At 36.8% G+C, this 67,543-nt stretch overlaps 2 protein-coding genes across 2 annotated transcripts; one reads left to right on the top strand and one right to left on the bottom strand.

Moving 5' to 3' along the window:
• The first annotated feature begins 5,120 nt into the window (after nt 1-5,120).
• On the top strand, nt 5,121-12,707 carry LOC120625004 (mucin-2-like). Its single transcript, XM_039891914.1, has 4 exons — nt 5,121-5,167; nt 6,182-6,360; nt 7,339-12,204; nt 12,512-12,707. Exons 1-4 carry the CDS (start codon nt 5,164-5,166, stop codon nt 12,599-12,601), a joined length of 5,139 nt encoding a protein of 1,712 aa, XP_039747848.1. The 5' UTR covers nt 5,121-5,163; the 3' UTR covers nt 12,602-12,707.
• A 1,795-nt stretch (nt 12,708-14,502) lies between these two features.
• On the bottom strand, nt 14,503-51,171 carry LOC120625005 (mucin-2-like). Its single transcript, XM_039891915.1, has 16 exons — nt 51,108-51,171; nt 40,254-40,450; nt 35,333-35,605; nt 34,312-34,497; nt 32,208-32,603; nt 30,654-30,827; nt 30,045-30,266; nt 23,922-29,837; nt 21,467-23,023; nt 20,939-21,221; nt 20,077-20,192; nt 19,038-19,739; nt 18,406-18,565; nt 17,129-17,328; nt 16,386-16,700; nt 14,503-15,324 (listed from the first exon to the last, which is right to left on the bottom strand). The coding sequence occupies exons 2-16, from the start codon at nt 40,446-40,448 to the stop codon at nt 15,274-15,276; spliced, it is 10,746 nt and encodes a 3,581-aa protein (XP_039747849.1). The 5' UTR covers nt 40,449-40,450; nt 51,108-51,171; the 3' UTR covers nt 14,503-15,273.
• Nucleotides 51,172-67,543: the final 16,372 nt, after the last annotated feature.

Below are 67,543 nucleotides of genomic sequence, written 5' to 3' on the forward strand. Positions count from 1 at the left end.
GAAAACCAAGAGAAAGAGTGTATTATTATAACATAAATACTCACGAATAATTACACACATAAAATAATAAAAAAAAAATAATAAACTAATAAGAGTTTTGGAAAATCCTTGTAGAAAAGCATTGTAAGAGTTTCCTTCACCGCTGAAGCAAGTGATATTTTAATTGCTTAAATAAAAAAGCACGTAATTAAGAAAAGTTAGAGGTGGCTGGAATTCGAACTCTGCCCCCCCGAAAGCGAAGTCGAAGTCATACCTACTGGGCTATCAACGCTTCCATTTTTATAGTAATAAGTGGATTATCATCACAACACAGAATGTAGGTCAACGTCCTGCAAATGCCGCCCTGTGTTAAGCCTGCATGTTCTTGTCATAACAACGGCAACCACGCCATTCAGACCGGAACACAGCATTGTAACAATTCTGCTTAGCGGCAGAAATAAGCATGGCTATAGTACTACCCCAGCAGTGGCGTGCACAGAGTTTTTGACCGGGGTTTGCAATATGCCATAAAATGGTAAATTTCAGGGTAGGCAGTGCTTTCGTGCATGTATGAAGCGCACGCAACTGCACCCCGTGTGAATCTCTACTACTAGTTGATGTGAGATAATATAGCTTTTCATAATATAAGTGATGGGGGCAAAGTGCGCCATACTTTTTTCATAGTTGACTTTGGTGCAATATTACTTGTGCTTAAGTTCACGAGTAACACTAAATCGTGGTACCATAAGGATCTGTGATGTTTTGCAACAACAACTAATGTCGTGTCATTAGAATCTGACGGCAAATTAATGAATTTTAGCATAAAATTTGAAAACAGTCTGACCCGGCGCACTTTGCCGACAAATCGGGGAAGTGCGCCTTGTATTATTAAAACGCAATAATAAAGCATCAGAATAAAAACAGCCCTATATTATTTTAAGAAAACAAGCAACAAAATGCATGCAATTCTTTTTTTTTATAGCCTCATTCTAGAAGAATCTATGTATTTAAAACCAAATTTCGGCTAAATGCGCCATACAATCTTAAGTCAGAGGCTATGAACCTTTTTTCTAAATATTGATAATCGAGTGTCAAGTATATTTTTTCTTTATTTACGATGGGAACACCATGGTTTGGAACTACTTATTTGGTATCAGTAGGTATTATAAAGGGACTGAAATAAGAAGTTAGTCATTGAAATTAGTTATTAAGTGTAATATTTGTTATAAATTCTTAACAATCAACATCAAATAACATCATTTTTTCTGTCTCATATTTAAATACTGGTGGTCTGCCTAGACTTAATGATTTTTGGCCCCTTCGACCTGTGACGTGGTCCATAATAGTTTTTCTTGGGATAGAAAAGGTTGATGCGGCTGCATACCCAGACATTCTACCCGATCGAACAGCTTCGACTGCTTCATTCAAAGCCTCTCTGGACCATGAAGGACCTTCAGTTTTTCTTTTATAGCGCCCCATCTTAAACAAAAATCAGAAACAATAAAATAATAATGATTTAATAATTGTGACTTTTACTAGTCTATTGTGTTTGGGTGCGGTGTGCATGTATGTAGGTTAGCCTCAAAGCACAATTACTAATATTTTGGCAGTTAAGGTTTCTATGACCCTCGGATAACAATATTTGAAGTAATTCCAACAATAGCACACACTTCTCATGGGATCAAGAATTTAAAAATTACAGTGGAGTCGAACGTGACTACGTACAAAAAATAAATAAATACTTAGTAAGATACATTTTTAAAAACAAGCTTTTATTTAAGTAAGTATTTTAAAAAGAATGTAAACTTTATGTCAAATCAAAACAACCAATGCCTACAAAATTTAAATTAAAAAAAAAATTGTCGCGATCTTAAACTTGTGTAAATGTATTTCACTAATAAACGTATATGCAAATTACATCTTAATCGGTTTAAAATAACTGCTTTACAATTCATTTACAAGATTTCACCCGAACATAAAAACAAACAAGTAAACAAACATTGCAAGTTAAATAAAAGCTTGTAAAAAAGACACATTTAAAAAAGTTTGTAACCTCTGGATTGCGGCGAAGTGCGCCATATAAAAAGTCAGTATGGCGCGCTTCCCCGACTATATAAATTTGAGGTTAGTATATTTAACTTGCAAGAAATATATGCATTTTACTAGATAGGAGTGAAATAAAGTCAGGATCTTAAAGCAAAATATTTAAATTGTGCACTTACCTCACTCGTATATCGGTAAATACTCGATTTCTTGAGATTTACGACGATGATCACGCCATAGTCATCTCTCCTCACCACTTTGAATATCAGTGAAAATAAAATGGCGCGTGTCTCAAACTCACATGCCTAGAGCCATCTATGAGTTTCACCAAGAACTATGATTTAGTTTGTAGCGTCGATATAAGGTGTCACTACTAGTATCAAATCGGTAGTTTTCGAGATATTTGTGGTAGGTGCACTTGCCCGCTAGGCGCACTTTGCCACCTTCACCCTATATTAGTTTATTATTTTTATATATATTTATGAATATTTTATTTTATGTTTTTATTTGTGTATATTTTGTTTATGTATTCGTATGTAGTTCTTTGAATGTAGGCTTTAAAGCGATATATAAGCCTTTTGTATTCTACTCCAGTTTTTTGCGTTTCTCTCTATTCGTCCTTTATTTTTCTGACTGTGTAGTGGTGTTCAAATAAAGAGTTTTTTAAATAAATAATTGATAGTTCACGGGCCTTATTAGGTCAGTTTGAGGACTGAGGTTTTTGATAACTTGTAGAGGTTGGAGCACGTGTAATGCGTTATCACAAATCAATGGCGAATCGAAATACTGTGACGTCACACCTTAAAATCTCACCCATTGTTTATTAGTCACAATGACACAGAATCTAATATAATCGATGACACAGAAAGTTTAGAAATATTCCTGATTAAAGATTAAAAATCTACTTTAACTGCATTTTATTATACCTATAGATACTTAGTTTACATTATCCTAAAAATCTACAAAACACTTGTTTGAAAATGAGTTATAGTCATTTACCTAAGTAGAGGCTCCATATACCTCGAACTTTTTACAGGTTCAAATTCAATTCTGTATTTTGCAGAAACATTTTACAAGGTGTTTCAGAGTTTTACTAGAAGGTATAGGTATTGTTTCGCCTTAACACTATTGTTAAGGCGAAACAATAACAGTTTTTCATGCCTATGCATGCAAAACTGTTTAAATAACAAATACGAAATCATATCACGAAACCATAGTATACAATTGCAATCTAAATAACAGTTAAAAATAAGTCAATTATATAAGTATTTTTATTTCACATGTATTTCCTATTATTTTATTATACAACGTGTATTGTATACATACAACGTGTAACCGAATCACGAAATAATATTGAAGGATGCATAAGTATATTTCATAAGGAATCACCCTGTAAAAATATTAAATCGAAAAGAGCAAATTGATTTTTCCATACAAACCAATTTAAAACATTATAAGTGTTTACCTATGACAACCCTATTGAAGATAAAATACCGCAACGCCCATAGTACCTACGGTAAGCGCCGCGTACCTAATAAAGTGACAGGAGTCACTCTATTTTAATTTTTCATGTGATGATATGGTTGTATCCGATAAGAACAGTCAATTTAACTAATCGCCAATCACTCAGACTGAATCACCTGAACCCATACTAATATAAAAAAGTAAGTGTATGTTTGTCTGTTCGTTTATACGTAGCCTGAGTACAAGATTACCTTACATATTAATCTACCAATCAGCACTTGGAGAGTGTCGTAAACCTTCTCATTTTGGGAGGAGGCCCTGCAATGATTACTGATAGGTCCAGAATACCTTCAACTCCACAAGTGACCGGGTAGAAAGTCTATCATTAGTCATTATCTTGAGCAATAAAGACGACTTTATGTGATTTATTATTACTCATAAGTATGTATATTATAGTATATATTAGTTTATTATTTTTTTTATTATTTATGTAACTTATCCAGATAATTAAAAACTTTATTTCAGAATAACACAAGTCAAATAATTGTTGTATAAATATAACCTAAAATAAACTATTTAAAACTAAATAAAATGTTAAATGTCTTCGAAACCACCGCAGCGAGGTACAGTTCCTAAGATTTTTGCAAAGATAAGAGCATTGCCCCTTTGGATGGCCAAACTAATTCGTTGGCCAAGGTAACTGCCCGGTCTAGGATCACCGGTAGACTCGATAACCCTTTTCGATAGTTCTTTGAAAAGAGCTTCTGTATCCGGACCCCACGGTCCCAAAGTCTACTCCAAAAGGCACAAAAATGAAGCTGATATCCAGGTTTTCATATTTACACCTCTTGGCCTGCTCGGCACTGGTAGCAGCCGCACCCACCATTGACGAGGTGGCCTGGATGTGTGATGCAGCTAGGGTATCTACACAAGTTGTATCATATTATTTTATGTGTGGTATTATTCGTGAGTATGTATGTAAAAATAATACAGTCATTCTCTTGGTTTTCCTAATCCTATGGTTGCCTGGAAACGATCGCTAAGCGATAAGGCCGCCTTTTAGGTACCTACGCGGGCTTAAAACAATTTTTTTAAATTTGGATGCATTATATATATTATTTAAATACATACGTAATTTTATTAATTAGACGATCGCAATGAAATTTGATAAGTCATCATCATCATTTCAACCAATGGACGTCCACTGACGGACGTTTCAACCGATGAAGTGCTGGACATAGGTCATAGGTCTTTTATAGGGAGTTCCACAATCCACGGTCCTGGGCCGCTTGCCTCCAGCGGCTCCCAGCGACTCGCCTGATGTCATCCGTCCACCTCGTTGGGGGCCGACCTGCGCTGCGTTTAACGGTGCGGGGTCGCCATTCCAGCACCTTAAGACCCCAACGTCCATCGGTTCTCCGAGCTATGTGCCCTGCCCATTGCCACTTCAGCTTCGCGACTCGCATGATAAGTAGATAGCTGTTACTTTTTTACATACCGATTATCCCGCGAAATCTTAACATACGAGGGTTAAACCACGGTGAACTGCTAGTATTGTATATATATATAGTGCTTGGTGCAAGGCATGTTTCGGTCATTACTTATTATAGTGCAATTAGTTTAATAAGTTTTCCTTTGTATTATGTTATTGGGAGGGAGTGACCGTCTGCTGCTGTTATGGGTATGTGACATAAAAAAATAAGTTGAATTCCATAGAAGTTAGAACCCTGACCAACTACTGTCTGTTTCCCCCCCCCCTCTTCCTCTATTAAACTATGTCTTTAACTTTCACCTTTGTATTTACTTAAGTGTGTATATTTTTTAATATCATTTGTTTATGAAGCGGTCTATAGCCCAGTGGGCAGGACTTTGACTTCGAGGGACCGAGTTTGAATCCCAGCACCTCTAACTTTCCTAAGTTATGTGCGTTTCAAGCAATCAACGGTGAAGGAAAACATCGGAGGAACCTGCATGCCTGCGAGTTCTCCATAATGTTCTCAAAAGGTGTGTTGAGTCCACAAATCCGCACTGGGCCAGCGTGGTGGTGATTTACTTAATGGGAGTAGACACAACTCGTCAATCATTATGTTTTTTTAGTAAAGGTATTTTTTTTAACCAGTTATTGCGCGCGACTTATGTTGGGTTAGGTTAGATTATTTTGACCGTGACCCACATTTGAGCGATGGGATGGTTCATTATTATTTTGAGGCAGCTGTTGTTTTAAGTGGGAGGTCCCGGGTTTGATTCCCGGAAGTAAATTATCCATTTGGGACTTTATAATCTCGGAATTTTCTCTGCTAAGCGATTCAGCGTACACATTGACACTTGACGGTACGATGTCGCTTAGAAAACTTTTAGGGGTATGGACAGTGGCGTGCACTTCATACATGCACAAAAGCTCTGCATACCCTAAAACTTCTGTATAAGTCATTAATGCGAAGGATTGTTCCATTTTATGGCATCTGCCTTCTTTATGCATACCTTGGTCAAAAACCCTGTGCACGCCACTGGGTATGGAATAATTATAACTGCCATACCCTTTACAGGTTTGTTGGTTTAACATCTTAGACTCACTTCTTAGAATCACTTACCAGCCGGTGAGCTTACGGTCAAGCGCTAACTTGTCGTAGATTAAAAAAAAAAGCTACCAGATGGTTAAGCTGATAATGATAATACTAACCGATTGTTCTTCCAGAGCACAGACTATACTTGCTACTGCTCTACCTCGCCACGGTGAACGCCAATCTGTGCAACAACCGCACGTTGGGTTCACAGCCGTACCCGCACGACTGCCGCACGTACATCGTATGCTGGCTGTCGATGCCTTACCTCAACACCTGCCCCCAGGACTTGATGTACGACACCCAGACCAATGTGAGTATAGCTTCATTAAATCACTAGACTGCCTCGTTGGTCTAATGGTTATCATATTCGACTGCAGATCATCCGGTACTAAGTTCTATCCCGGGTCGGGCCGACGAATACTAATAATTTTTTTTTTATTATAAAAAAATATGATTCTTATTACCATATCGGGATTGCGTTGAAACAACTGCGTCGAGGTATAGTGCCTAAGATGCTGGCAGCAGCGCACAGGGTTTCTGAACAGGGCATAAAGAAGGAAGGTGGCATGAAATAGAAATATAACATCTCCTTTAAGAGACATACAAAAATTTTAGGGTAGGCAGTTCTTTTGAGCTTGTATGAAGTGCACGCCACTGGCTTGCAGCATTGCCCCTTTGAATGGCCAAACTAATTCTTTGGCCAAGCTAATTGCCCTCTCTAGGATCACCGTGGACTCGTTTATCCTTTTTGACAATTCTTTAAAATAGCTCGAACCCCGGTCCCCACGGTCCCAAAGTCTCTACTCCGAAAGGCACAAAAATGAAACTGCTGTCCAGGTTTTAGTATTTACGCCGCTTGGTCTACTCGGCACTGGTAGCAGCCGTACCCACCATTGACGAGGTTGCCTGGATGTGTGATGCAGCTAGGGTATCGACACACGTTCATCAGGTAATTCGGCGGTACACGCTCGATTGTTCTAGAACTACCTCGGCCTATAATTGGGGTTTTCTATCAAGGAATTAATAGAAGGCCGGAGTTTGGACATTGGTGGTGATAGAGAGAGTGTTTGAACACACATTTGTGCACTACAGACCTACAAATGCGTGAGTTTTAGCAATATTTTGAAACCATTTATTTTAAGTAACTAGACTAGATATAAATTAATATTATGGTCTTGCGAACAAACATACTGAATTTAAAAACAACAAACCGGTAGGCTTTACCATTTATCGATATGTGCTACGGCTATCAAATGAAATATAACTTCGAATAATATTTTCTTTTCAGAGTTGCCAACCAACGCATCTGACGATATGCTGCAACATAACATTTCCAACTACAACCGAACGTACACTGCCCTCTCTATCCCCTGTTACTACCAAACCCTCAAGTATTTCCCCTAGTAATCCCATTATAACTACAAAGCGTAATTTACCGCCCATTCCTACAAAAAGGCCATCTTTACCTACCACCTTAACATCTAGCAAAGTAAATATGCAAACATCAAAATTACCTATATCAGTAACACCTTTTACATTAACTAATACAGTAACAGAGACATTTGTAACAGAAATACCATCCACAGCAATGATTACAGCAAAATCACCTATCACAGGAACTCCTGTTAAACCTAATACCATAACAGTTTCAGCCATAACAGAAATACCTACCACGAAAATTCCCATTACATCTTTAACAGTAACAGAATCAGAAAAAATAGAAACACACACTTTAGCGACAGCACTACATCCTGCTAAACCTAGTACAGTAACAGAATTAGTGTTAACCGAAAAACCTACCACATTATCTTCTGTTGAATTAAGTAGAGTAACAGAGACAGTAACGCCTATTGTTGCTACTGACAAACCTAGTTCTGTTACAGATACAGTAAATACTGAATTACCTACCGAATTTACTCCCAGCACAATCACTTCTTCTTTAATACCTTTAACTACTGTCAATAAATCTAAATTCTCAACTAAAAAGTCTTTAGCTACTAAAAGCAAATCAAATACAGTAACAACATTTGTCACAGCTCAATCAGCAACTGATTCAAGTATTACTGAACCTATAACAATAATATCTAAATCAACAACTTATCAACCAACTTCAAAAAAATTTCTAACTACTAATAAAAATTTAACCTCGACATATTCTCAAACTATCCAATCCACGACTGATTTTTTACAAATAACTTCAACCCATCCACCGGCAACAGATAACACTTCAACTGGTTATGTTCAATCTACGACCGATTCATTAATTATAAATACTACTGTTTTACCAACTTTAATAACAAGTTCTTCTAGACCACCAATATCAACAACTATTTCTGAACCTACTACCTATACCTACCCAAAACTGTCTATAGAATCAGAAATTTCTACCTTACCAGAAGAAAGCATACAGCCATCTACGAGTAATATAACAGTAACCTCCGCTCTTTCACATATTTCAACCAAATATACTTCGAGACCATTAATGACTACAATTACTGAACCGATATTAACTCAAGAACCTGAAATAACTGCTATAACAGAAGAAAGTATGACTAGCATAACGACACGACCAACTTCAAGTATAACAATAATTTCAACAATAGCTGGCCCTAAAACAACTGTGGAACCGCTAAATACGCAAATTTCCACTGAGAAGTCACCTGTAACTCCACCTAAAACAAAAATAACTGAGCCGATAACAAAAAAAGATCAAGTCATTACAACATACAGACCATCTCTACCATCTGCAACTTCAACTGCTAGTGAATCTTTACCTAGTGTAACTAGGCCTACTGTATTTGGATCATCAACTGTAACTAGTTCTGCAACAAAAACAATAGAATTGGTAAAAACAACATCTCTCTCTTCTATAGAAGAGCTGATCCTTACAACAAAAGTACCAGCCTTACCGCCTATACCAACAAAAACTACTAGTAAAAATTGGATAACTGAATCTTCTTCTGCAACTAACATTGCATCAGAAACTTCTAAATCTTTAAACACAGCTCCTTTATCAACTATAAATGGACTGATTACAACAACATTAGCGCCATCTACTACAGATATTACAACCAATGTTTCCATAACTAAAACAATAGCTTATACTACTCCTATTACATCAATAACGTCAGAACCCAAGTCAACTCATACACAAACAACATTAGAATATAGCAAAACACCTCAAATTACTAGCAGACCAACAATACCAACTATAACTATACTAAGTTCTATGCCTACAAAACCCATCTCATCAACATATCAACCAGTTACTGGAATAGAAAATATAACGCCGACTAATACTTTTACAACTGGAATAGTGCCAATCTCAAATTCTACTTCAAAGATGAATAATATCACGGCAACATCCGAACCTATAACAACAACCATAGAAACACTAACAAGCGAACTAACCACAACAACAGATCTTACAGCTATGCCTCCGCTACCGCCTATAATAGAAACAACTACAAACCAAGTCTCAACGATAACTGAAGGGACAAGAACAGAAAAAACTATACCAATATTGGAACCCGTTTCAACAACTGAACCGCAGACAACCACTGAAATTGATACAATACTTCCAATTCAAGTAGAACCATCCCTACCACCTATAACGTCATCTACCGTGGAACCGATTTCTAAAATAGATATTACGACAACTTCGTATCTTGAATCGAAGACTAATCTCTTACCTATAACTACAATCACTTCTATGCCATCCTCAACAATATCTTATACAGCTACGACTGAATCTGTATCACCAACATTGGAACCAGCAACAGTACCACAAGACACAAAAATTTCTCATCTGCCACCTATAATGAGTACAATAACCTCAATGCCAATCTCAACTGCAACAATAACCTATGGTTCATTAGAAAAATCAAATCCTCAAATAACTTCCAAAAGTCCACCTCATACAGCAACATCAGCGATTCCTTTATCGACATTAATTGAAGTGCAAACACTGCAACCTACTACAGTAAAAGAAACAACAATAAATGAGCATACAACAAATCCTAAAATTACAGTAAATCCTTCCCTACCACCCATAACAATGACAACTGAGGCACACATTTCAACCACCAATGAAACATTAGCTACAATAGAAAATATGGTACCCAAAATAACTAACCCCTTTCCACTACCTCCCGTAACTATGACGACAACAATGCCTGAAATTACAACAATATTGGAACCAGCGACAGCAAGCGAACTCACAAAAACAATGCATATTCCAACCAAACCACTCTTCCCACCATTTACAATAACTTGTGTGGAACCCTCGCCAACGTATACACCTATTACATCAACCACTACGGAACCAGCCACAAAAACATTTGAACCAATAAAAACAACACAATATACAACAACATTGAAACCAGTGACTTTTACTGAACGAGAAACTCTCAAACCTACTACTATAGAATCTATTGAGTCTTTACCATCTTTTTTAACTATATATTTACCTACTGGTACAACTTCTAGTAAATCAGTTACAATTATTTCTTCACCAAACACAAAAGAAGATTTAATTATAAATGAGAAATCATCAAGTACAAATTCTACAAATACCTCCTCTTCTACAGCTCAAATGACAACAACTTTAAAAACATTACCTCCTATATTTACTACCTATGAAACTGTAACCCCGTCATCTAGAAGTACTGAAACAGATACAACAAGTTCCAAATCATTAATTCAAAGTATTCCCTCTACAGTAACTGATTTAGGGATTGAAAGATCGACCACAACAACCACACCAAATACTGCATTACCTTCCAAAACTACGCAATTTGAAGCTACTTTAACGCCTAGTTCTTTTGTAACTGATATAGCTTCAAGTTACGAACCATTATCTTCAACTGACCCATCAAAAGTAACTGATATAACAACTGTTACAACTGCGTCCGGGATGGTAAATAATAAAGTTACGGCAATGCCAATTCCATCAGAAACTGTTACTGTAACAAGCTCATCACCGGATACTACCTTAAGTTCTAAGGTAAATGCTGTGCCAATAAATAATAGTCCACCTACGTCTGAAGCAACTAAAATACAGACGACATCTAGACAAACAGAACCAGTTACTCAGAGCTCTGCTAGATATTCTCCCACTGGAACATTAGTTCCCATAACGACATCAATACCTATAGTAAGTATAGTAACTTCTCCTTATTCTACAATCCTAACCTCTACTCAAATGTCACCTGATACTAGTTCAGGATCAACAATTTTAGTAACGAATGAGTCCCCGACAGAATCAATCGACACTCAAACATTTCCTGACATATCTATAGGATCAACATCAGTAACTACGAAATTTCCAATTCAACCTACTTTTAGTTTTTCATCAACCACGACCTTAGTTGAACCTACGATACAACAGTTTACTTTTACAGTGCCTAATTCAGTATCTACTGTAACAAATGAATCTAAAATGATAACTACGAAGCAGGATAGAACTACACCAACTTTAATTATAACTCCTGCATATAGTCCAACTACATTTGCAGATTTAACTACACTGGACTATACTACCACTGAAACAATCCCCACAGAAATAACAAATTATGCATTACCTACAAAAGTATTGACGACGTTTGAATCTATCTCCTCAACACCAGTACCCACCTCAATTTCAGAAAAACTACCAATTTTAACATACAATTCAACATTACCAGAATTAACACAAACAACAACTACGTTAAAACCAACTGTGCCTCCCTTTTCAAAAGAAGACCAAGCAGCTGGCCAAGTTTTAACTGGTGGGAAAACTCCTTCGACTATAGTACCTTCTGACAAACCAATTTCATCAACACAATCAACCCCACATCCGACATTGCCTGCTTCACCTACAACTAAAAGAACACCAAAACCATCAACATTAAGCTCTATTATAACAGCTATAACGTCCAATCCTATTCGTACCTTACCACCAGCTCCAACCACCACATTTATACCTCCTTGTTTCACGTCACCGAAACCAACTTCATCTACTTCGCAATATCCCATATTTATTCGTACTTGCAGACCTGCTGATAATTTCCTTTACCCCGACATCAATAACTGCAGCTTCTACTATCAATGCGCTAATGCCAGCATGGAAAAAAAGAAGTGCAAATATGGATACCAGTTCAACCCTCGAGCCTTGGTAAAATTTGAATCTTTTTTTTCTTACTTATACGTGAATAAGGTGTGTTTTTTTATAAAACCGGACATTTTCGGCAAAAGAATTTTCAGAATATTCGTCAATAATAGTTTTTATTACAAGCCTTAATTTACATTCAATAACTTAATCATTCGTTTATTATTAAAATTAGTTATAAGCACTTTTTAAACGTCAATACAGTCTGTTTGCTGAGAATAACTCGAAAACTAGATGTCACAACTTGCAATGTATATTTTTCTTCACCGTTAAAGCTAATTAATGTGCTTCTTATGATAATGTTCTTTTACAGAAATGTATGCCGAGAATAGAAGCAAACTGTCGCATATCATTTTCATCTCCGGCAATATCAAATCCTTTCCAATCAAAATATCTGGAATAGAATCTTCTACAACCACTTTGAACGCATAGATAACGAAAGATTATAACAGCAATCAGAAACACAAAAAGTTTATTTGCTACAATAACATACAATAAAATTGACACAATAAAAGGGGACACAATTAATAAAATTAAAACAAATAATCCAATATTGATAAATATTATATAGTATTTACTTATTAGCGTACCCGTGAAGAGTCTAAATATGATTGAAAAATCAGATGTTCTCGTAATAATTATATGCGTAATTCATAATAACGAAAAACTGCAAGAACCTTTATGTAATCAAGAAAAGAGACTAGTTCTTAAACACGCGAAAAGTTTGTACGGTTTTGGTAAAAAGTTGTTCTATTAGAAAAATAGAAAGATATGTTGCGCTAAAAATCTGGCTATAATCTAACAAAGACACATCAGACATCAACAGAAAACATCTAGAATTACATAATGAAGACCAAGAAAACAACTCGTATTTTAGTAAGAAGAAATTAGAAATGAAAGATACACCAGTAAGATCACAAGCAATTAATACTGTAAACAGTGTTCACCTGTATTGTTCACCGGTATCTGACGGAAGACTAATCTTGCAAATGAAATCCGACCAACTTCCGTGTTTCTGATTGAGCTGTAATTTTACATGCATATGAAAAAGAGTTGACGTAATATTATAACAACATGTAGCTGTAAATAGGAAGATGGTCATGGGAGCTCTGTAATAAAATTACGTAAGCCATTCGAATTAGCTCGTTTGATTAGTCTTGACAAGATTCTAGGGTTTACTTTTTATTAACTTTAATTAACAACGAATAAAAGCTTATTCCAACTTTTTTTTTGTAACGGCCTGGAATTATTTAGTAACGCATACCTTTTTTAAGACTACTGTATATAAATTTTGTTATTATATAATAATTTATAATATCCAGACAAATCTTATAATTTAATAAATCAATAAATTATTGATCAATAACTTTGTATTCAAACGCGTTTTTGATTCACGTATCTTATTACTACTTCCTACGGTTGAAGGGTGGGTATGATCCATAGCCTACGTGATAATTACTCATAAATCTTTGAAGTAAACATGCTATCTAATGCATAAATAATTTGGAGTCCCTCAGAGTAGCACGTTAGGACCGACACTTTTTCTTTTATACATTGTTGAACTGGGCAATCAATTACATTTTTAATTATCACAGCTATAAATATTTATGTGGAACGAAACGGAAATAATAAATATGAGGTAGAAGGGCTGTACGAATGAGGTTAAGCGTATAATAGTGGATAACTTACTCCGGCAACCTCCAGAAGACTTTAAAATAAGAGTGATTTCTAACAATGTAATCAGACTATTAGTCAGACTATTATATGTAATAAAACATATTTTTCACTAGTGAATACAGTTTTATTTCATCCCACTATGCACGCTAATAAATGTTGTATTAATTTGTAAATATCTCCCTTTACAAATTAATACAACAGAATTGTTTGTTTAATTTATGATAGGTATCTAAAAATAATACTATAACTTTTTGTTAGTAATGTTCACTTGCTGGATAGAAAAAAAATAAACAATTCAATTATAACATTTTATTATGTGAATTATAAAAAAACTGTATAAACATCATTATTAATAAAATCATTAATTAATAAAACACAGCCTTTTCAATTAATACTTGCAGTTGTAAATAATACTTATATATTATTTATTTCAATCAACGTTAAATTAATAACGTCAAGAGAATATAATGAAACCTTTTTGTGCACCGCCGTGAAATGAATGTAAAATCTGTATACGGGGATACGATAAGACATTGAGTCAAATTAAAAAACAAAATCGAAAATACAAAATTTAATTAACTTCAAACTTTAATATAATAGGTATAATGAATAATTAAAAAAATCTAATTGATCTGATAACATTGTTAATGTTTTCGGTATGTTAACAATTTTTTTGTACGGAACTTTCTGATCGTTGCCTCGTTAAAAATTAAACGGAATACTCGGTATTTAATCTAATTTCGGATTTCTTTAAAAATAGAATATTATTAACGAGACATAGTATGTTTTGATCAACGTTATCACCATCATTTTCTGATTAGACCTTCCTGATAATATCAAATATTATCAGAAAGACAGTATTTCTTAGTTCTAGCCATAGACATTTACTATGCATACTCCTATTACACGCTCAGACCTATCTGAGACGTCCTTAAAACACCTGTGTGTAGCTTCGTTCGCCATCTTGACTGTGCCTTGGATTCTTAGGAGTTCATGGTGGTTTGGGTAATACGTAGGGGTAGAGGTTCATGAGAAGTATACCCCTGCAAGAACTTTTTTAATCGAAACAAGAAAGTTAGCTTGAAAAACGATTGAATTCTTATCTATAGATAGAAACAACTACGTGTTTCAAATCGTTTTACTTATATTTATAGTTCCGTTATTTGATCGCAGTGAGAGCGTCATAAACGCATCGCAAGTTGCAATAAGTACCTAATAACTAACGCTTTCTTGCAAGAAATAACCCGTTCACTATTTTTATCCAGTGAAGGAAAAGTAGATATAACTACTAATATTAAAACTTCGAAGTTTCATGATTTTAATCATTTTCTTATCAGTAATTTGTTTTAACAAGGCCGCATGTCGAGAGTCCAAGTACAATGGTCATGTTCGTTTGTTTTACGTTTTCGATGCCGCCGTACACCCATTTTCAGTTATCACCACACATTGCTGAAAAAGAAATGAAACCATTAAAAACACGCGTTAGAAGTTACACTTCTTTGGCGTAACAGATAAATCTTTTCAAATATTTTATCTTACGACTTATTCTTTGTAGAGAAAACGACACCAACGATAGAAAAAAGGTATTCAATACTAATAATTGAAAGCCTAAATAACGCATTATCTAGTTATCTCATTATAGGACCACCAAGTTTCAATGAACTTTCTACATAGTCGGTTTCTAGTCGGTCTAATTAGCATACACAGTCGGTTTTTAGAGCGCGATTTTAAGAGCGTAACGCAGGCTTGATGGCGTGCCTCGGAATGGGGCTCTGCCAGGAAGAGGTTTGCGCGCGCATCGTAAAAAGTCAGCTGGCGGACGATGTATTCCCCTCTCACTCGATTTCGCAACTACCTTCATCCTGTTAAAATCGTGTAACCGTGTGTTCGTGTTTCGTTACATCGTATAATTTCACTCCCATGATTTTTTCCTAACGCCGCTAAAAAAGTGTAACTTCAAAATACGAAACAAATGTCATGCACTTTGTCCGAGAACAGCTGCAGCAGAGAAAAAGTTCGGCTCGCGAAGAATATGCAGTATATAAGTTTCAGCCAGTTCGTATTTAAGTATACCAAGCTGACTACCAACCTCCGCTATTGGGAGAGGCACTCTACGAAGAAAATAAAATAATTTAATTTACTCTAAAGAGTAATTAGTTTTATAGTATGTTGTACATAACGTACGTACTCAATGTCGTCTGCACTAGAATAGAATAGAATATAATTTTATTGTTGACTGTTTTCACATAGAAAGGCAGTTGACGAGGCCTAGAAAAGTATTCAAAACAGTATACCCACAGCCGGGCGTACAATTATATTATTAAAAAAGTATAAAATTAAAAATTAAAAAAAAAAAACAATCGAAGTATAACCACAATATAAAATCAGTGAAAGCACTCGTTTGTTTGACCTTAACAGGATGAGAAGGGATTAAATACCTACCCTTACCCTTTTAAAGAATTAAAATATTCACATATACCCACATGATCTCACTTAATATCCAAACTTACCCTTTTAATGGGATCGAATTCGAACCCGTCAGAGCAGTACAAAGGAATGGAAGTACCACCGGTGCACATATGAAACTTATCACAGCGTTTCGGATCTGGCACATTTCCAAAAACTCCCGGAGGACATAAAACTGTTGTTGTCACATCATCAGCTGTTGTTGTTTCAACATTTTCTGTTGTTGTTTCATCATTCTTTGCAGTTTTATCATCAGCAATAGTTGCTGGCAGTTCTGATGTTGTATATACTTCTGTTGCAGTTTTATCCGTCTTTTGCTGTCTTGCGAAACATCCATTTTCGGAAATATTCACGCATTGCTGAAAACAAGTACACGATTTTCATAATTTTATATACAATTGGCCGTTCGACGCTACCAAATAAATAAATACCAAAATAGTGAAAATAGCTTGGTGTCGATTTTTTTTCTGGCTTGCTGTACAAATACAATTATCTTATTTTCAGTGAAATAAAATGTAGCTTGCTGAAATATACTTTTTACTGCAGCGGCCAGCAAAAGAGGCATTGAGTCGAAAGGGTGGTCGCAAGCCAAGGCCGACGCCTCTTACTAGAATGCAACAATATGTGCAAATTATAAATTCTCAAATCGCCCTTTCCAGGAAGGGAACCAGCGTTATAAGATCACAGCGCTCCACTACAGCCGTTAATGTATACGCTGTGCCATATTTTTTTTTTTAAGTTTATTCTGCGATGTACAGCTAAAGTGTATCTCTTATTGATCACTTACTTGAATCGTGTCATCGAATTCGAACCCGTCACTGCAGTAAAGTGGTATGGAAACACCGGCTGCACACATGAAGAATCTGTCACACCGTTCCGGATCCGCCACGTTGCCAAAGACGTTAGGCGGGCAGACACTCCTTGTTGTCATTTCAACAGACGCTGTCGTTTTAACGTTTATATCGTCTTTCTCATCTTCGTTCACACCTGAAGTTAAAAAAATAATCATCATTTTATTTATTAAATTTAAAACCACTCGACATTTTCTTATAGTAGACCAATACATCCAATACATCCTAGAGGCTTAGCGGCTAAGTAACGTTGTTCTGGTGTCCCTAGGGACTTTTATGATTTGTGTAAGGAACATAGCGCACGGCGTATCTACAAAAAAATATTTTCATTCTAATATTGCTATCTCACTCTTACGTGCTCTGACATTCACCAGAACCCCCTAAAACCCTCGCTACACTCAGGATTTTAGATGCAACACTACGCTCGGAGTTACTCAGAAATCCCTCTTTTGCTTGGGATCTATCCCGGCGCCCGTAACGTAAGATATTGCTTTGCCTCCTTTGTTAAACAAACTATCCAAATGTACGTTACTACATAATTAAATCTTTATAATTCGATTAGAATACTTTTATTACGGGAATACATCAGGGAAATGTTCTCGTATGATATAAAGAAATATCCTTCACGGCTTAAAACCGTGGCTATAAAAGCTAAGTTTGTCATAGCGAATGCTTGCGTTCAAGAAACGGCCATATGATATTTATTATCCCTGAAAAACGAACGGTTTTCTAGGGATTTCAAAAAAACAAATTAGAGGTAGTGGTAGTAGCGCTTACAGGTTAGCCCGCTACCATCCTAGACCGCATCATCACTTACCACCAGGTGGGATTGCAATCAAGTTTTAACTTATAGTAAAATAAAAAAAGCCTCATGGTCAGTACTCGATCAGATACCAACGAGGCAGTAAAACAATAAAATTTTTAAAAATGGCCACAAATATAATGACTGCCGACAGAAGTGAAAACTCAGTTCGGCTGGTGATGCGAACCACAAGAATTAACCCATCCAAAAAGCCAAACATTTATATTATGTATTAGTGTATTTAGGCCGCTCTACTACGCGTCGCTGCGCTGACGCAATAAGTCACTAGCATGTCGCAGTTATCGGTGAGGCTGAGGAACCTACCTTTAGACTTTGTTGTTGTTGTTAGATACTTCGCGGTTGCCTTTTCATCAAACTCGCCAGGTGCGACTGTATACCTTTGGAACCTACCTTTAGACTTTGTTGTTGTTGTTAGATACTTCGGGGTTGCCTTTTCATCAGACTCGCCAGGTGCGACTGTATACGCATCTGTTGTCTGTTGTTCTTTTTCAGTCGGTGTGAACAGTCCCTTGGAAGCGTAACAGCCTTGCGCAGATATTGGCACGCATTGCTGATCACATCGTAATATTATGAAAGGGAAAATGAGTTTGTTGGTTTATAGGTATATCTTTTTTCATGCAGCAACGGAAGGACTAGGTTTTTTTGCACTGTATGGTAGTTAATAACTAAACTCCTACAAACTGATTCAGCTGCGTTATATGCCAGCATGCCATAAGGGACACATAATAGTTATCAAACTATTATGTGTCCCTTATTTAGGGTCTAGAACATTCGTTTCACAGGTTTCAAAGCGGAGGATCTCGGAGCTACATTATTATTCGTGTTCTGTTTTCAGCTACCTATGACACTCGTTTGTTTACGTCTACTCATGAGCGATTATGAACATTAGGATTCTTTATTACAATATGTAGCTACAACATAAAACTGAATGCCAAGATTTTGAATTTTAGCAAGTTAGCAAAGACGCCGAAATAAAAACAAATTACATTTGACAATTAATTTGTAAATGTTTTGGCACTTACCAAAGAAACCGGATCGAATTCAGTTCCAGAACCACAGAACAATCTTATAGGATGGCCAACAATACATTGGTAAAAACTGTTACAGGCTAAAGGGTCTGGTATGAAGCCTGAAAAACCTGGCATGCATATATTTGCTGAAGGATCGTTTACAGTACTCGAAGTAGTTAGTGATACTTCAACCGTTGTATCTCTCGTAATTTTCTCTGTATTAACTCCATCTGATATTGTAGTTGAATCTATTTTTATTGTGGAAGGTTGATCACGAGTGGAATCTTTATTATCATTTTTTTCTGTTGTTGGAACTGTTTGAATTGTTGTTTGTTGATATCTTGTAGAATCTTCATTGTCATTTTTTACTGTAGTATAAAATATTTTAGTTGTTTCATGTTCTGTTGTAGAATCTTGATTTTCGCTTTCTTGTTTTGTTGTTTTAATAAAATCGACAGTTGTTTTAGAATCTTCTGAGCTAATAGTTGTCGTTATGACATCTTCATCAGTTCCTTCAGTTGTGGTTTTTCTATCATCCATTGTTGTTTCCTTGTTTGTTGTTATCTCATCAACTACAGTTGTCGTTGTTTCAGTATCAGCATTATTGTTACCAGTTGTACCTTGGGAGGTGCCAGAATTAGTTGTCTGTTCCTCAGTTGGCGTCCATTTTCCTTGAGCGGCAAAACAACCGTTTTCAGAAATCGGTGCACATTGCTGTGAAAAGCGTTATTGAATTAGAAGGAGTATCACACAATGAAAAACGGTTTCAAGTTACTTGAGTAGGTGTTAGTTTAGTTAGTTTTCATGCAAACTAAATAAAGAAGAATCGAACGTCAAAGTTTCAAAACTTCATAAAAACTTGACAAATTCACGCTACTCCAAAATTAACTTAATAAATTACACCAGGGACTTAGATTATTATTGCAGTGGAACCATAATATTTTGAATGACAACTAAACAATAATCTTCCAGTGTAAAACTCAACGGAAAATTCCGGTTAAATTCCGGTTAATATGTTGTATAATATAATCTTAGTTCAATAGGAACTTACTTTAATTGTAGGATCAAACTCCATTCCAACTGGACAATAAAGTGGTAAGGCATTACCAACAACACAATGGAAGAATCTGTCACACTGCACGGGGTCTGGTATATAACCAGAATAACCTAAAAAAATATTTATAAAATCAAATAACGTTAAATTGGGAGAAAATTGACATATTTGGTAAACAAAAAACTGAATTCTCTAATTTGTCTATTATCGATGAGCAAATAAAATTCAAGCTTGTGATTTTATGTATTATGTGAGTTAGGCATGAGATTGATAAGTAACACGACTGATAGAATGAAAATATATGGTTAGAACATTCTTACCTAAAAAAGGCCCGGCCTCTAACTTCCAGTAAATACGTGATGTGTGGTTTAAAGAATTAAAGACTTTCGTTAACGGTGAAAGGAAAAAAATTCAGTTCTCTATAATATTCTCAAAAACTTTTGAAATCTTAAAATCTACACTTGGCCAGCGAGGTGGCCTAAACATTTCTCATTTTGTGAGAAAACTCGCCGCGAAAAGTAGGCCCGGAGAAGTAAGGTATTTAGATAAACTTCAAATCCCAAATATTGTTAGAGCCGTTTCGAGCCTCCCTTAATTCGAAATTTGAATGTTAAAACGCCACAAAGCTTTGATGAATTAGCATCTGTACCTAATTAAGAAATGGCATTTAGAAAAAAATTTAGAGATATCGCCTTTTTACCACATATTTCGAGAAAATGAAGATACAAAATTACTTACTTATTATTATCGAATTATAAAAACTTGATCGCTAGCAGCTAGCAGTTTCAGAAATACACGAAATATGAAAAAATGCTAGTTTAGCTAGTTTAGTTATATTATGTAAATAAAGAAAAGTTACCTGGTGGACATATATTGCTAGTGGTGGTTTCTACAGGTGCTGTAGTGGCAGTATTATCAACTGTAGTCTGAACTAAAACTGATGTAGTCTCAAAGTCTTCTGCTGTTGTATTGCTAACAGTACTTTTTCTTTCTGTTGTTGGATCCAATTCACCGTGACCATTGTCCTTTGTGGTAGTTTCTGTATCTCGAATAGTTGTGTACGAGTCAGTGGTTTGTGATTCCGTAGGCGTCCATTTACCTTGACCGGCGAAACAGCCGTTCTCAGATATTTCGACGCAATCCTATAAAACATGTTAAAATATTAATCTAGGAACATATTATTAACCTTTTGAAACATCAGAACCCTGAGACACAAAAATGTTATGACTGATTTTACAAGCTTTCCGTCAAGAGAACTTGTTTATAAAAACTTAGACGAACTTTAGCTTTTAATTTTTTTTATCTAATATAACAGTTCTATACATACAATTACGGGCGTACTGGCAGTACATGAACATGGCGAAAGAAAAGTAGTAGATAAAATTACCTGAACATCCTGATTGAACTCAGTATTGGCCCCACACTCAAGTAGTAAAATCGGTGCACCTCCTCCCAAACACAAGAAATACTTGTTACACAATTCCGGGTGCGCTAAATTCCCGAAGAAACCTGGCGGGCATATGTCTGCTGGTATACCAACTGTTGTTGGAATATATTCTGTTGTTATCTCTATTTTACCCGCAGTTGTTTCCATAGGCCTATCCGTTGTAGAAAAACGAGGTGAAGTGGTTTGTTTGTCTGTTGTATAAGCGGTTGGTACTGTTGTTAGAAATTCCGTAGTTGATTCATCAATTAGCGTTCCAGACTCTGTTGTTGTTATAAATTCTGTTGTTGAATCAATACTAGAAACTGTTGTGTAAGAATTCGTTGTTGTTTCGTGAATAGGGACAGTCGTTTCATATTGCGTCGTTGTCTCATTACTTGAAATTGTTGATGAAATTGCTACTGTTGTTTCGTTACCAGCAATCGTTGTGTAAGACACTGTTGTTGTTTCGTTACTGGGAACAGTTGAGTAAGAGTCAGTTGCTGTTTCGTTACCAGCAACTGTTGTATAAGCCTCAGTTGTTGTTTCGTTACTGGGAATAGTTGAGAAAGACTCTGTTGTTGTTTCATTACTGGAAACAGTTGAGTACGACTCTGTTGTTGTTTCATTACTAGGAACAGTTGAGTAAGACTCTGTTGCTGTTTCGTTACTATCAACTGTTGAGTAAGTCGCAGTTGTTTTTTCGTTACCGGGAACAGTTACGTACGACTCTGTTGTTGTTTTATTACTGGGAACAGTTGAGTAAGACTCTGTTGTTGTTTCACTACTGGGAACAGTTGAGTAAGACTCTGAAGCTGTTTCGTTACTAGTAACTGTTGTATAAGTCTCAATTGTTGTTTCGTCACTTGGAACAGTTGCGTAAGACTCTGTTGTTGTTGAATTACTAGGAACAGTTGAATAAGACTCTGTTACTGTTTTGTTACTAGAAACTGTTGTATAAGCCTCAGTTGTTGTTTCGTTACTGGGAACAGTTGAGTAAGATTCTGTTGCTGTTTCGTTACTAGTAACTGTTGTATAAGCCTCAGTTATGGTTTCGTTACTGGAAACAGTCGAGTAAGACTCTGTTGCTGTTTCGTTACTAGTAACTGTTGTATAAGCCTCAGATGTAGTTTTATTACTGGGAACAGTTGAGTAAGAGTCTGTTGTTGTTTCATCACTTGGTTTTATTGAGTAAGAATCAGTCGTAGTTCCGTTAGTTGTTGTAGTTTCATTATTAGAAACTGGTGTGTACGAATCCGTTGTTGTTTCGTCACTAGCAGCAGTTGTTCCTGACTGAGTTGTTGTTTTATTACTTATTACTGTAGTTTCTTGTGAAATTGTAGTTTGAATAGATGGTACAGTAGTTTCGAAAGGTATATCAGTTGTTGGTCTGATTGTCGTGTCAGTTCCATCAGTAGCCCCTGTTGTTGTAAATACAGCTTCAGTTGTTGTTGGCATTAACGTTGGAGTCCATTTGCCTTGGCCGGCAAAACACCCGTTTTCAGAAATCTCAACGCATGTCTGGAAAGTAAAAGGAAAGGAAATTGTTTAATTGTTGTATCATAAAATATGGTATGATGATTGGTTGTTTTGCTATTGTCCGTTCGCTCAAAATGTTCACCGTCATTTCTTTATTTATATTTTCCGTTGTATTATTAATGTAATATAGGAAATAAGCCGAATGCATAAATGATATACCAATTAATTTATTCATATCGTTTCCATAATAGCCTGTTATTGTATTACAACGCACCCGTTTGACGACAACATTTACTTCATCATCATCATCATCGTATAAACCCATTACTGGCCCACTTCAGGGCACGGGTGACAGGTGAAACTCGTCGTACAATGAGAAGGGTTACGGACGTGGGCCACCACACTGGCCCAGTACAAAAATCAGCACTGATCACTGATCTTGAAGTAAATGTTGTCTGAAATACTTCTTATGGCGTGTTCTGATCCAATGAGTGTTTCTTTTCATAAGTTCCGCAAGAAGATACAGCCCAGCATGAGCTACGTCTACTATAAAAATTGCCTGGCATACTTTTTTTTCTATTCCATTACAAGTTAGCCCTTGGTACCACCAAGTACATCATCATGTACCCGTGATTATGCAATCTAAGATGTTAGCAAGCTAGCTTTTTAGGGAGTAATTAACCGATTAGGTGTATGGGCTTCATGTAACCAACATAAGGTAGGGTGGTAACTAGTCAAGACCGAAGCATCCCAAAGGAAAACATTACTACGTTAAAATTGTTTGCAAAGATGGCTCTTTTTTGTAACATAGTCGTAGACCCACATTTCAGTACAACACTCAACCTCAAGATATGTCGACACTAATTTTGACATGTGTCGACTGTGACAACACAAGTGTGAGATAAGTAACTAAATAATTAAAACAAATTAATAAACTCACCGCTGAAACTGGGTCGAATTCAAAACCTGCAGTGCACATCAGCAAAGTAGCAATACCTCCAAGACACAAATAGTATTTGTTGCATTCATACGGATGTGCCACATTCCCAATTAATCCTGGGGGGCATATCACATTGGGTGTTGTCGTGTCACTTGATGTTGTTGTCGTTGTAGTAGTGCTAGTTGTTGTAGTCGTCAACTCCTCTGTTGTAGTTGGAACCTCCTCCGTGGTTGTGGTCGTTTGAGGAGGCAAAGTCGGAGGTGGTAGAGTTGTCGTAGTAGTACTTGTTGTAGTCGTCACCTCCTCTGTTGTAGTTGGAACCTCCTGTGTTGTTGTTGTCGTTTGAGGAGGCAAAGTTGGAGGTGGTAGAGTCGTCGTAGTAGTACTTGTTGTAGTCGTCACCTTTTCTGTTGTAGTTGGAACCTCTTCCGTGGTTGTTGTCGTTTGAGGAGGCAAAGTCGGTGGTGGTAGAGTCGTAGTAGTAGTACTTGTTGTAGTCGTCACCTCTTCTGTTGTAGTTGGAACCTCCTGTGTTGTTGTTGTTGTCGTTTGAGGAGGCAAAGTTGGAGGTGCTAGAGTCGTCGTAGTAGTACTTGTTGTAGTCGTTACCTCCTCTGTTGTAGTTGGAACCTCCTGTGTTGTTGTTGTCGATTGAGGAGGCAAGGTCGGAGGTGATAGAGTCGTTGTAGTAGTACTTGTTGTAGTCGTCACCTCCTCTGTTGTAGTTGGAACCTCCTCCGTGGTTGTAGTCGTTTGAGGAGGCAAAGTTGGAGGTGGTAGAGTTGTCGTAGTAGTACTTGTTGTAGTCGTCACCTCCTCTGTCGTAGTTGAAACCTCCTCCGTGGTTGTTGTCGTTTGAGGAGGCAAAGTCGGTGGTGGTAGAGTCGTAGTAGTAGTACTTGTTGTAGTAGTCACCTCTTCTGTTGTAGTTGGAACCTCCTCCGTGGTTGTTGTCGTTTGAGGAGGCAAAGTCGGAGGTGGTAGAGTTGTCGTAGTAGTACTTGTTGTAGTCGTCACCTCCTCTGTTGTAGTTGGAACCTCCTGTGTTGTTGTTGTCGTTTGTGGAGGCAAAGTTGGAGGTGGTAGAGTCGTCGTAGTAGTACTTGTTGTAGTCGTCACTTCCTCTGTTGTAGTTGGAACCTCCTCCGTGGTTGTTGTCGTTTGAGGAGGCAAAGTTGGAGGTGGTAGAGTTGTCGTAGTAGTACTTGTTGTAGTCGTCACCTCCTCTGTCGTAGTTGAAACCTCCTCCGTGGTTGTTGTCGTTTGAGGAGGCAAAGTCGGAGGTGGTAGAGTTTTCGTAGTAGTACTTGTTGTAGTCGTCACCTCCTCTGTTGTAGTTGGAACCTCCTGTGTTATTGTTGTCGTTTGCGGAGGCAAAGTTGGAGGTGGTAGAGTCGTCGTAGTAGTACTTGTTGTAGTCGTCACTTCCTCTGTTGTAGTTGGAACCTCCTCCGTGGTTGTTGTCGTTTGAGGAGGCAAAGTTGGCGGTGGCAGAGTTGTCGTAGTAGTACTTGTTGTAGTCGTCACCTCCTCTGTCGTAGTTGAAACCTCCTCCGTGGTTGTTGTCGTTTGAGGAGGCAAAGTCGGAGGTGGTAGAGTCGTCGTAGTAGTACTTGTTGTAGTCGTCACCTCCTCTGTTGTAGTTGGAACCTCCTGTGTTGTTGTTGTCGTTTGTGGAGGCAAAGTTGGAGGTGGTAGAGTCGTCGTAGTAGTACTTGTTGTAGTCGTCACTTCCTCTGTTGTAGTTGGAACCTCCTCCGTGGTTGTTGTCGTTTGAGGAGGCAAAGTTGGAGGTGGTAGAGTTGTCGTAGTAGTACTTGTTGTAGTCGTCACCTCCTCTGTCGTAGTTGAAACCTCCTCCGTGGTTGTTGTCGTTTGAGGAGGCAAAGTCGGAGGTGGTAGAGTTTTCGTAGTAGTACTTGTTGTAGTCGTCACCTCCTCTGTTGTAGTTGGAACCTCCTGTGTTGTTGTTGTCGTTTGCGGAGGCAAAGTTGGAGGTGGTAGAGTCGTCGTAGTAGTACTTGTTGTAGTCGTCACTTCCTCTGTTGTAGTTGGAACCTCCTCCGTGGTTGTTGTCGTTTGAGGAGGCAAAGTTGGCGGTGGCAGAGTTGTCGTAGTAGTACTTGTTGTAGTCGTCACCTCCTCTGTCGTAGTTGAAACCTCCTCCGTGGTTGTTGTCGTTTGAGGAGGCAAAGTCGGAGGTGGTAGAGTCGTCGTAGTAGTACTTGTTGTAGTCGTCACCTCCTCTGTTGTAGTTGGAACGTCCTGTGTTGTTGTTGTCGTTTGCGGAGGCAAAGTTGGAGGTGGTAGAGTCGTCGTAGTAGTACTTGTTGTAGTCGTCACTTCCTCTGTTGTAGTTGGAACCTCCTCCGTGGTTGTTGTCGTTTGAGGAGGCAAAGTCGGAGGTGGTAGAGTCGTCGTAGTAGTACTTGTTGTAGTCGTCACCTCCTCTGTCGTAGTTGAAACCTCCTCCGTGGTTGTTGTCGTTTGAGGAGGCAAAGTCGGAGGTGGTAGAGTTTTCGTAGTAGTACTTGTTGTAGTCGTCACCTCCTCTGTTGTAGTTGGAACCTCCTGTGTTGTTGTTGTCGTTTGCGGAGGCAAAGTTGGAGGTGGTAGAGTCGTCGTAGTAGTACTTGTTGTAGTCGTCACTTCCTCTGTTGTAGTTGGAACCTCCTCCGTGGTTGTAGTCGTTTGAGGAGGCAAAGTTGGAGGTGGTAGAGTTGTCGTAGTAGTACTTGTTGTAGTCGTCACCTCCTCTGTTGTAGTTGGAACCTCCTGTGTTGTTGTTGTCGTTTGAGGAGGCAAAGTCGGAGGTGGTGGAGTTGTCGTAGTAGTACTTGTTGTAGTCGTCACCTCCTCTGTTGGAGTTGGAACCTCCTCCGTAGTTGTTGTCGTTTGAGGAGGCAAGGTCGGTGGTGGTAGAGTCGTTGTAGTAGTACTTGTTGTAGTCGTCACCTCCTCTGTTGTAGTTGGAACCTCCTGTGTTGTTGTTGTCGTTTGCGGAGGCAAAGTTGGAGGTGGTAGAGTCGTCGTAGTAGTACTTGTTGTAGTCGTCACTTCCTCTGTTGTAGTTGGAACCTCCTCCGTGGTTGTTGTCGTTTGAGGAGGCAAAGTCGGTGGTGGTAGAGTCGTTGTAGTAGTACTTGTTGTAGTCGTCACCTCCTCTGTCGTAGTTGAAACCTCCTCCTTGGTTGTTGTCGTTTGAGGAGGCAAAGTCGGAGGTGGTAGAGTTGTCGTAGTAGTACTTGTTGTAGTCGCCACCTCCTCTGTTGTAGTTGGAACCTCCTGTGTTGTTGAAGTCGTTTGCGGAGGCAAAGTTGGAGGTGGTAGAGTCGTCGTAGTAGTACTTGTTGTAGTCGTCACTTCCTCTGTTGTAGTTGGAACCTCCTCCGTGGTTGTTGTCGTTTGAGGAGGCAAAGTTGGAGGTGGTAGAGTTGTCGTAGTAGTACTTGTTGTAGTCGTCACCTCCTCTGTCGTAGTTGAAACCTCCTCCGTGGTTGTTGTCGTTTGAGGAGGCAAAGTCGGAGGTGGTAGAGTCGTCGTAGTAGTACTTGTTGTAGTCTTCACCTCCTCGGTTGTAGTTGGAACCTCCTCCGTGGTTGTAGTCGTTTGAGGAGGCAAAGTTGGAGGTGGTAGAGTTGTCGTAGTAGTACTCTTTGTAGTCGTCACCTCCTCTGTCGTAGTTGAAACCTCCTCCGTGGTTGTTGTCGTTTGAGGAGGCAAAGTCGGTGGTGGTAGAGTCGTTGTAGTAGTACTTGTTGTAGTCGTCACCTCCTCTGTCGTAGTTGGAACCTCCTGTGTTGTTGAAGTCGTTTGCGGAGGCAAAGTTGGAGGTGGTAGAGTCGTCGTAGTAGTACTTGTTGTAGTCGTCACTTCCTCTGTTGTAATTGGAACCTCCTCCGTGGTTGTTGTCGTTTGAGGAGGCAACGTTGGAGGTGGTAGAGTTGTCGTAGTAGTACTTGTTGTAGTCGTCACCTCCTCTGTCGTAGTTGAAACCTCCTCCGTGGTTGTTGTCGTTTGAGGAGGCAAAGTCGGAGGTGGTAGAGTTGTCGTAGTAGTACTTGTTGTAGTCGTCACCTCCTCTGTTGTAGTTGGAACCTCCTGTGTTGTTGTTGTCGTTTGAGGAGGCAAAGTCGGAGGTGGTGGAGTCGTCGTAGTAGTACTTGTTGTAGTCTTCACCTCCTCGGTTGTAGTTGGAACCTCCTCCGTGGTTGTAGTCGTTTGAGGAGGCAAAGTTGGAGGTGGTAGAGTTGTCGTAGTAGTACTTGTTGTAGTCGCCACCTCCTCTGTTGTAGTTGGAACCTCCTGTGTTGTTGTTGTCGTTTGCGGAGGCAAAGTTGGAGGTGGTAGAGTCGTCGTAGTAGTACTTGTTGTAGTCGTCACTTCCTCTGTTGTAGTTGGAACCTCCTCCGTGGTTGTTGTCGTTTGAGGAGGCAAAGTTGGAGGTGGTAGAGTTGTCGTAGTAGTACTTGTTGTAGTCGTCACCTCCTCTGTCGTAGTTGAAACCTCCTCCGTGGTTGTTGTCGTTTGAGGAGGCAAAGTCGGAGGTGGTAGAGTTGTCGTAGTAGTACTTGTTGTAGTCTTCACCTCCTCGGTTGTAGTTGGAACCTCCTCCGTGGTTGTAGTCGTTTGAGGAGGCAAAGTTGGAGGTGGTAGAATTGTCGTAGTAGTACTTGTTGTAGTCGTCACCTCCTCTGTTGTAGTTGGAACCTCCTGTGTTGTTGTTGTCGTTTGCGGAGGCAAAGTTGGAGGTGGTAGAGTCGTCGTAGTAGTACTTGTTGTAGTCGTCACTTCCTCTGTTGTAGTTGGAACCTCCTCCGTGTTTGTTGTCGTTTGAGGAGGTAAAGTTGGAGGTGGTAGAGTCGTCGTAGTAGTACTTGTTGTAGTCGTTACCTCCTCTGTTGTAGTTGGAACCTCCTGTGTTGTCGTTGTCGATTGAGGAGGCAAGGTCGGAGGTGGTAGAGTCGTTGTAGTAGTGCTAGTTGTTGTAGTCGTCACCTCCTCTGTCGTAGTTGGAACCTCCTCCGTGGTTGTTGTCGTTTGAGGAGGCAAAGTCGGAGGTGGTAGAGTTGTCGTAGTAGTATTTGTTGTAGTCGTCACCTCCTCTGTTGTAGTTGGAACCTCCTGTGTTGTTGTTGTCGTTTGCGGAGGCAAAGTTGGAGGTGGTAGAGTCGTCGTAGTAGTACTTGTTGTAGTCGTCACCTCCTCTGTTGTAGTTGGAACCTCCTCCGTAGTTGTTGTCGTTTGAGGAGGCAAGGTCGGTGGTGGAAGAGTCGTTGTAGTAGTACTTGTTGTAGTCGTCACCTCTTCTGTCGTAGATGGAACCTCCTGTGTTGTTGTTGTTGTTTGAGGAGGCAAGGTCGGTGGTGGTAGAGTCGTAGTAGTAGTACTTGTTGTAGTCGTCACCTTCTCTGTTGTAGTTGGAACCTCCTGTGTTGTTGTTGTCGTTTGAGGAGGCAAAGTCGGAGGTGGTAGAGTTGTCGTAGTAGTACTTGTTGTAGTCGTCACCTCCTCTGTTGTAGTTGGAACCTCCTCCGTGGTTGTTGTCGTTTGAGGAGGCAAAGTTGGCGGTGGTAGAGTTGTCGTAGTAGTACTTGTTGTAGTCGTCACCTCCTCTGTCGTAGTTGAAACCTCCTCCGTGGTTGTTGTCGTTTGAGGAGGCAAGGTCGGTGGTGGTAGAGTCGTAGTAGTAGTACTTGTTGTAGTCGTCACCTTCTCTGTTGTAGTTGGAACCTCCTGTGTTGTTGTTGTCGTTTGAGGAGGCAAAGTCGGAGGTGGTAGAGTTGTCGTAGTAGTACTTGTTGTAGTCGTCACCTCCTCTGTTGTAGTTGGAACCTCCTCCGTAGTTGTTGTCGTTTGAGGAGGCAAAGTCGGAGGTGGTGGAGTTGTCGTAGTAGTACTTGTTGTAGTCGTCACCTCCTCTGTTGTAGTTGGAACCTCCTCCGTAGTTGTTGTCGTTACAGGAGGCAAGGTCGGTGGTGGTAGAGTCGTTGTAGTAGTACTTGGTGTAGTCGTCACCTCTTCTGTTGTAGTTGGAACCTCCTGAGTTGTCGTTGTCGATTGAGGAGGCAAGGTCGGAGGTGGTAGAGTCGTTGTAGTAGTGCTAGTTGTTGTAGTCGCCACCTCCTCTGTCGTAGTTGAAACCTCCTCCGTGGTTGTTGTCGTTTGAGGAGGCAAGGTCGGTGGTGATAGAGTCGTTGTAGTAGTACTTGTTGAAGTCGTCACCTCCTCTGTTATAGTTGGAACCTCCTGTGTTGTTGTTGTTTGAGGAGGCAAGGTCGGAGGTGGTAGAGTCGTCGTAGTAGTACTTGTTGTAGTCGTCACCTCCTCTGTTGTAGTTGGAACCTCCTCCGTAGTTGTTGTCGTTTGAGGAGGCAAGGTCGGTGGTGGTAGAGTCGTTGTAGTAGTACTTGTTGTAGTCGTCACCTCCTCTGTTGTAGTTGGAACCTCCTGTGTTGTTGTTGTTGTCGTTTGAGGAGGCAAGGTCGGTGGTGGTAGAGTCGTTGTAGTAGTACTTGTTGAAGTCGTCACCTCCTCTGTTGTAGTTGGAACCTCCTGTGTTGTTGTTGTTTGAGGAGGCAAGGTCGGAGGTGGTAGATTCGTTGTAGTAGTACTTGTTGTAGTCGTCACCTCTTCTGTCGTAGATGGAACCTCCTGTGTTGTTGTTGTTGTTTGAGGAGGCAAGGACGGAGGTGGTAGGGTCGTTGTAGTAGTACTTGTTGTAGTCGTCACCTCCTCTGTTGTAGTTGGAACCTCCTGTGTTGTTGTTGTTGTTTGAGGAGGCAAGGTCGGAGGTGGTAGGGTCGTTGTAGTAGTACTTGTTGTGGAAGTGGCCTCCTGTGTCGTAGCTGGAGGTCCTGGAGTAGATGATGATGTACAATTTACGGCAAAGGGCCAGTTACAAATCTAAAACAAAACATAATGAATAAATTTAAAAATAATTATAAAAAAGAATCAACGTACAAGGACATAGATTTCGGACATTTAGCTTACGAAAAATGTGGTATAATACGTTATGCAGTGTTTTTCGAACTCCCACTATATGAGCACCTACCTATCCATACCTTAAGATAAGAGTTGCTTGCCGAGGCTCAAACTCGGTTCCTTCCTTCCTCGGTTCAGTTAGGAAGGAAGAAGTCCTAATAAACAGGTTATCACCGTATATACTACAGGAAAATATGGATGGGATATTTTATTTTGTATCAGTAAAAACGGCAGATATTGTCCAACCAAGAAGTCCAACCAGAAGTCCATTGCAATACTTACAAAATTTCTTCAAAATCGGTCCAGCTGTTGGATGAGTTAGGTGGCAAACACACTTACGTAAGGATTTTAGCAGTTTTCTCAGCGTTAAACCTTCCCTTCCACGAATACTTTAAGCCCTAAATTAGCCTATCACACACACACCACAATGTTTTTATGTATAAATATAGACTAGCTAAACTTCGTTAGCATCATATCGGTTATTACAGCTTTTTATGCTTTACAATAAACCTAATTGCAGTGCCACCAGTCCGTCCCGTCTACCGTCGAGTTTTATTTCCAATCTATATTATAGGCGGCTTGGCGGCCCGCGGCATTTTTCTCTCCAAAAGCTCCAAGTCGGTATGACATCTTTAACTAACATCGTTATATTTCAGAAAACCATAATAAATTATAAACGGATGGGTCACCCTGTCCATTTGTGAAAACCGATAAAAAATGGTTCGATAGTGTTTCAGTTTTTCGCTCCCAGAAAGACAGATGCGGCGGGGGACTATATTATATAATATGTAAAGCTAAACGGCATATTTATTTATTTGAATACCATATACATTTGATAAACCGTCCTTTCATGCAGGTTTTCTATAGTTTAGATGTTTCCTTTGATGAATAAGCACTTAGGGTTTTTCAATTACTTAGCATAAAGCAGGGCTGCTTTATGCTAAGTAATTGAAAAACCCCCGACATTGTAGACTGATACCCATATTAAGAGAGTTGTAAAAAAAATCCCATTTTGTGGTGGCGGCTATCATCGGTTTGAAATTTGTTATAGAGTATTCTACGAGACTGTCCCTTTTATTTGATACACATATGTCGCGGCGGCCATCTTGGACTGATTTTCATCAAACATAGCTATGAACATTCCCGACTACGCTACCTTCCGGACAAAATTACAATCGGTTCAGCCTTTAGAAAGATACGATGCCACAGAGAGACACATACACACGCACAGACACGTCAAACGTATAACACCCCGTATTTTTTGCACGGGGGTTAAAAATCTATAGTTATAAAGTTTAATACCTGCAAAGATGGATCAAAGTACGTTCCAAGTGCACAGCTCCTTTCAACTTTTTGACCAAAATCACAAATGTAGAACTTATTACAATCGTATTCATGTGGAATCAAATGGTGAATGTTGAAACTTTCAGGACAGCCGTTGGGCAGCCATGTTATTTCGGTCGTTGTTGTTGTTTTCATTGTTGTTGGCGAATGTGTTGTTGTTGTTGTTGAAGGCTCGTTTTGCGTTGTTGTTGTTGAAGGGCCATTTGTCGCTGTCGTTGTTGAAGGCATATTTGATGTTGTTGATGGGTCATTAGTTGTTGTCGTTGTTGAAGGCATATATGTTGTTGTCGATGTTGTAGAAGGTCGCTGTGTTGTTGAAGACGTGCAGTCAACATCGCGTGGCCAATTGCAAACCTTTTAACACAGCAAATATCATGTAAATTAAAAAAAAATTGATAGGACGTAACTTTTATAGAAATAGTTATAGAAAGTTGTCATAACGAAATTTGCAGTGTTAATCACAATGAGTTTAAAATGGTCACGGATTTAAACTATAACCACGGCAAAAACGTTTTTAACCAATAATTTTAAACAATAACTAACACACACAAATTAATAACACACATTGCCGTTTGAATATCATCACAAATAGTTAAGGTGGTAATTTAATTTTTTTTGTTACTTTTATTTTCAAACTAAAGTTTATATACGTTATATGAAATTATAATATAAGTGATGCTTTTGGGTCGTGTGCCTGCTTGGTTCACCAATTATAACTTTGAGAAAAAAAGTCAAGTGCTAACTTGTATATAGTATATAAATAAAAAAAACGTAATACCGTACCAGGAAGGCCGCAAAAATCCCTACTCTGTGCAACTATAAATATATATTCTATTCGCCGATCGTTTATGGTAAACGTAATAGGACAGCTATTGATAAAACAATTCAAACATATTTCAAAATTATCGGCTTATCACTAAATCAGTTCAATTTCAATGTCCTATTAAAGATAATTGAGAGATTAATCCAAATTATCCAAGTGCAATGTCATACGCTTTTATACGTATATAATGTAAATAATAATCTAGTAACGCATCCCGATGTTTTGAGCAGAAATACCTGTCTGGCATTCGTCGAGAATCCAGACAATTCGGGACTCGACGTTATCAATGATCAATTGTTCTTTTACCATTTAATTTTACTAGTACTAAGAAACACATTACACACACTACCATGTATTTGACACATCCACGCATATAATACTCTTTTATAAACATTTCGGATTTTTTATTTAAATTATAAGTTTGAACATTATTAAGGTTTTATTGACAAAGACTATATTCTTTAATCACAGATTTCGCCAAGGCAACACTGTCAATTCGCCTGTTTTTTTTTTCAAACAAATTATAATCCAAAAAATGATTATATAAGAGTATATATAAATGTCTATGAGTCAAAAACACGGTAGTGTGTGTAATGTAATTTTTTATTGTTTTAATTAATGTTTTATGCATAATAAAAAAAATATAAAGGCAGTTTTCACTGCTTCTCTACACAAGTTATAAGTGTGGGAGATTTCATACTCCTTCGTCCGCGCAGTTTTCAGAAAAAGGGGTATAAAGTTTTTGCTTCACGTATTAAAAAATTCAAAATTCAAAATTCATTTATTTCAAGTAGGCCTAATATAAGCACTATTGAAACGTCCAGTCTGTCTGTTTGTAGTGACTCTACCACCGGTTCGGAAGGCAGAGAAAAAGCCGGCAAGAAACTCAGCAGTTGCTCTTTTCCAATATCAACAATTTACATTTTACATTTTACATTTTAAAATTCATTTTTCTATCTTGTGAGAGATAAAAGTGGAGCCGGATGCTTCCAAGCAACCTTGTCATTAAGAAATTCATCAATTGTATAATAACCTCGCTGTAATAAATGTGTTTTAACACATTCTTTAAACTTATACATTGGTATTTCCAAAATTACCTTAGGAATCATATTATAAAAGCGTATACTTAATCCCACAAATGACTTCTGTACCTTTCGCAGACGATATGCAGATGATTAATATATATATGCTATCTTTAAAATACTTTTACAACGGTTAAAAAAATGACTGTATTTGTACCTGTTTCTGAGGATCAAAATGCAGCCCTGCTGGACAGTTCCTCTCGACCTTCTCCCCGAATACACAATAATAGAACCTCCCACAATCAGTCTCGTGCGGTAAGAGGTGGTGCTTTTGAAAGTCCTTAGGGCATCCGTTTGGCAGCCATTCAGTTTCGCAACCTGCGCTTTCCGGCCAATCGCATTTCTGTATAAAAGAGTACACATAGGTTATCCTCGTATAAGCATTTACATTTACTATCACCAACCTTACATTAGAACAATACGTTTACATTCTTTTTAAAATATATCTCCTATCCCTAGCTTGGCCAAATATTTCTGACGTCACTCTTTTTTTCGTTCGTTTCGTTCGTCCGTTCCGCAAAAAGTATTTAATCTCACGACCCTCTAATCTCAAATCCTTGTTTTTTCATGATGGCGCTTCGGTGGCATTCGTAAAACTTCGCTATAGTTGTCACGTGGCGCCACCGTTTCCGTTCGGAACAGCGGCAACCAGAAGTGCGACAACATGTAGAGAATCAAAATTTTAATACCATTATTTACTGTCCACAAATTCAACTTCATCAACCAAATACCGGCCTTATACATAACAAGGGTCTCCTCGCTAGGAGAGGTGGCGACAACTGTATTCTGATCTGCCGTCAACAAACTTAAAATCATCCGATCGACGTCCACTGCTTGAATTACAAAATCCAAGTTCTCGGCCGCTTGTTTCCAGCCTTCAATCGAGGCTGGACAGATTCAGCGGTTCCCAGCGACTCGCTCGTTTTCGTTTGTCTCCCCCTGAGACCCCCAACGTTCCCCCAAGGGTTCTCTGAGCTATGTGCCCCGCCCTTTGTGACCTAATGACCCGTTAAACTATATTGGTAACTCAAGGTCTTACGTATCTATTCTCTCTCTCTCTCTCTCTCTCTCTATCTCTCTCGCCTCTCGCTCTCTCCATCGCCCGCCGAGACTCCGAGCAAGAAGCCTCATAGTTACCAAAATTAGTTCTTATTAAATATATATGTTATTGTAAATACCTGTAATTCTGCATTAAAATGTAGTCCAGCTGGGCAAGATCTCTCCATTTTCATACCAAATGAGCATTGGTAGTACCGGGCGCAGTCCTTATGTGGTAGCAATTTGCTAACACTAAATTCCACCGGACAGCCGTTCGGTAGATAATTACTATTAGATCTCTTATTCCTTGTCCTTCCTTTTTCATTTTCTCTTTCACTTTCTTCTTCATTTTCTTTTTCGTTAGAGCTTATATGTTCTGTTTTACAATTAACATTGTTGGATGGTTCACATTCCTGAAAACGACAAAGAATTGTAATCAGCACTTTTTGTAAATTAAAAACTTGATTGATTGAATACTGCACTAAAGTAAGGAGTTGGTACTCTATTATACTTAAATCTTTTGTCAACCTCCCTAACATAGTGATGAACTTGAGTGCTCAGTCTTAAAAGTTGAATTATTCGCCAATTTCCAAACTTCGGTACAAAGAATTTCTTGACAACAAATAAACTACGCCAAGTGATCATCCTTAAAAAATATTATACAAAATACACTGACGTATTCTGTCAGTGTATTTCACTCTTCACTAACACACTACGTTACTAACTTAACTAAAGCATTTTTTTACAATACAATACAATCTACATTGATACATTATCACCAACCGTAGCCTATTAACGTCCCACTGCTGGGCACTATCATAGGACAGAAGGTTTTAGAGCATAGACCCACTACGATGCTACAAAGCAGGCGGATGGGCTTAACGACTATTGTAACAGGTAATTGAGGGTTTACACCGCCCAGTTCATCCGCCTGACTCCGGGCCGGTACTGGAAATTCGTTAACATACCACCCACATATTAGTACATTATCTCTCTATTTATACAATACAACTTTATATATATAATACATGAAAGATTAAAAAAGTATAAAAAGGTACAAAAATAATTTAGTACAATGAAATATTTACTAGCAAGTGTACCGTTTTTTTGACACTAAGACTATTTTAAACTAAACGTCTTTGATTCCACCGCATCGTTGCATACTATCCGAGATTCTAGCCCCTATGATCGGCTAAAGAGACCTTATGGTAAAGGTAACCAGCTCTAAAACCTTTATAGGATCAATGCACCTTTTTAATTGTTCTACAAGTCTATCTGGAAAGGTTTACTGAGTCGATATGATTGTTAAGTCACATTTGTTTTAGACAAGAATAAGAAAAAAATCAACTTCATAAAAACAGATTTGAAAAATGTTACCGTTTTGTTCTATGACGTCACATAAATGCAAACCCGTGGTGAATGCTTGTTTGTAGTTCTATGGAGGATAAAATTGACAAATTTTGCCGATGACTTTAAGATCTATTGTACAAATGGGACTCGATGGGAGTCATAATAATTGAACACTTTTGGATGATCAATACGTTACAGAAATAGCATTACAATGTCATATAATAAATACACAGTGACAACCATAATCTTAACTTAACATTTAAGTTCAAATGGGGTTCCCTAGATAATATTATACCACAAATTCATACACACACTCGAGCATGACTTTACAGGTCATAATTTTTTTAATAGTATATAATAAGTACTTATATGAACTTATGTTTTCTAAAAATAGTGATACTTTATATAAACGGTGTCCTAATAAGCCCTTTTTTGGACTTGGAGTGAATTATAACTAGAATACGAAGAAAAGTCAAAGCCAAACCAACACGTCAAGCCCGCGTCGAATCTAAACGCTCTCTCGCTGTTTTCAGCATAATATTATAATAATCTTCTGATTGCTCGTAATCGCATGCAACCGTTGATGCGTGTAAACGCTTTGGTTTGGCCTTAGCTTTAAACAAATTATGTCATTTTAAACCACATTCTAGAATAATTCGTATTTAAATAAAACTTAAAACTAATTATTTAAAATTAATTAATATTACACTTAAGTACAACTTAACTTATACCCAAAAAGTACAATAAATCCAAAGCACACAGAGTAAACAATAAAATTCCAACAATTTAGAGTGTTAAGCTAAAGTATCTAGTAAAAGCTATGCAGGAGAGCTTTAGTTATTAAAGAACTCTAAAGTGTTTTAACATTATTGCTTACTCGTTTCGCTAGTTGGGAAGTGCCCCACCAAAAATAAATAACCGAAAAACGCAAAAAAATAAAATATCACGCCAACCCATCAAAATCAAATTTTACGTACACAAAACGCACATATTAAAAAACCCAAAATTTTAAAACCACCAATAATTATAAGTTAAGCTGCACTCACCTCGACTGTCGTATCGTAGGGTGGCCACAAGATGTCTTTTTCTTTCGCTTTATTAGCTAAATTCGACAAAATTTTAAAACTAGCTAACTCGAATCTATGAAGTAGATGCCATAAATTTATATTTCTTTTGAATTATCAGCAAATGTACAAAAATATAAAATTCCTTTTTGGCCAAATCAATTAATTCTACTGTGTGCCTTAAACAAGGTGATTTACCGTATGAATGTATTTAGGCCAAGAAGAATAATGTGTTTTACATGGCACTGATTAAATTTTAATCATGACACTATTAACCACAGTGTATCATAAAACCTAACCGAACTTAATTTCATACCTAGCCAATTTTCCATATTAGATTTCGTCTCTTACAATCTTGTAGTCTAGTGAAAATCCTGGCACTAAAAATAGGCATTGTTTAGATTTTTAATTAAATCATTTTGTTGGTCAGCGTAATATTTTGTTTTATTGTGCTAATCTGGCTGCAAGCTGCTCCTATTTTTTCCTCGCAATTGAGATGAAAATCGTCGTATAAAACGCGTATGGTACATTACTTGTTACACTCTCGGCTTTCTTAGCGAATTCGCTTTTTGCTCGTGAGCCCCATACTGCATCGACTGTAAAATGCAATGTAACCAAACTAGATGCATAATCTACTATTAGAGATGTCTGTGCAAGTTTGAAACTAAATACGAAACTATAAAAACAGTTAATTAGGAGTTTCAAAGCTGGACTCGTGATTGAGTTCGGAACAAATACATTTAATTGAAAGCCGAACTATTAAGACTGGAAATAGTTACTGCACTAAACTGAACTGAAATTATTTGAAATATTTTACGTTACAAACTCACATCTGGGACCAGCTTAAAAATAACAAACAATTTGCATGCAATAAGTATTTATTCAAATAGAATTTAACTAAAACTAAACTATACTAGACATGTTCTTTTGTTAGCAACTCTATTGTTTGTTACGTCACTCAAGTAATTTTTTTAATCAAAAAAACATAATTACTTTTTATTAATAAAAAAATAATTGATGGATTTTAGTAAGATAAAGATCTGGACAAGTAGATGCATATCAATTGATAAAATACAAATGGCGGCATTTTTTTCCTAAGGATTAAACGTAGTCTTTATGTTTTTTAACGTAATTAGTAAATAGCGTTTAATTAAGATTGTTTTGTGATACAGCTTTTTTTACATTATCTCCTGAATGTATCTGATTGTACGCTGCCTTTTCATGATGAACAATACAAAAAACATTGAGCTAAGTGCAATTTAGAATCAGCACCGAAGGTTCCTTACATTGAAATTGTTATTGTAATTATTGAAGTGAATCTTCATTATCGGCGGCGTTAGAAAAAAAACACCGTAACATTTTTCGGTTACGCATCACTTTATTCCATGATTGTGGTATTTTTTTTTTTGTATTAATGTATGATAATAAAAGCCTTTTTTTTAAACTTTATCTAATTTAACTTTATTTAACCAATTTCTGTAAAGTTAGATAGCATATAGATAATTTTTTCGTAAAATAATGTCATAAAGAAATTTCACTTGTTACGTGTGTACACTAGTACACGCACACTAATTTAATAATTAGTCATTTGTATTCAAGTCATTAATTTTATGCTATAACAAAAAGGCAACGACAATAGAACATCAATGTTTTGTTGTTGCGAGAACGTTGAGAGTTTGCTGTTGTAGTAGTTAATTCGCTAATAAGAAAACAGGTATTCAATTTACTCAAATACCCTTTTCGCCAAAGGTTTTACTATAATTCGCTGAGAACACCATATCGAAGTTTTTCCTTCTGGGACAGTTTAGCAACAGTTTAATATAATCGCCGCAGTGAAAATATTTGTCGCAATCCGAGTCTTCCGGTAGCTTTAACATCACTTGCCATTCGTTTGGACAGTCATTTGGTGGTATTGGTCGTATTGTTGTTGTTGTGGTACTTATCGGCGATGTTGTAATATTTGTAGGTAATGTAGTGGTTGTATAATTTGTTGTTGTTGTGGTGTTCCATATCGGAGTTGTGGTATTTATTGTGGGTGTTATTGTAGTGGTGCTTATTGGTGTCGTTGTAATATTTGTAGGTAATGTAGTGGTTGTATTATTTGTTGTTGTTGTGGTGGTCCATATCGGAGTTGTGGTATTTATTGTGGGTGTTGTTGTAGTGGTGCTTGTTGGTGTCGTTGTAATATTTGTAGGTGTAGTGGTGCTTGTTGGTGTCGTTGTAATATTTGTAGGTAAACTAGTGGTTGCATTATTTGTCGTTGCTGTGGTGGTCCATATCGGTGTTGTGGTATTTATTGTTGGTGTTGTTGTATTCATGTGTGAAGTAGTGCTTGTTACTGAGGTTGTTGTAGCATTCGTTACTCGTGTAGTTCTTTCTGTTGTTGAACTTGATGGTATTGTTGTTGTTATCCTCGTGGTTGTTGTTATGCCTTCACGAGACCAGTCGCACACCTAGATATAGGTAAATATTGTAATAGAAACAGAGTATAAAAATTCACTAAATAATGCAAGAAATTTTACGTGATCCTTAAGTCGAATATAATATTTGGAGAAGAACAGCTTATATTACATCCAAATGATCAACATAATGTTCTGAACGTCTACAAAACACTTAAATAAATTTAATATTAAATTACTAAAAGTACCTGTAGCTCCACATCAAAGGAGAGTCCACTGGGACACTGCATAAGTATTCGTCGTCCATTGCTGCACGCGTAGAACTTGCCGCAGTTGGTCTCGTGTGGCAGCAAGCGATGGACACTGAAGTCTGCAGGACAGCCGTTAGGCAACAAGCTAGCCCAGCCGTAGCCGAACAGCAGGAGGAATATTAATATTGGCATATCTGAAATAGAGTTTGTCAGTTAGTGTATGTGGAAATAAAGTTAGTCAGTTAGTGTATTGTGAGTGGAATGAGGCCTAGCTTTTCTAGACCCCAATAAACAAGACAGAAGAAATCAAAAATTTCAAAGAGTCGCTGGTCAAAAGCTTTACAATAAATAAAATAGCGCTCCCTCGCAACTTCGTCCGCGTATAAAGCAACCTTAAAAGATAAACATATACTGTCGCAGACTTCTATTCATAACTTTTAAATGGGAACAACTTTGTCTAACATGATTTTATCGAAACGTTTACGCAGCGCATGCGGAAGCTCTCAAAAGGCAAAAAACCCCGATTTTGAAAGATCTTTTGGTGGTTTCGTCTATGGTCGGTACAATAAATGTGCTATCCAAAACTGCAATATTTTTTTTAATCGGACCAAAAGTTCCTGAGATCATCGCATTCATGGAAACAAACAACCTCTTTAGCTTTATATATAAGTTTAGCGCGAGATCCGGTTTAAGAAATGTCTACCCTCATCTGTTATATATAAATGACTAGCTATTGCCAGCGACTTCGTCTGCGTTTTAATTTTATTTTTTGGTGTGGCATTAAATTTAGTTGTCGTTCTAAAAAAATGTAAAGTATTCAGTATCGCTAAGCCTTTAATGAGGAGTGCTGTCCTCTATCTCCAACCACATTCAGATCTACACAAAGTTTGGGGAAAATTAAACACATGTTATAACCTGTATAGTACAAAAATAATTACTTAAACCGGTTATAATTGGTCGGAGTTATGGTGTAAAATCGCCAAACACTTCCCCTCTCCCAATTGAACCGAGCTTTATCTCGGGATAAAAAGTATCCTATATTACTTCTAACACTTCCAAAAATATGCGTACAAAGTTTAATGAGGATCGGTTGAGTAGTTTTTGAGTGAAAGCGTAACAAACAAACTTACATTGACGTTTATAATATTAAGTAGGAATTAGGTAGTGATGAGAAATAATTTATTGATATAATATATGCATTAATAAATGGCGCATAGATTGCCTAGTTAAATCGCGTACGGATTATTCTTTTGATATTTGATTATTTTGATATCTTCTCTCATAAGTTATTTAAAAAAATTATAGACCAGCAAGGCTAGCATGGGAAGACGACAATTATATCCCGAAAGAAGAAAGGAAAAAATATTATCTTCTCCCCAGTGGCGTGCATTGGGTTTCTTACCATGCAGGGTATGCATACACCAGGAAAATTGCATAAAACGGCACAAATTCTCCTCCTATTCGAGTTATATATCAATGTTAGGGTATGCAGTGCTTTTGTGCATGTATGGAGTACAATGAAGCGATGATAAACCTGTGGGTAGGACTTCGGGGGGCCGAGTTCGAATCCCAAACCTCTAACTTTTCTAAGTTATGTGCATTTTAAGCAGTCAAAATATCACTTGCTGTAACGGTGAAGGAAACCTGCATGCCTGAGAGATCTACATAATAATCTCAAAGGCGTGTGAAGTCCACCAATCCGCACTGGGCCAGTGTGGTGGACGACCTGAACCTTTCTCATTGTGGGAGGAGACCCGTGCCCTGTTGTGGGACGGTAATGGGTTGATATGATGATGATGATAATATACAATAGATTACGAAAGAAATAGATATAATACCTTCCACATAATTATGTATCAAAATTATCTACCCAAAAATAACATTTCTGGGAAAATGACGTTTACGATTAAAATAAATGTCTATACATTAGTATACACTGTAATACAGGTACCGAGATATCAACGCGTTATCTGTACAGAATCTTTCGTTTTTCTTACTCAATTAACAAATTGGTTTTTTATGTCCAATTATATGTTTTCAGCTGAAAAACAACACAACAAAATATTGGATAGAAGCAGGCGTTACTTTGCGGAAATCCATGATATATTACGAAAAATTAACTTAATTTTCTATACTCCGCGAAAAGCAGGAGAATCTTGAATGGTGTTATTTATAATTTCTTCAAACTCCACACCAAACAGATCTTCGGCAATTTACGCACGTTTAGCTCCGCAAAGGAGACGTATTCTCCTGCTTTTCGCGGAGTATATCAAATTAAGCTTAATTTTCATAACACAACAAAAGTTACTTCATAGTACAATATATTTGTTGATTTTTAGTATTCCGCTGGCCACGCCCTTAAGACTGGGACACAGCATTGCTGCTCAGCGGCAGAAATACGGATGGGGATATATATCCTATCCCACTAATATTATAAATGTGAATGTAAGTTTGTTTGTTACGCTTTCACGCAAAAACTACTTAACCGATCCTCATGAAACTTTGTACACATATTTTTGCAAATGTGAGAAGTAATATAAGATACTTTTTATCCCGACATTACGCTCGGTTCCTTTGGGAGAGGGAATGAAAGTGCTTGACGATTTTACACCATAACTCCGACAAATTATAACCGATTTAAATAACTATTTTTGTACTGTAGAGGTTGTAATATGTGTTTAATTTTGCCCAAACTGTGTAGATCTGATGAATGTGGTTGGAGATAGAGGACATAACTCCTCAGCGGACAGCAGCAAACCCCTCATTTAAGGCTTAGCGATACTGAATACTTTAATTTTTTTAGAACTAAAATAAAAATTGAATGCTACATCAAAAAACAAATCAAACGCAGAAGAAGTCGCGGGCAGTAACTAGTAATATTATATAAATGTGAAAATGTTTTGTCTTTTTACCCTTCCTTCCTATTGGCTTGAAATTTGGCATAGTAACTCAATACCAAAAATCAAGTCGATTGGGAATTGAAATACGGAGACTAACATTTTCTTTGGTCCTGGAGAAACATTAAATTCCCAAGGATATTTACAGGAACGTTCATATTCTTAAACGAAAAGTCGGACTCGGGCACGAAGGTTCCGTAACATTTTCTATAAAACGGCATAAAAATCACATTTGTTGTATGGGAGGCTGGACCTTATGTTTACTTTATTATATTTTTAAGTATTTTCTTTTAACAGCTACAGAAATACATCGTCTGGGAAAATTTCAAATGTCAAACTATCACGGTTCATGAGATACAGCCTAGTAACAGACGGACAGACCGGCAGACGGTCCTTAGTAATAGGGTCCCGTTTTAACCATTAGGTTCGAAACCCTATAAACCGTTCAGTAGTTTTAAGATTACCTATTAAAAAGAAGCAAAACGTTTATTAGCTGTCCTCTGTTCTTTAATCTTATCTACTTACTTAACAATTTCCACAATTAGGCCTACGTATTGTGAGGGCGTAGACATTAGTGAACTTGTGATAATGACTATAAAATTCGTCTGTCCTTGACAATCGAACTGAGGCTTCTATAATTAGAAGACTTAGAACAAAGCTACGTACTGTTCTTTCCATTATTATTTAAAGAGTCTTTAAACTAACAATGATCTGCAGGGCTAGCACGGGCTGGAGATAAAAATTATATCCCCCGATTATATCCTCTGACAAGGGATACAATTAACATGCCAACCTGCTTAATCACTAGAACATGGAATAGAAGAAGTTCACTCCGTTTATTAATAAACATATATTATTTGGATATTATTTCCACTTGTGCACCAGTGCTCTGAGAGTTGATAAAGCTATGGGTTGTGGTGAGAATTCAACTAAGGATCACGAGGGAATTTCCGGGTCAGATCATATTTTTAGACACAAATAATTTTTACTCATCTTTCTATACTTACTTATAATAAAACTGTAACGGGTCAAATTCTGTACATTGATGTGATGAATATGATTGGAGATAGAGAACAGAACGCAGCGGAAAGCAGCAAACGCTTAAGGCTTACTAAGTGGACAATCATTTCATGTTATGAACATTATATATTTATATAATGTTCTGACATACATTGTTAATTGTATAATGTTACGAAAATTGTATATTGCATATGAAATTCGTAATATTTAAGATTTTTTAAAATTACTGTTCGTTTGTATATTAACGCGGGCGATGCCGCACGGCACAGATAATCTATAATATAAGATGAAATAGAACGAACGACCAGTGCAAAATTTATAATGCTATTCTTTATTCATTCTCTTATTTTGTTACCTATTTATCGTTACTAAGGGTCATTGAAGGCAGTTATAAATTAGAATTACCACGACACTCATAAAATAAAGGTAATCTCTACTATTATGATATTATAACAGTTTGTTTGTCAGAATATCCATTATATTGATAGATGACTGCTGATGACTGTTTAATGGTGAGCATGTTCGACTGCGGATCATGAGGTAGAGATTCAATCATTTGGTTTTTCTGTCAAAAAATTCTACGTAGCAACCCGGAATTTGTAAAATGGCGGTGATTTACCCTCGTGCCTCGGAGAGCACTTTTAGCTGTCGATCCTACGCCTGATCTGTTTCCGGTCGTTTTGGAGCTGCCGTCCCATCGAACTATGAGCGTGATGGAATAGAGAGTGAACCTGCGTCCGCGCACCTTCTTGTACAATATATCTCCCACGTAATCTCTTGGAAAATTACTCTGGAGATTAAATACCGTGGCCGAAATTCGTCAAGAAAACTGTGTTTACATTGTATAGCAAGCAGACTAGAATCAGGAGCACAGAGAGTTCCGGCACCTGTGTCTGTATGTGTGTCTGTCTGCGGCATCCTATTTCCCGAACAGATGATCCGATTCTGATTTTGTTTTTTTGTGTGAAAGGTGAAATAGCCGGGAGTGTTCTTAGCTACGTGTAATGAAAATCTATCCAAGATGGCCGCCTCCACATTATGGCGGGTGCCATATTTTTTCACAACCCCCTCAATATGTATCAAATGAAAGGGCATGTAGAACACTATACACGTGGCAATTTTCAAATCCAAGCTTGCCGCACAAAATGGCGAATTACATATTTTTTCACAACTCCCTTAATAAGGAAATCAAATGTCTAGAAGAATAAAAATAATAAAGTTTATTTCGGATAAAATTCCATAGCTTGTAACATTATCTTATTTCTATTTTATAATTAAGTTACCCTCTTGAGCACTGGGTGTATGTGTACCAACCCATTACCCAGTGCTCCATAGAGGGATTTTCACATTTATTGCTTAATATTTTCAAAATATTGTTGAAACTTCCGCGCATTCTGCTCATCATTGATGCAGATCTTTTTCTTATGATTGTGTAGGAGTCATCAAATATACTAAATTAAGGATTTTTTTAATTTCAACTTTATTTATTTGGCACACATATTTAATTTAACTTTATTTTGATATACACCTTACGTCCTTACTTTCTACTGGTAAATATCTTGACAAAAAACCAGCACAACAATTTTTGAACATGATAACTTCTTTCTTCTTTCTTTTTTACTTACCGCATTTTTAAAATACCTGCTTTGTTATCCACTTAAGGTTTTTTGTAAATAGCAATAGTTTAAATAGTAATAGTTAACATTACTAATAAAGTTATAGGATATAGGTTTAAATAAGATTGTTAGTTAATATTAAAATATATTTATAGTACCTACCTGCCTACCTACTACCAATTTTAAACTTCCGATGTATCTACCTTTATATTGAGGGAATTTTATTTATATGGAATATCTTGATTGATGTAGTAAGTAGGTGGGTGTTAATTAATTTCTTTAGATGTTACTTTTTGTCTACGGCACGATGGTGTACGGTAAAATTCGTAAGAATTTATGATTACACCATAATAGTTTTAAGTCTACTTGTGAATTTTGGTAAATAAATTATTATTATTATTATTTCGATATGTTTCTGTTTTTGTTATATTTAATGTTGTGGTATACAAATAAAGAGTTTAATAATAATAACTAAACACAGATGAACACAGCAGTTTTAGGTCATAAATATATTTGTACGATAACACGAAGTGGGAAATGACGTGGAGACGTCGCATAAAATTAAAATAATGATAATTTTATAATAATTTAAGCCCTTTTAAGTAATTAATCTAATAATAATTGATAATTATATGACTCGTACTACTACGCTGGAAACTTTAGTTAGAAACAAATATTTTACTATTATCAATGGGATTTTCCTTAAGTACTCAGGGAAAGATAATTTTTACCTAAGGCGAAATAACGACGATTTTATATTATTTTGCACATTGTACTGACATAGTTTATAATAATATACCTAGTGTATGTAATATTATCATATCACCTACAGATTCAATGTCTAAAGAAATTGACAGGAGAATAGCAAATGGTTTGAAGAAATACTGGGCAATGAAGGAAATTATGAAAAGTAGAGATCTTGGTATGCCGATAAAGAGTAGAGTTTTCAACACTTGTATTTTACCCTGTCTTACTTACGGCTGTGAAACTTGGTCTTTAAATCTAAATCATAGAACAAAACTAGTTACTTGCCAAAGAGCAATGGAAAGAAGCATAATAGGAGTGAAGAGAAAAGACCGATATAGTAGCCACAACATTAGAAATCAAACTAGAGTCATTGATATTCTAAATAAGATTGGCATACAAAAATGGAGATGGGCAGGACATTCACAAAGAGATAGACAGGAAAAATGGAGCAAAGTCGTCACAAACTGGTACCCACGAGATGGAAAGAGAAATAGAGGCCGACCATATAGGAGGTGGGAAGACGACATTAAACAGACCGCGGGACCTAACTGGCGCAGAGTAGCGCACGACAGGAAGCAGTGGCGAGAGCTAGAGGAGGCCTTTGCCAACAGGCAATCCGAAACTCGGGACATAATTAATTAATAATTTAAGTACATAATTTTAATTCAATATTAATGTTAAACCATACCTGACCTAACAATTCAATATATTAATGTTTATTAAATTTAAAAGTATAAATGTTTATTAGTGTGTATGAAATGACGTTTTGGAATTAAAGGCTATTTTATTTTATTTTATTTTATTTTATGTAATATTATGCTTTTTACGGAATACGTATTTTAGTATTTTTATTTGAGTCATCTAAGAGTATAAATAATGTTGTCTCTTACTTTAACGGTAACAATTCGGCGTCAACAGTTAGTTAAAAAAGCTGAAACCGACGTACACTTCTCATTCAAACCAGAAAAGTGGGTCCCATCCATTTACTGACTACAGTTAAAATTGATTGCCCAGCGCAATCGACTATTTTTTGCTGCTGATACTGCCACGCAACTCTCAAATAAATTGTTTCTACGTGACGCTTCAAAAACAAAAGCAAACGCGGTCGAAGTCGCGGGCAACAGCTAGTAATATTATAAAGAGGATCTTTTTTGATCTGTACTGTATAAGCTCCGGTAGTACTAGACTGATTTCAACAATTTCCTTACAAAAAGGTAGGAAGTAACATAGGCTATAATTTTTTTTCAAAAAATTTGATGCGCCTTAAGATAATTGCAATAACGTTACCAAAAGTAAAAAAAAATTACTTATAAAATTCATTTTTTGCCGTGCACTGTGAAAACTGAAGTTAGTTGAATGATTGTTTTAATATTTATTATCTATAAAATTAAATGACGGCCGATTAGCGCAGTGGGCAGCGACCTTGCTATCTGGGTCTAAGGCCGTTGGTTCGATTCCCAGAACTGGAAAAATGTGTGTGTTATGAACATGTTTTTTTTCAGTGTCTGGGTGTTTATATCTTATATTATAAGAATTTATGTATATTATTCATTAAAATATTGATCAGTCATCTTAATACCAATAACTAGCTACGCTTACTTTGGGGCTAGATGGCGATGTGTGTATTGTCGTAGTATATTTATTTATTATTAAAATTATACAACTACAATATGATTAAAGTTCAATGTGGGTATCAAATAAAAGGGATTGACTAGTGGAATACTATGCACTAGGGGGTAGTTAATTTATTAATTTATGTTTTTTATTTTATTTAGAACGCAAAACGCGTTCCTTATTACAACAATAGTTTCGCCAAAGGTTGTCTAAGTGAGATCGCTTTGCCATGAGACCGTCTTTGCACACCTACACTAGTTTTTTTAATATTTTTTTCTTGTATCTATTGTGTTTCCTTTTGTCATTTTGTTTTTGTGTGTGTAATAAATAATAAGAAATCTATTTTTAACGGCGGGCGTACTTCGACTTATCCAGGCTAATATTTATTACAATTCTTGACTTCAGCTGGTAATCGAATCCAGCACCACATTTTCAGTAGTCAAACATGCTCACCACTACACGAATTTGGCAGTTTTATATGTGCAATTTTGAAAGGATTTGATAGCCCAATTCTTCAGGATTTTTTTAGGTATACCTAATAGGTTAGTAGGTTATTTAACAGAACACCACAACTCTTGGACGCAGAGGTCGAGGTTTGTTTGTTTGAAGTCTTTATTGCACACACAAATTTTATAAAAATTAAACACAAATACAGAAGAAACTTAGAAAATAAAATAGAGCGTGCAAAGGCTGTCTTATTACTAAAGCGATCTCTTCCAGACAACCTTTGACGTTAGGAAACAAACGAAGGAACGGGTTTGTGCAGCAATTTCAGTTTAAAAATATATATTATATATGTAATATACAAAATAATTATAATAAACTATTTACTCATAAATTCTAATACTACATACATATTATACATAATATATTTAAGTATATCCATATTTAAGCAATATACTACATACTATAATATTACATTGATAAGAAATGGTTTTCCAAACGCTTCTTGAATAAATTTAGGGAATTAGCCTGACGTAAGTATGTCACCAGGCAGGGAATTCCAGTCTGACACAATTAACCATAAAATAGGTTACTATAGTATTTCGTGCGACTGAATGGAACCTGGAGTTTGCCGTCGGTGCAAGATCGAGGTATGTTAGAGAAATCAAAATGTTGCGCGAAGCGGCCACATAGCGGCGCGTTTCAGTTTTCAGCGTTCAGATACTGAATCCGGTCGCAGGACAGAAATAGTCTACTTATCACAATTATATCTACTTAAGCACATTCTTCTTTGGCGCCACCCTGCAGTAAAAAACCGTGAATCAAGTGACAGCTACACCGTGAATCATGTCTCTATGAATCGCTTAAGTGCCACTTACAATTCTGTCAATGGATAGGTAATACCCAAGAGAGATCATTGCAGAAATAAATAGGTAAGCTACCTATTTAAGATTTTTCCTTAAGTTCAATTATATTTATATATTTACCTTCTTCTTTACAAAGTATAAAACAAAATCGCTTCCGCTGTTTGTCCGCTTAGTTCTTTTAAACTACGAAACGGTTTTTTCAGTTTTTAATTCAGTTTTCAGCAATAGTTATAGTGATTCAAGATGTAGGTTTATATATATAATATATATATATATATATATTTTTTTAAGTATATAGACAAGTGCTTGACTGCAATCACACCTGATGGTAAATGATGATGCAGCCTAAGATGAAGCGCGCTTGCCTAGAAGATGCCTATTCACTCTTGATTTGAAGGTACCCAGATTATAGGTATCAGGGAAGACGGAAGATGGGAGGGCATTCCAGGCCTTTGCGATGCGGATCAGAAAGGAAGAAGCAAAACGCTTCGTACGTTACGTGTATATAATAGAATTCAAGACTTGGCGCTGCTAGATCGCTTATGTCCAGCAGTGGATGCATGATGATGATAAAGGTAATCTGAATCTAGAAAATGGCACCAACGATTTTCATGAAATTTAGTATGCAGGGGATTTCGGGGGCGATAAATCGATGTAACTTGGTTTTATTCTTAGAAAAGGTCGTTTTATTCGTATTTTCAGGCAACGAAAACTGCTAAAATATCTCTAGAATATGATGGTAAATTCGCCTCTATCGACAAGGTAAGGACAATAATATCTTCGATGAAGGATTTGGCGGTCCCGAAACCAGAAGACTCCAGTTTGAGTACAGATGATTCTTCTCCCCTTTTTTTTGCTCTGTATTTTTTTTTGATTTACCAAAACAATCATCAGGTACTATATAATAAAGTCTGTATAAAAAATTAAATGTTCGATATCTTCCATAACTCACCAACAGCTTTTAGGAAAAAACTCACCAAATACTAACAGTGAGTTAAATTTTTGTGTCTTTTTTTTCAAATTAAGTTTACATGACGCTTTTTCAATGCTATGTGCACTTGTAATTGACGTGCATATCAATACATGTTTTTGTGTGTGTGCTATGTTTAAAAATGTGTAATATGCATGTTGTTAGTGCTCTTAATCCCTATCCCTATCCCTACTAAAATTATAAATGTCAATGTAAGTTTGTTTGTTACTATGTGTACAAAGTTTAATGAGGATATAAAATAAAATATGTGTACAAAGTTTAATGAGGATCGGTAAAGTAGTTTTTCACGCAAAAACTACTTAACCGATCATCATTAAACTTTGTAGGATACTTTTATCCCGACATTAAGCTCGGTTTCTTTGGGAGAGGGGATGAAAGTGTTTGACGATTTAACGATATAACTCCGACAAATTATAACCGATTTAAATAATTATTTTTGTACTATAGAGGTTATAATATGTGTTTAATTTTGCCCAAACTTTTTGTAGATCTGATGAATGTGGTAGAGGACAGAACTCCTCAACGGACAGCAGCAAACCCTAAGCGTTAAGGCTTAACGATACTGAATACTAAAATTTTTTTTAGAACTACTATTAAGTTGAACGCCACGTATAAATATATAAATAAATAAGTGGAAAAACAAATTATCGTCTCACCAATCACATCCAGGGCTGTGGAAATATTTTCTCGCACAGCACACAATTATATCACAATGTCCGCACAAAACACAATGAGTACTGATTTAAATAATCATCGTTAACACAGTTATAATTGATCGGCGATTGATTGATTCCCCCCTGATAACGAGATAACCCCTACACATGTAACGTTTTGTTAATTACGAATTATTGTTATTTTGTGTTCTTTCAAATTATTATAGCAAATTCGTTCTTTGATAACGGCGTACAGTCATCTGCGGAAAAAGAAAAACATTATGTTAAAATGAAATTTTGACGGCCGATTAGCTCAGTTTGCGACCCTGCTTTCTGAGTCCAAGGCCGTGGGTTCGATTCCCACAACTGGAAAATGTTTGTGTGATGAGCATGAATGTTTTTCAGTGCCTGGGTGTTTATATGTGTATTAGAAGTATGTATGTTATTCATAAAATATTCAGTCAGTCCTTAGTCACCTTACACAAGCTACGCTTACTTTGGGGCTAGATGGCGATGTGTGTATTGTCGTAGTATATTTATTATTATTATCTATTTTCTGGACCTGTTCTTTATCTTCGCCATTGGTTGCTTGGAAGAAATCGCTATGAAGCGATGAGGCCGCTAAATTGTATACACTGTTTTGTTATACTTTTCTTTTTTATATATTATTTTTGTGGTGTGCAATAAAAGTATATTCATTTATTCATTCATAAAATAGAGAAAATAGCCCAACACAATGTATCAAAAGCTTGTGATAAAAAAAAGAAATATTCCCCATTTCATTTCAATGAACAACGTGTAACCGAATTACGAAATAATGTATGCATAAGTGTATTTCTTATACGGTAAGTTATTAGTTAAATTATTATTCCGTATATTATCGAGGCTGTGTGTACAGCTGCATTTAAGTTCAACTAGCTGTTGCCCGCCACGTCATCCGTTTACAAATCGTGATAAGTAAAATTCTCCGATACAATCTTTCATCATCATCGCATCAACCCGTTACCGACCCACTAAAGAAGACGGGTCGCCTCCCGCAATGAGAAGGGATAAGGCGGTAGTCCACCACGTTGGCCCAGTGCGGTCTGGTGGACACCTTCAGAACATTATGTAGAACTCGCAGGCATGCAGGTTTCCTCACGATGATTTCCTTCACCTGATTACCTGAACTTAAAAAAGTTAGAGGTGCGTGCTGGGATTCAAACTCGGCCCCCCGAAAGTGAAGCCGAGCTCCTACCCAATGCGCTATTGGTTCACCGCTTCATACTGAGTATGAAGCGGTGAACCAATATTTAATAAATAAATATACTACGACAATACACACATCGCCATCTAGCCCCAAAGTAAGCGTAGCTAGTTATTGGTATTAAGATGACTGATCAATATTGTAATGAATAATATACATAAATTCTTATAATATAAGATATAAACACCCAGACACTGAAAAAAAACCATGTTCATAACACACACATTTTTCCAGTTCTGGGAATCGAACCAACGGCCTTAGACCCAGAAAGCAGGGTCGCTGCGATCTCAATATTAAATCAAAAAGTGTAAATAAAGATTTGCATGTCATAGATTTTTACTAAACATGTAAATATACCTACAATGTCTTACGCAAATGAAAGAATTGAATCGGATTGAATCTTTCATACTCCGTACAAAAATTTGAAAATAAACTGGGGTTTCTTAGAAATAAAGCAAGTTTCAATATGTATAAGGATGGGACAGTGAGAATATTAATTGTCTATAAGGGTTTGTCTATAATCATCACACAGAGCAAGACGGGTTGGTGGTCGCAGTAGATGGTATTAGTAACACAGAGGATCCTGCCAGATCTCCGTTATGTTCCCCTACTCGCCACGACACCTGCGGGAAGAGTAGGGTGTGACCGCTGTATTCTGATCTGCCACCAGGTCTGTGTTATCTTACACTTTAAATAATCATATGATCTTAAAACGAGCCTGTTATATATTTATTGTTCTGTTATTTCTGGTTTTCGATTTTTTAGTTTGTGCAATAAAGACTTTATCTGTCTACCTATCTGTCTGTTATTTCGGAATCACAGACAGAAACTTTCATTCCATTTATTTGTATAGATCAATTAATGTTACATGGATTTACGTTGACGTCAACGAGTGTTTGCGGAAACTCGAATATGGATACTTTATGTCACTTTTCTTGTTGAATCCTAACTATTAATATAAATGGGAATGTCAGTTGGTTTGTTCATTTATAACGCTCTTAAGAATACTGTTTGAGATATGGATAAATAGATATGTTAAATGACAAACATCAGGGATAGTAGAGATTTATGTGACAGAGCTCGCCCTTGGGGCCTTGAACTATCCACCAAATCTTTATTTCTGCTGCCAAGTAGCATTGAATGAATTAATTAATGAATGACTTATTTATTTCTCCACATTACTTATAAGTATGAGTACAATATAATGTTGCTTACGGGCTATTATGTTACACATTTATAATGTGGGGACTGATGCTTGAACTAGGTAGAACCTGTAATGTTATAATCACAGTTATTCATTGCTGTAATCGGCAGGGTGATTACGTGTCTCGCGACAGCAATGCGACAGGCGTAAATCTTGCAATCACTGCTGTCAAACTTCACTTTTGTTTATTTATTGTATGAATAAGTGACGTTTGACAGCAGCGATTGCAAGATTTACGCCTGTCGCATTGCTGTCGCGAGACACGTAATCACCCTGCCGGTTTGAAGGGGATTATTGCTTGTATTTACAGGCGGTGATTGCGCATCCGGTACGAGCTCAACTTCACTTTCGGGCGGGCGAGTTCGAATGCCAGCACGCACCTCTAACTTTTCTAAGTTATGTGCGTTTTAAGTAATTAAAATATAACTTGCTTCAACGATGAAGGAAATCATCGCGAGGAAACCTGCATGCCTGCGATTTCTACATGATAAAGGTGTGTGGAGTCCAACAATCCGCACTGGACCAGCGTGGTGGACTACCCCTTTACTTCTTCGCATTGTGGGAGAAGACCCGTGATCTGTAGTGGGCCGGTAATTGATTGATGTGATGATGATGAATTACAGGGCGGCACTTTGCAGGACGTATTCCTTCCATGATGATGTGTGATGTGTGCAAAGTCCATACACGATGTCAATCAAAAATATATAACCATACATTTTCCAGAATTTGTTAGAGACAATGAAAATGAAAATTAATTTAATATTGAAAAAATACCTCACAAAGCAATGCTTTTATTCCTTAAATGATTTTTTTGATATTCACCCCGAATAAAAACGGTTTCCTGACTATGAGATACTGGTGTTTTGAAATTCATCGAATTATTTTAGTTCTAAAATGGCTGCGCCCAGAATGGGTGTGCATACGTCACATTATATAATTAAATTAATTTTAAATACTATACTAATGTTACATTCTGTATTGTGCTGAATAAATTGAAAGACTACTGGTTTTTTTTCCATCTATTTATATAAGTAGCTTATCATAAAATATATTAGTTTATTATTGTTATATTTATTTCATATATATATTTTTTTTTATTTGTGTATTTTTGTTTATGTATTCGTATGTAGTTATTTGAATGTAGGTTTATAATAATTTTACACCACCTACCTATTTGTTCTCACTCTTGTTGCCCTGATCCTAACTAAGATCGCTACTAAGCGATAAGGCCGCCTTTTGTATTCTACTCCAGTCTTTGTGTTTTTCTCTATTCGTCCTTTATTTTCCTAACTGTGTAGTTAGTGGTGTACAAATAAAGAGTTTATATAAATAAATTGTTATTGTATTGCTCTGTTCATTACCGATGGTTATCCGCTAACAATAACGTGCAACATCTGTTTGCACCATTAATTAGTATAGCAATATGAGAACTGTGAACTAATGAGTGGGAGGTTTCTTTTTGACCATCCGACAAAGACCTGCCGCCATAAAGATACTATATGGGTTCAATAAAACTGCCATACCTCTGATTGACTACTTTCATAGTAAAGCGGAAGTTCCCGGGTTGGACCGCGGCACAGGATTTAGGAATTTAATTACTTTCTGAATCTCTCCCCTGACTACAAAGACGTACCGCTAAGTGATCTGGTACGTTGCTGCGTGGAAACTGTAAGAGTTTATGGGTTTCAGATATCTGCCATACCCCTTACATGTCTACTACTATCGATCAGTTGAGATTGCAGTCCAGGCTAACTTATAGTGTGGGTACCAATAAACTAAATTGATAAAAATTAAAGTTTAAAAAACCCTTTTTACAACTCCCTCAGGATGGATAACAAACTGGTCAAGCTCTTTTATTTCATACCATATTGAGGCTCATGTGGAAAAATACACACACACACACACACACACAGACACACACACACACACACAATGGATTCACACAAAAAACACAGTGGAATCGAGAACCTCCTCCTATGTTAAAGTCGGTTGATAAGGTATATTAATGAATAGTTTTAATACCTTTATCGGCCACTGCGAGTACATAGTTATAATTGGCATATAGTGTGTGCGTGACGTCAGGCTGCTGAAGTAGTTCGCGATAGGCGGCGGGATATCAAATGGAATGTATCTATTGTTTTATTATAATAGTGAAATTGGAAGCTAATATTTTATTAGGGCTGCCATTTATTGACCGAGCAATGATATTTAAAAAAAAACTATGAAAAAATGTTGGATCACATAATCGACCATTTTTTTGTAATGATTAACTTCTTCTCTTTCTTCTCTTGGAATGCCTTTCCTCTTGAAAGTCTAGAGGCACAGTCCATTAGCATCTTTAAAAAACTTGTTAAAGATCATTTTTTGTCTGAATCTTATCTCCAATAAGTATCTATTCTTCTGTTTTGTTTGAGGATTGATAAATTTGTTCCTATTTATTGATATTCATTGTGTAGATATATATATATATATATATAATATTGTGTATAAGTTTATAATATATATAGTATTTATGTATAAATGTATAGGTAAGTAAATGTTTTACGCTTAGGTATGCTGGAAGAGATCGCTATGTAGCTAAACTAGCTATTTATACTTTTATTTATTTTTTAAGCTTTTTGTACAGCTGTGTATACATATATGTACATATATTTAGTTTCCAGCGCCCAAAGACTTACTTCAATCTCACCTGGTGATAAGTGGTTATGCAGTTTAAAATCGTAGCGGATTGACTATATAATAAATAAATAATAAATAAATCAAAGTCAAAGTCGAATATATCTTTATTCAAATAGGCACATAGATGGCACTTTTGATGCGTTATTATATACAAAATGTGTACATAGCAGTGAGTAGTGATGGCGATAACTACAATCGTAAACTTAAAACTAAAGCTACGAGGGTTCCAATCGCGCCCTGGTCTAAGAAGAAGCCCACAACAAACTTAGCCGGGTGTTCTTTTTGTTATCACCATCTCACATTGTCATTAGGAAATATTTAAGAAGCAACCTGGTTAGAGCAATTGTTTACACCCAAGCTTTTTTATCGTTTACGTAATCCTTTATACTATAATAGGACTTTTCTATAAGCTTTCGCTTAATACAAACTTTGAACTTCTTTAGTGACATCCCCAAGATATCAACCGGTAATTTATTGTAAAATTGTATACAATTTCCTTTAAATGAATTGCTTATTTTGTGTAGTCTAGTGTACTGCACTGCAAGTTTATTTTTGCTTCTAACGTTCAAATTATTGCAGTCACATTTTCTTTTAAATTTTGATATATTTTTGTGAACATACATTAAATTTTCAAATATGTATTGGCTATAGAGTGTCATTATTTTAACATCTTTAAATTTATCTTTCAATGACTCTCTCGGACCCATTTTATAGATCGCACGAACAGCCTTCTTCTGCAGCACGAAAATAGTGCCAATATCAGCAGCATTACCCCATAGTAAAATTCCATATGACATAATGCTGTGAAAGTAACTAAAATAGACTAGCCTAGCAGTTTCTATGTCTGTCAGGTGGCGTATCTTCTTTACTGCATAGGCAGCAGAACTAAGCCTGTTCGATAAATTATTTACATGAGGGCCCCATTGAAGTTTAGCATCTAACGTTATTCCTAGAAATACTGTTGTATCCACCGGGTTCAATTCCTCATTATTAAGTAGTATAGTGGTTTTTACATGTTTAACATTTGGTAATGTGAATTTTATGCACTTAGTTTTATTTTCATTTAAAACCAAATTATTAGCTTCAAACCATTGTACTACTTTAGCGAGATAGTTGTTTACATCGTCTAAAGCTAATTCACGTCTCTTAATTTTGAACATAAGTGATGTATCATCAGCAAACAATACTATCCCGTGATTGTCCTTAACAAGGTAAGGCAGGTCATTAATGTAAATAAGGAATAGAAAAGGTCCTAATATAGAACCCTGTGGAACACCAATTTTCACAAATGACCCATTAGACCGCTTTCCATTAACGTCTACCATTTGCACCCTATCACGCAAGTAGTAACTAATCAAGTCGAGAGCTACACCCTGAATTCCATAGTGGTGTAGTTTTCTGACTAACGTTTCATGTACAACACAATCAAACGCCTTAGACAAATCACAGAACACACCAAGTGCATCATGTGACTCCTCCCAAGCTTCAAATATATTATGTATTAGCTCAACACCTGCGTCGATAGTTGAGCGACCCCGTGTAAAACCAAATTGTTTAACGTGGAGTAAATCATACTTATGAAAATAGGCAAGTAACTGATTTAAAATAAGTTTTTCAAAAATTTTACTGAAAGTGGGCAGTACTGATATTGGTCTGAAGTTAGTGGGGTCAGAAGTACTACCCGATTTAAACAAAGGAACTATTTTACTATGTTTCATTAAGTCAGGAAACACACCACAATCTATACAGTTATTAAATATTAATGCTAAATCGGGTGCAACGATATCAATTAGTGATTTGAGAACTTCAACGGAAATGCCCCACAAGTCACTTGTCTTTTTATTATTTAATAATTTAAAGGCTTTAATAACGTCAGAGCCACTAACATGGCTGAATTTAAAAGCGTTTTTACACTCGGGCACGTTATTCTTCAATAGAGAGAGAGCAATATCTGGTGAAGAGTTCAATGATTTAGTGGTGGAGATAGGAATGTTAGTAAAAAAGATTTCAAAAGCAGTAGCCACTTCGAAATCAGATGTTAAGTCTTTATTATCTACATTAAGTTTAAAGTTATTATGCCGCGGTGGTACTCTTCCCGTCTCCTCATTAATTATTTTCCAAGTAGTTTTGATTACGTTATTGCTATTTTTTATTTTATTCTGTATGTATCGGGACTTTTCCAAGAAGCAATCGCGTTTAAAACTACTGGAACATAATTTAACACAATCTCTAAACTCAGCATCAGTATTGTATTGACGTTCTGCATAAAGTTCGTACATTTTTTGCCTACTCTTATGCAGTTCAATTGATGCCCACTCACTAAAAACTAAAGCATCAGTCACCACAACCGACTTACTAGTGAATATAGAATTAAATAGTCGTTGAAACGTGTTGAAAAAACAGCTGTACATCTCATTCGGACTTGTCCCCGATTGTAAGAACGGGAGGTCTTTGACGAGGCTAGTTCTCATTTTTTCTATGCGGTTTGATGTCACTGGTACAAAAGTAATTTTATGTTTGGAGACATTTTTCTTCACATTTTCAAATTGAATTAATTGACCACAATGATCAGAATCTAATTTATTAATTATGTGTTTACTTATTGGAATTATATTCGTAAAAATGTTATCCATACATGTGGCGCTAGTGGCAGTAATTCTTGTTGGTTCCATGAACATATTTGTAAGATTGTATGTTTTAAATAAATTTAATAAATTAACACTTAAACAATTACGTTCTAAGATGTTTACATTAAAGTCTCCGCAAACTATTAACTTTTTATTTGACTTTGATATTTTAAATAACACTTCATCCATTACCTTTTCAAAAAGTTCAAAGTTAGACAAGGGTGGTCTATATACAGTGACAATTATTAATTGCTCTAATTCAACCGAGGCTAGCTCTATTGTCCGTTCAACAGACAGGCTCACAATATCATTTCTGTTTTTAAATTTTAAATTTTTATTTAATAGTATTAAAGAGCCTCCATGAATTGCAGTAACTCTGGTGAACGAACTACCAACCTGGTGGTTACCAAAATTAAACAAGTATTCATGAATTAAACAAATAAATATACTACGACAATACACACATCGCCATCTAGCCCCAAAGTAAGCGTAGCTTGTGTCATGGGTATTAAGATTGACTGATGAATATTTTTATGAATAATATACATAAATACTTAGAATATACATATTAACACCCGGACACTGGAAAACACTTATGTTCATCACACAAACATTTTCCAGTTTTGGGAATCGAACCCAAGGCCTTGGACTCAGAAAGCAGGGTCGCTGCCCACTGCGCCAGTCGGCTGACTATGACGGCCGACTATATGGTATGGCAGTTACATTAAACTTATACCTAATCCGCTTCTACGCGACATCGTAAAGGACACTGAATCGCTTAGCGGCAGGTCTTTGTCGGTGTGGTGTTACTAGCCACGGTTCAAGCCTCCCACCAGAGCAGATCAGATCAGAGAAAAACAAGCGTACATAAGTGGACGCGACTTTGTTTTATTCTATGTAATACATTACTTAAAAGTAGGTATATTTGCTATTTATGGTAGCTCTATCTGTGTGGATGTTTATCTTCGCAAAATTTAAAGAAATGTGTCAATCAAAATGTAATTTTAACGAGACATTGCATTATTTAAAAAAAAAAATTGGTTGCCTGTAAAGTCGGTATACGGGCGAAAGTTTTACGTGACAACGACTTTGAGTGGTAAAATAATTTTAATGTGAATATTCATTCGTATAGTAGGAAGAAGGATGAAATAATAGTAACAATTTAAAACATTTATTTATACAAAGAATTATATTTAAAACATTAATTTATACAAAGAATCTCGCACTGAATTTCATATTAACAAAATTTTATTTTTACCTTTACACATACATACGTATTTATATACAAATATACATACAATAACTTGCAATACATTTGCGTACAATGAAACAGCGTTTACTACAAAGGGACGCGTGCCTTTCACTTTTTATGTCTGTCTCTCTCGCTCTTAGGCGGGCTAACCATGCCCGAGTGGAAGGGACGCGTGCCTCTCACTCGCTCTCATTGTGAGCGCATAACGTGAGCGGAGCGTAACGCAGTTTCTTGAAGTGTCACCCGGCAAACTAATTTATAAGACGTTGTCACGTCAAAAAACGGTGAAAACGCTTGCGCCGCGGAATGTAACTGCTAGCTCACAAACTTTTTTCATTTTTTCCATTTTATTATAGACGTTTAGAACATTAGAGGTAAATGATAACTGTCAACTGCTAAATGGAATGAAATTACTAACCGTCTGTTCGAGAAACACTACTAAAGTGGAGTGGTGTTTGTTGCTTCAATATTAGTTGTGTACACGGTTTCTGTTCGTTTTTAATTCTTTGATCTCATCACATCAACCCTTTAACGGCCCACTACGGTGCACGGGTCACTTTCCACAGTGAGAAGGGTTCAGACCGAGGCCAGTGTGGATTAGTTAAACCAAATATATTTTACACAAACAGAAACAGTTTGTTTTCCGGGATAAAAAATGGAATATATACTACTCCGGACTATAATCTGCATTATGCTAAATTTCATCCCGATCCGTACAGCCGCACTGACGTGTAAACATCCATGCAAACATTATATTATTAGTGAAGATTTTGAAAGATTCAGTCAGTAAGTATTTGAGGAAGGTACTATCTATTATAGGTGGATAAGATAAGCATAGTTTCTATGTCAATAATAATTCTGAGTAGGTATCAAGATCGTCATAGTAAATAAGTTACTACTTATTTCTTTTTAGATTTTTTATGTTCATACGTTTTCCGTGTGCTGAGAATCTTATTATCTTATGTTCCCTTGCAGATATGGGCAAGACCTCCCCGGTGCATTGGTGAGCCATATGGTGTTATAAATGTGAGATCCTAGGTTCTATGAAGCAGAGTCAATTTGAAAATTTATAATTTCTTGGTTTTCTGTGTGTGTCTGGCCTGGATGTAAGGCTTCTACGACATAAAGAAGGAATATGGCATAAAATGGAAAAATCCTTCGCTTTTATGAGTTATACAAAATTTTTAAGGTAAGCACTGCTTTTGTGCATGTATGAAGAGCACGCCACTGTTTCTACGATGGTTATAACAACCAAAATTAGGCGCTACGCGATGGTACGATTCCCACGTAGAAACATCTAGGGGCATTGGTTCAAATCTTACTACCGTCTACACATTTTTCATGTAATGTACGGCATCATAAGTGAATTTCGTCAAAAGCTCAAGTGGCTCCCTAACCGCCGTCGCGTCGCCGGAATCTGCATGTACTTTCGCTTCTGTACTGTGTGTCTGTGTGTCTGTGTGCGTGTGTATTTAATCCTAAGACTCCTTCTTGTCTTAAGGAGAACTTTAAATTTCTTGGAGTGCAGTCCGAACTTAGATCGAGTTTTACGCTGAATTTGAGAATGCCGTGCCACAAAACGGAGTTTTACAAGCATTCGTTCACTGTCAAAGCTATTGAATTGAGGAATGCACTCCCATTGAACATAACACAGTCGAAGTCACTGAGCATATTTAAAAAGCTGTTAAGGCTAATTTTCTCGCTCAATAAAGACGACTATTATTTACATATCTCCTCTAACTCATATTTAAGTATTTGCGGTATATGTTAAAGTTTTTATTAGTATACTTATTAGTAGTATTGTTGTGTTTGTGTAATCTGATTTATTTATTAGTATGTATGTTTTAAACAGTGTACCCCACCTTTTCGTTTTTCTTTTTAGTTTTCCTTATCCTAAGGCTGCCTTTTATATTCTACTACATTCTTAAAGTGGTTTTTTTGTTCTTCTGAATGATGTGTGGTGTACAAATAAAGAGTAAAAATAAATAAGTGTCATTTGTTGGAATTATTTGTTTATATTTCAAATCAAAATTCTTTATTTGAAACGGACTATTATTCATATTAATCATGTCAACCAATAGACGTCCAATGCTGGAGATAAGTATTTTGTAGAGGGTTCCAAATACTATGTTTATTGTTAAAATTAAAGAAAACAGGTGATATATGGGGAATGTCGGTAAAGGTAATATCTTAAATTATTGACGTCATTGCTCCTCTTTTAGCCATAATTTTCAATGAATGTGTTGATTTAGGTACTTTCCCGAACCTAATGAAACATAGTAAACTCATTCCTCTATTTAAATCTGGTAATAAAAATGATATAAACAATTACAGACCTATCTCAATCTTACCAGCTCTTAGTAAGATATTTGAAAAAATTATATTAAATCAACTCTTATATCATTTTAATGTAAATAACTTACTACACCCTGAGCAGTATGGCTTCACTAAAGGTCGTAGCTCAACGGACGCAGGCGCTAAACTTATAAAACATGTTTATGATGCCTGGGAATGTTCACAGAACGCCATGGGTGTTTATTGTGATCTATCTAAAGCTTTCGATTGTGTTGATCATAAAACCTTGCTTCTTAAGCTAAGCCACTATGGTATCCAAAACGTTGCACTAAATTTAGTTGCCTCTTATCTCAGCAATAGAACCCAAAGAGTTTGCATAAATGATGCAAAGTCTCAGGGTTCAAATACCTCAATGGGTGTCCCACAAGGCTCGATTTTGGGTCCTTTTCTATTTTTAGTGTATATAAATGATCTACCGTACCATGTCAGTGGAACATGCGACATTGTATTGTTTGCAGATGATACATCTCTAATTTTTAAGACTGATAGGAGTAAAGATAACTCTGACGAAGTAAACCGTGTTATGTCGCATGTGTCGCACTGGTTTACAGTTAACAACTTACTTTTAAATGCAAAAAAAACAAAGTGTGTCGAATTTATCTTACCAAATGTAAAGAAAATTGATAAAAATATAATGATAAATGGTGAATCACTAAAAATAGAGACTTCCACAGTTTTTCTGGGCGTGACCTTGGATAATAAGCTACAGTGGGGTGCCCATATAGATTCACTAGCGGGTAAACTAAGCTCGGCTGCCTATGCAGTCAGAAAAATTAGACAGATTACTGACGTTGAAATAGCTAGGCTAGTTTATTTTGCGTACTTTCATAGTGTTATGTCCTATGGAATCTTGTTATGGGGTAAAGCAGCTGATATCGAAACTATATTTATATTGCAGAAAAGAGCTGTACGGTCAATATATAAACTTAAATCACGCGAATCCCTCCGTGAGAAGTTTAAAGAAATAGGCATACTTACTGTAGCTTCACAATATATTTATAACAATATAGTATTTGTAAGACAACATATTAGTCTTTATACACAAAAAGTGGACATAAACAGTCGACTTACAAGAAATGGTCATAAATTAGTGTCATCTGCATATCGTCTGCGTAAGTTACAGGGATCATTTGTGGGATTGAGTATACGCTTTTATAATATGATTCCTAAGGTGATTTTGGACCTGCCAATGCACAAGTTTAAAGAATTTGTTAAAACACATTTATTAGAGCGAGGTTACTATACAATTGATGAATTTTTTAATGACAAGGTTGCTTGGAAGCATCCGGCTCCGCTTTCAGCTCTCACAGGATAGAAAAATGAATGTTAAAATACAAAATGTAAATTGTTGATGTTGGAAAAGAGCAACTGCTGAGTTTCTTGCCGGCTTCTTCTCGGTAGAATCTGCCTTCCGAACCGGTGGTAGAATCACTACAAACAGACAGACTTGACGTTTCAAAAGTGCTTATATTAGGCCTACTTGAAATAAATGAATTTTGAATTTGAATTTGAATTATGTATATGTATATATGGAGTATACCAACGCTGCGTTTACCGGTGCGGGGTCGCCATTCCAGCACCTTGGGACCCCAACGTCCAACGGCTCTGCGAGCTGGGTGCGCCGACCATTGCCGCTTCAGCTTCACGACTCGGTAAGCAATGTAGGTAACTCTGGTTCTTCTACGGATTTCCTCATTTCTAATGTGATCACGTAGAGATACTCCATCGCTAAGTATAAAGTAATAACCACAATAAGTTACGACGGCGTAGTAGCTGTCTACGAACGTAGCCAGCCCGCTCTCAAAACTGCAATAGATCTTTGATATAAGCAGGCGTTACTTCGCAAAATTCCATGATAGAGGGTATATGGAATATTTCTAGATTCGACATTTAAACGTTACCGGTCGTAAAGGACTCGCAATGATATTAAAATCGTAGTGACACTTGACAGATGAAAAAAAAATTGCGTGCGTGTAATCTTTACGCGCGTTTGAAGTACTAAAAACTATTATTATTATTTATTGATGTAAGAGTAAAATGTTCCTGGGACTCAGCCATTTTATTTAATATATTTCATTTTTTATTCTATTTCAAACTCATTAATATCACTATCACATTTTATGAATATTTTCTCCGCCATTTCATTTTATATTCTATTTCAAATTCATTAATATCACTATCACATTTTATAAATATTTTCATTTTTTAAATTGAGTAATTGAGAGTACTTAGATAATTGATGGTTAGACCGGCACATGTCATTATAATATTCAATAGGAAATTTATTACAAAACTGAAAAATAGACAAGTAGGTATATTTAGAAATTTACAAAAAACTGCAGTTTAAATATTTTTTTTAAAACTGTTTATTTTTATTCACTTTGCTTTCACAATTGATCCGTTTGAAAATATTGGCTATAAATAATCTTAATTGACTATGATATTTGCCACTAGCTGGCTTATAAGTCAAGATGCGTGGAGTATATGACATATACTTACGACCAATCCAAATTATTATTTATAAATAGCGGAAACTACACAGACGTCCGACGTAAGCGTTACTTCCGTCAGAAAAAAATCCGAGTTACTCCCTAGTCGCACCAATAAAGTTTTACTTCAAAACATCGCGATGAAAGAAGTCCACCAATCCTCACTTGGCCAGCGTGGCGGACTTCGGCCTAAACCCTTCTCATTGCAGAAGGAAACCACATTGGGTTGATATTTTCATTGTGTTGATAATGATGATTCCTGAAATACCCCTAGAGAGGTGAAAGGGGTTTGAGAATACATGAAAGAGTAAGTTAAACTCAAGTTAAGTTTTTAACGCTATACTAAGAAAAATAGAATATAAATTCTATATAAGATGTTCGCACTTCGCTAAACAGGAGTTTTTGTTCTTTATTTTATGTTTTGACAGCCCTTGTAAATTAACGTATTATTGAGAGCTGTTTTTATTGTTCCGACGAAAACGAATCGAATCGAAACTAGATTGAGAGGTAGGTACTGCAAGTAAAGTAATAATATTTGTGGATATATTTTGCCATCCTCAGTTATTTCAGCTGCGACTTCGGCCCTACGATTTGTTCTAACCTGAGACCTTGAGAAACTTGAATGTGGTTCCCCACACTTAAGCGTTTTAGATAAATTATGAAATATACTAGAAAGGACTTAGAAATATATATAATGGTTGGTATTTCGAAACTAGTCGTAGTAAGTGATAGCCCAGTGGGTAGGACTTCGACTTCGCTTTCCGGGGAGCGAGATCGAATCCCAGAACGCACCTATAACTTTTCTAAGTTATAGTTTTAGGCAATTAAAATATCACTTGCTGCATATCGTCTGCATATCGTCTGCGAAAGGTGCAGAAGTCATTTGTGGGATTGAGTATACGCTTTTATAATATGATTCCTAAGGTAATTTTGGACCTACCAATGCATAAGTTTAAAGAATGTGTTAAAACACATTTATTACAGCGAGGTTATTATACAATTGATGAGTTTCTTAATGACAAGGTTGCTTGGAAGCATCCGGCTCCGCTTTCATCTCTCACAAGATAGAAAAATGAATGTTAAAATATAAAATGTAAATTTTTGATGTTGGAAAAGAGCAACTGCTGAGTTTCTTGCCGGCTTCTTCTCGGTAGAATCTGCCTTCCGAACCGGTGGAAGAGTCACTACACACGGACAGACTTGACGTTTCAAAAGTGCTTGTATTAGGCCTACTTGAAATAAATGAATGAATTTTGAATTTTGAATTTTTTGAACAGTGAAGGCAAACATCGTGAGGGAACCTGCATATTTCAGAGTTCTCCATAATGTTCTTCAAAAGGTGTGTGAAGTCCAACAATCCGCACTGGGCCAGCGTGGTGGACTACGGCCTTAACTCCTTCTCATTGTGGCAGGAGACCCGTGCTTTGTAGTGGGCCAGTAAAATGGAATCCGTTTGCAGAAAATTAAGCTTTAATGTGCCGTTTTAGTTAGAGTCAGTTTCATTATACGGAACACTTAATTTTGCGTGCTTACAAGCGCACTTGAACTTGGAAATATTTTTCGATTAATTACCTACAAAGGTCCACCAACACAATCAGAAAGCATGGAAAAGATATTACAACACAAACAGAAATAATTGCGCGATTTTAATCTAATACTTACTTAAATAAAAGTACTTATGTGACACACGCGATATCGGCGAGATCTCTAGTATTTTTTCTTGTAATTTGTTGATATTGAAAAGATTTCAATGTTCGATTGGAAAGATAAAGACGCAAGAATATTTTTCCGTATAATAAACTCCTTTTTTTTTAATTACAAAAGGTTAGGTAATATTAATGCGGCTAGAAATTAATATAATATCATAAAATGAAAATTAATTTAATTTTTTTAAACTCTGTTTCTAGGTCGTCATGTAAATGCCGGTTTACAATGTTAGCGCATTGCAAATCTTGTGCAGCATACGTCAAAGGAGCTGAACACTACGTCTTTTTGATGTGAGTGACCTTGTAAAGAATAGGGTTTATACGCAGATGACCGCGGTCGAATAGATATATAGTAAGAGGGAACGAAGCTTATATACTATTACGTAGTGCTTGTATTATTTGGGCGTATGCTGCTTCTATAAACTATGCTCTGCGAAAAGCAGAAGAATCTGTACGGTGTTATTTTAATTTCTTCGATCTTTATATTCCACACCAAACAGATCTTCGGCAATGTACTCTCTACGCTCGTTTTGCTCCGACACCGGAGCATCCTCAGGAGAAGTCGACTTCAAAAATAATAAAGATTCATTAGACAAACAGAAGCGAAGCGGTGATAGCCCAGTCAAGACTTCGACTGAACATCATGAGGAACCCTGCAATGGCTGAGAGTTCTCCATAATGTTCTCAAAAGAGGTGGAAACCACCAATCTGCACTGGGCCAGCGTGGTGGACTACGGCCTTAACCCCTTCGCATTGTGGGAGGAGACATGTGCCGTGTAGAGGACCGTTAATGGGTTGATATGATAATAATGTTGATGGGACAAACAGACAGACAATTAAAATTTTAGACACAGCATCCTCTGTTTATCAATGTTCTACTG

The sequence above is a fragment of the Pararge aegeria genome, chromosome 7 (assembly GCF_905163445.1).
Source record: "Pararge aegeria chromosome 7, ilParAegt1.1, whole genome shotgun sequence".
In the NCBI taxonomy this organism is placed as follows: Eukaryota; Metazoa; Arthropoda; class Insecta; order Lepidoptera; family Nymphalidae; genus Pararge; species Pararge aegeria.

Excerpts from the sequence above, each read along its gene's own strand:
- LOC120625004 (XM_039891914.1), top strand. Across the intron at positions 6,361-7,338 it reads TGTACGACACCCAGACCAAT|AGTTGCCAACCAACGCATCT; the intron begins GTGAGTATAGCT and ends TTTTCTTTTCAG. Across the intron at positions 12,205-12,511 it reads AGTTCAACCCTCGAGCCTTG|AAATGTATGCCGAGAATAGA; the intron begins GTAAAATTTGAA and ends GTTCTTTTACAG.
- LOC120625005 (XM_039891915.1), bottom strand. The coding sequence starts at position 40,448 with ATGCCAATATTAATATTCCTCCTGCTGTTCGGCTACGGCTGGGCTAGC. Across the intron at positions 35,606-40,253 it reads CCTTTGATGTGGAGCTACAG|GAATGTGAACCATCCAACAA; the intron begins GTACTTTTAGTA and ends TGTCGTTTTCAG. Across the intron at positions 34,498-35,332 it reads ATTTTAATGCAGAATTACAG|AAATGCGATTGGCCGGAAAG; the intron begins GTATTTACAATA and ends TCTTTTATACAG.